Raw genomic sequence first — 72,089 nt, 5'->3', positions numbered from 1 at the left:
ACAACAAAGGGGTCAGTAGATAAGGAACAGAATGAACAAAGGGAAGAGAAGTAGGTGTTGAGCTCAGAGGCACCATAGTGTGTGGGCCTTTCAAGACATTGTACAACTTTAGCTTTTCTTCTGATTAAAATGGAGAGCCATTACAGGGCTTTGAGTGACATAATTTGATTCATCATTTTAAGGGCTCCTTTTGGCTGCCTGGGCAAGAGTGAAGGCAGAGAGACCCATGAGAGGCAAATTTGGTAACTGAAGAGTTAGTTTCATTGTTTCATTTAAGTGGAGAACTATAGGGGTTCCTGGGTGGCTCAGTTGGTGAAGTGTCCTACTCCGGTTCAGGTCATGATCTCACAGTTCATGGGTTCGAGTCCCATATCAGCTCTGTGCTGACAGCTCAGAGCCTGGACCCTGCTTCAGATTCTGTGTCTCCTTCTCTCTCTGCCCCTCCCCTGCTCACACTCTGTTTCTCTCTGTCTCTCAAAAATGAATAAACATTAAAAAAAAACAATTAGATGGAGAACTCTGATTCTCTCCTGTAGAATCTCCCCACTCCAACTAGCCGCTACAGGAAAAAAAATTGTTATTTCTTTGTAAGCATAGATTAGTTGAATCCTGTGCTTAAGGGCATGGAAGGCATCCATCTCAAGGGAAAGGGGGAGCAGGGAAGGGCAAATTAGGGAGTAACCATTTACTGCACTGGGTGACATTTCAGGCTTCTTACTTTAGAAACACCAGGGCATCTGAAGCAATAATAGCACAGTAATAATAATAATATTCCTGGGCCCAAAGCCAAAATAATTAAATTGGAATCCTATGTTTGAAGCTTAGCCACTAGTTCATTTTAGAAGTGTCCTATCTGATTCCCATGTGCAGTCAAGACTCCTAGTTACTGGGCTACACATTGGAAACTCTAGAAATCCGTCTTCTACATATGATTTCCAAGGTTATTCTATTCATTTATATTCATTTTCAGCCAAATGGGAAGGAAACAGGAATAGCATGTCCAGGGCTAGTGTCTTTTAAGCAGAAGTTCTGCTTCCTTATTTTTATATTTCATCAATGAAAAATGAATTTTTTATTCATACCTAATCACAGGGGAGACTAGGAAATATAATTGAGTTGGGTATCCAAATGCGGATAATTGTGCATTGTGGAGGGGGCAACTAAACTGTTTGCCATATTATCTTGGTATGACAAGGGGGAAGATAAGTTTGGGGACTACTTGACATGGGCCACTTTTTTATCCAGCCAGTTAGAGACAAAAACCGAAGTCTATGAAAGCTGAGGAACTGAAACACTTGAATTCTAAAAGGTTTTCCTTTCTTGTCTACTCTGCGTCAAAGTAATGTGAAGGGCGTGGAGTTGACTATGAACATAAGCATAGCAGCATACGAATTTTCTCTGTGGTTTGTTTCCATAGTTTCTATAACTGACACTGACTCAAAAAGCCTGGAGTATGGGAGAGAAAGTGGGGAGGTCACAGGATAGTGTCCCTTTGTGCTGAGAACCTAGGCTTGTTAAATATATGACCTATTTAACTTCCCCTCTACTAGAGATCCACCATTGTGAGTTTTCTTAAATGTAGTGGGTTAGAAACAGAGCATCAGGATCTGACCGTGCTGTTTCAAGTGTCTATTACAACCAGTAATTGTTAGGCAAGAAGACTGGAGATGTCATGCACAGTCATTGGGTGTCCTGACAGTGGGTGGTAGGAAGACAATTGGATATTGGCCGAGGGAATGCCTAGCGTACAATAAGCGCAAAGAAGCATTCCGGAAGCAAGTGAAGAAGGAGAGGAAAGGAGAGGAAGAGAAAAATAATTTTCCATTTTGGAATAGCCAACTTGAGGTCCTGGAATCTGAAAAAAGCTTGCTCGTATCAGTTCAGGGTGATTATACAATTAAGAGCAAACAAGTCTCACAATCCAAAACTCACAGCTGCTTCTTTTGAAGCTATGATTGTAACAATTGCTCTCTTAATCAGAGAGATTAATTAACTTTCCCAAGGTCGCATAGATTCATAGCCAAGCCTGGCAACTTCATCAGACTTTGTCTTTTAATCTTGCTTGATTAGTTTTATTTTATTGTCTCACTTTTCCTGATCCTGTAAGTTCCTTTTGCAACTAGACATTAAGTTGCATTGATTGCAAGGACTCAAACATTGCTGCTCACAATTATTTTTATACAATGTACCCAAATATCGTTTTTCTAATAAATGCAAGAAAATGAAATACTATGTAAAGAAGTTCCTCTCATCTTCATAGAAACCAGAATATATCCTTTTATAACACTCTATCCTTACAGAATAGCATATCAAATTGTGGGAAATTTAAGAAAATGTTTCCCCCAGGAGTAGTCAGGTTATCTCTTTTGGGTTCATTGTTTCAGCAAATATTTTCCCATTGATTCAGAAGCCTTTAAAAGTAACTTCTCTTATCTTCAGCTGGTGAATAATGGCTTGATTTGAACTAAATGGGTGCAATTCTCCCTAATGTCACTGGGTATAACATCTGCTGTCATTTATTTTTCTTACTAAATTGTAACAGGTGAGACAGGCTGGAAGCTTAGGGGTAGCATTACTGCACAGAGACAGGCCAATTCCCAATCTAATGCCCAACTACATCGGGTGCAGTAAAGCCAAGTTAAGCTTTAGGATCTCAAGTGGATGTTATGGTGGTCTATGACACTGGTCATGTCAAGGAATACTTGACATCACACATAGCTGTGATGTTTTGGAATATTTTCCAGCATTTAAGGTATGGACTTTTATGGGGAACTGTTCTAGTCTCAAATGGATTGGGGTAGGGGTGGGGAAAGGATTTTTGTCCCTTGTTTTTTCTTCACTGATATACCCCTAATATGCAGAATAATATCAGGAACATAGTAGGTGCTCAATAAATACCATCTGTGGATTTAACACCCAAATCACATGTGGATTATGTCTACCTCCATGGAGAGGTCATGGAAGATGGAGGTGGAAAGGGGCAGCAAGATTGTTTGCAGTTTAGCCCAGGATCTAAAATTTAAACATGCTCAGGCCATACTCTCTATCTGAAATCAGTGGCCTCCTTTTCACACCCACCCTTCCCTAACGCATTGTCAAGTGTCCATCCTTCTAGGTCCAGATAAAATCCTACATTTCTACTGATACCATCGCAATTTCTTCATGAGAATGTGTGTGTGTGTGTGTGTGTGTGTGTGTGTGTGTGTGTGTGTGTGTTTCTTTTTCTCTTTGCTGAGTTCATCCGGGAACTCTGTGGAATGTAGCATTTAACACCTTTCATTACTGGCTTATCACCCTAGCTTGACACAGTGCCTAGCCCCAACCCTAACATACCAACATACCAAGTAGGAAATTATTAACACTTTATTGATTATTGATCAAACTATATTACTCACTGTGGAAAACATAATTTTAAAGTTTCTTTCTTCATTTTGGGCCAGAAGAATATATGTAATAGAATAATGGAAATATCAGTGCTCCTAAAACTAAAGACTATTGCTCTAAACAAAAAGGCAGAAATATCTAGCATTTAAAACAAATTTCTCGGGGTGCCTGGGTGGCTCAGTCGGTTGAGCGTCCGACTTCAGCTCAGGTCACGATCTCACGGTCCGTGAGTTCGAGCCCCGCGTCGGGCTCTGTGCTGACTGCTCAGAGCCTGGAGCCTGCTTCGGATTCTGTGCCTCCCTGTCTCTCTGACCCTCCCCCGTTCATGCTCTGTCTCTCTCTGTCTCAAAAACAAACAAACGTTAAAAAAAATAAAAAAAAATAAAAAGAAATTTCTCAGAGAAAAGAGACCATAGTTTCAACAGGAAAATGTTGGGAAGTAAAAGGTTGTCTTTTAACCTCTATCCTGTGTGGTGAGATATATATATATATATATATATATATATATATATATATATATAAATAAAATTTTTAAGTATTAGAATAAAGAGGTTTGTGAATATTATTAAGGTAGTTGACACTTTTTTTTTGAAGGAGAAATAAGCAATCCCATTCTTATGTCAGCAAAGCATTTCAGTAACTGTACCTTCTAGTCTCTTGAAGGTACAAAATAAAATCAGCTCTTACTCACAAACCTGGCTGGATGGCATGTTAACCTAAAAATATTCCTTAGCATTCTTGGGGTAACTTGCTGGCTCAGTCAGTAGAGCATGACTCTTGACCTCAGGGTCATGAGTTCAAGCTCATGTTGGGTATGGAGATTACTTAAAAATAAAATGTTAAAAAATAATAAAAATAAAATCAAATGATAAAAATGTAAACATTCCTTAGCATTCTATTTCTACTGAAATTAATTTATGAAGTTGGGGTAATGCTATATGAAGATGAAATGTTAAATGGCACATACCGAATCCCAGTGTTTCTGGATTAGGGGAACCCCTTTTCATCGACACAATTAGTCTCTACTCACCATGATGTGAAGATACATACCAGGAGCAGAGTATTCAATCAGAAAATTATTAGTCGTATTTAGAAATATTTGACTTTGAAATGATTAGCCAACAATTTTGTATGTAAAGCTAATTTCCTATATTGAAATTTTTTTAATTTTTTCCCTATATTTAAATTTTAATCTGATTTCATAGACCAGGCACTTTACATTAGGAAACAAAATACTCTATCAAACACATCTAGGATGCCATGCTGAATCCCTGAGAAAACTAGTATCTGATAACAATAATTTTTCCATTGCCAATCTAAGTACATGCCGTATTAATTTGAAACTAGCCCTAGGCATTTAAAGTATAACAAATATATCTTTAACCTTTGCTGAATGGTAGGTGGACTAGTGATCTAAAACTTTTTTTATGTGTATATCCTTTTCATTATAAATGTGTAAATGCACATTCCCAACATATCTATGTTTTAACTTGAAACACAAGTATATTTATACTCAATATACCATTTACAAAGCATAAACAAAATTAAAACAATGAAGTAAGACTTCTACTTCAAGGTACTTTTATGTAAAGAATTGACTTGCACACAGGCTGAGTTGCAGGTACCCTACTTTGGAAGTCACTGATCTAAATGTACATAAGGAACAAAGGGTACAGTTCAGGACCTATGGCGAAAGGGATCTTGTAGCAATATGTATGAAGGAAACACTAAATACTGCAGTGAGGAATGGTGACCTGCAGTTCTGGAAAAATAGAGGCATAATAGTGGTATTATCGTTAACAGGAGTTTAGAGGTACTATCAAGATTTCTTTTGGCACCTGGGTGGCTCAGTCAGTTAAGCATCTGACTTTGGCTCAGATCATGATCTCAGGTTCCTGAGTTTGAGCCCTGCGTCTGGCTCTGTGCTGACAGCTCAGAACCTGGAGCCTGCTTTGGATTCTGGGTCTCCCTCTCTCTCTTCACACCCTCCCCCACCCCAGCTCACACTCTGTCTCTCTCTTTCTCTCAAAATAATTAAATAAACATTTAAAACATTTTTAAAAAGATTTCTTATCCTGCTTTTATCAAAATGATCACCTGACTGTATGGGATGTTTTTCATAATTGTAGAATGCACAAAAAGGTATTATGTAGTACATCTTTAGAGGTCACCTAATGTAAAAGTTTAGTTTAAAAAGAGCGGCCAAATGTTTTTGGTAAAGACTGCTGGTCTTCTGATGATACCAGGAGAAACACAATGAGTTCCAGCTTCATTTTGCCTTTTGGGTCTCTCTGGTGCTTCATGTGGTATCATAACACCATAATTTAAGTACTGCCTTGGCTTAAATGTTCCTCATTTATTTTTCAAAAGTAATGCTGTAAAAAACACTTCCAGGAACATTATAAATCACATGGTACTATACTGAGATACTTAACTAAATCCAGAGGCATTCCTGTTTTTCAAGTAAATACGAATTCTGTCTTGTTTGAATATGTACCCCAAATTCGTGCTATAAATTATTTTGCCTTTTGTCACCCACATAAGCGCACACACATACACACACATTTCTAGATAAATATTATTTTAGCAATTGACTGTAACTAAATACTTAGGCACTTGAAAAGATTTTTTCTAAACAAATGGATCATATGAATTTCTTTCAAGCCATTAGGTCCACACCATGAATACAGCGCCACGTGGGAAACAGCATTTTGTACACACTTTGCAATGGCAAAATAAATGTGTTTTTAAAAGAAAATTGAATACTTTTCATTTTTGAAGATTAATAACAAGTGAATTCTCCATTACTGACAAATAGCCATACAGATTCCGTTTAGAAATAGAGGCCCGACAGCAGATGTAAGTGACTATTTGGATACCTCACATTTAATTATCTTCAGGGGTAGCACATTATTACTCCTGAGAAGACAGTTCTGAAACAGGTCAATCCCCAGCAGGCACCTGGACGTTATGGGGGTACCAGAGTGTCGCTCCATCACTGAAAAATGTCCTAGGAATATCTGAACACCAGGGGAGAGAGATTTTTTTAATGTGACTTTAAAAAAATCATCTTCTTAAGCTTCCTGATCCTCCTATATCATCATCCCAATGACATGACCAGTTGTCATTTTACTTTCTGTCTACGTAACCTCATGCACAGCTAGGAAATAATGATTTAGGACTTGAAATTCAAAACATAATGGTGTTCCTTTTTTTTTCCATTCCTCATTTTACTCAACACCCCTGCAGAGTTGATGCAAGTACTGAGCTCCCTTTGAAGTCAGCTTGCATCATCTTTGATGGAGTATAAAGCAATAGGAGATACTGACTGTAGTTTTGAGCATCTCAATTCCCATCTCAGATGATGCCGATACATTTGTCATTAAATGCGTGACATGAGTAAATCCTTGGGAGAATTGCCAAGCAGTTAAAATTGGCAGGTATAGACTACATATTTATACTTTTATAAAAGAATAGGAAAGAAAAGTATCAACCTGTGTTTAAAGCATTTTATCTCATATTGCACTTAGGTTGTTCTTACTGTGGGTGATTTTGTAACAAATTCTTGTACTTGGTTCACTCTTTCTAATACTTGGAATACTTTGTGAAAAGTTATGTTAAACGGATATATTTAGATGCCAAAAACACTTGAGGCTTTGAAGGATGATGTTCTTCTTTGTTTAAGTAATGGTAAAATAAACCGGTTCTGTGGATGAATGCTGGTAGTGTTAGCTTTTTAACACAGTTTGCTCTTGGCAATAATTATAAGCCACAGAGTGAAGATGAGAGCAATTTGGAGATAAAAAAGAGCAAGGCATTTGATTGTGAAATTCTGTCTGCCTGTATGCTGGCACAAGTACAGACCACCCATCTCTGGTTCTTGTCTTCGATAAGGCACAAGGGAAAATTGCACTCCTCTGCCCCTTTAATGGTGGGTGTCAGCCACAGGACATGTTTTGGCCAATGAAATATGAGCAGAGGAGCTGGGTGAAGCATTTGATGACTTGAACTCTCTTCTTGCTCTTCGTCTGCAGAGATGCTCACAGAAGTATGTGTGCTACAGGATCAAAGCATGCCGGAATGCCAAGTAAATACGTGGCATACAGGTGCTGTGGAAAGTGACCAAGGAGAGACCATGGTAGATTTGCCTGCTCAAAACTTTAATTTTGTTGCGTGAAACCATCGGTATTAACGTGCTGCTCGTTAACACAGCACAACCTAGGCTATCCTAACCAATATGTGTATGTGTGTTTGTGTATCTATCTATCTGTCTATGTATCAATCTATAATTAGAAAGAAAGATAATTTTCATAATTACAATAATTCAAAGTGGAAGATACCAAAAATCCATTTGTGAAATATCCTACGCCATTTTTGTGATTCCCATGGGCCTCAGTGCAATATTCTGTATATAGTTCTGTAGTAAATGTCCGAAAGTCTTCTCTAAACACTCACATTCTACTTTTGTTAGGACAATCACATCAATGCCTATTGCCGTATCCCCTTCCAAAAGTGAAACCTTCGAAATCACCTTATTTTTATAACAATGTAGAATAAATCTTGATTGCTGGTGAAGAATTTCAAAGGAGAAGGACCAGCAGGTAACAACTTTATAAGAGCTTTAGAGAGCATAGTTTATTTGAGAGAATGTCTAGTTGATTTGGGTGGCTAGATCACAGGTTACAAGAAGGCTGGGAGTAGAGAGGAGGATTATGGCAGAAAATATGTGTGGCTAATTCTTTCCTGTGTTGCCTTAAGTCTATATATCACAAGATATTACATTCCGTTAAGTTCTACAACATTTCCATTAAAAATACAATCTGAATCCTAAGAGGAAAATAGTGACTACCAGAAACATAAGATTCTCGGAAGGCTCAGCAAACTGTATGCTAAATTGCAGACAGACATGTTAGTTTCCTTTGAATCAGTAATTTAAATCTTTCCCCTTATTTTTCCATCTAATTTTCAGTAGGTCACTCTCAAGTCAAAATTTAATTTTATGTGGTTGAAGTGGTAAAGCCAAAATGAAATTGCATGCTGTAGGGGGAAAACTTTAACCTACTTTTAATAGCCCCTTTGAAAGATACTTTGAAGACATGACTTACTCTCATAGTATGTTGACTATCTGAAGAATGAATTATTATATCCTTGTCAAATTTTAAATAGCATGCTGTTAAAAATATTAGTCACACAGGGGGCTGTTTGACAGTAATGTCACAGAAAAGCTCTGGTCTATACGAACAGGCAGAGTCTGCAACTTAATATCATGGTTCCATGGAGCTCTGTCTTCCACGGGCGGGCATCCATGGAGGGGTGGGGGTGGGAACCCGCTTCAGATTTCCTTGGAACATTGGCAGGATTCTGCCAACTGATGCATTTTGCTTGCTGTTCCAGCCAGCTGAGAGGGCCTGTGTCTTTCTCCCTTCCGTCCATTCCTGGCAGAGCTTAGACGAGAGCCTAAAAGAAATGGAAAAAGCTATCATTTCAAGCGAGGAAGAGTTTTTTTTTTTTTCTTAATACATCCAAGAAATGTGAGTTGAGATCTAGACTAGGGGTTATAAAGAAAATGATCCAAAGAATTTCTTTTAAAAGATAGGTTTCTTTTTTTTTTTTTAAGCCTAAAAAAATAAGATTAGAAACTGGCTTGGATAAGCCCAACTGTGATTAAAAAAATAAATTCTTTATAGTTAAGTCAAGAATTTTTCCCCTTTTTGTTCTTTGACTTTTCCTGCAGGGAAAGGGGCAATCTTTACCTAATCAGAGCAAAGCAAGAATTACTGAGGCAGCGGAAGCATCATGCAGGTGAAGGTCAGGCCAATTTTCCCCAAGTAATGCTGTTTTATCACTCATCGAACAAAGATTGGGGCCTTTCTTGCCTTGATCCTTTGTGCCTTTCCCTATTACTTTAACAGATCTGAACAAACCAGAGGCCCTTCATCCAAAAGTTCCATTTAGCTACATTTATTTCAAAACCTCCAAATTTCACGTTTCAATATTAGAGCAACTTAAGGATGATACAAAATCCACGTGTCAGGCAGGAAGGCAAAGTTACCTAGAAACAGAATTGACACGGGACACGGTGATTGTTTTCATTGGTCCTTTGCCTTTACTGCTGGCTGCATGTCAGCTCCATTAATTCAGGCACCTTTTGGTTTCAAAGATTTCTGTCTTCTGTGTGTCTACAAGACACGAACGTTGTTGGTGAAACATTGAATTACAAATTGAATGATGTTACTCTTGGCAACCCGGATAGGGGTCAGGCGGAGAAGCCAAGACTATAAAACAAACACTCACCCTAGGGATGTGTGGTGTCCTAAATAAATGTATTCTGCAGTTGCCTCTGAGTAACTGCCACAGAACTGTTAACACTCCTGGTCACATGCTGGTCACGTGCTGGTCACATGCTATGCCCCTTTACCCTCATTAGTAGATGTGGTGTTTTCACAGGGGGCATCAAGATGAGGACATGGGAAGAATGTCATTATGCAAAGACGAAATTAGGAATTAGTTTAATGTTTTTCTTTTTAATCATCTCATTTTAAAAACATAGCGTTTTGATTTAAACGTAGCCCCGTGGCTCTTCTTCTTCATCCTTCGAGCTTTGACTCTGTTTTCCCAAATCTAAGGGATTTTAAGTAATCCTGGCTTGTTTATCCAGTCCTCTCCCTATTTTTCTCCTTTCATTGATCTTTCTTTTTCTCATATCTTTACATGCCAATTACTTCTCCCTCCCTTTTTTTTTTTCTCCCTTCCTTTGCAGGAGCCCAGCTAAGGGGATGGTTGCTTTCAAGTTGAGGGATCCATCTGGATACTTTTCCCCCTCCCAAAGTGGCTTAAAGTAACTTTTTAAAGCTAAAAATGTCACAGCCTCACAGGAATACTGAAAATGTTACTTTGAGGGTACTCCAATGAATCTCTAAATACTAGTGATCTGAATTCTTTACAGATGAACAGACTAGAGACCCTGAGATTAACATTCATATTTAATCTTAAATACTTTTTAGTCATTAGGAAAGATCCAGAATTACTTGGTGGCATTTTACCAGCAAGTTAGTTCCTACTGCTCTCTCTCTCTCTCTCGCTCTCGCTCTCTCTCTCTCTCTCTCTGGAAAGAAAAAAGAATTTAAAAGACCCCCAGTTTTTCTCTGATTTGGGGATATATACTTTCTACCACCCATTTCAAATCATGAGCTTTCACAATATATTTGCTTCCCGTTCTCCAGAGTTTCATTTATCTTCAAACGGAACAATTTCAAACCACAAGTTTTGTTTTTTTTTTCTAATTATCATTAAAAGAATTCAGTGACTTCTATCACAAACATGGCTAAAATAAAAATGCTTACTTGGTAGGTTTTTAGTTGATTCAAGGGGTTTTCAGAAACCAATAATGTATGATTCTCTGGCACAGTGAGCAACATGACTTTTTTTTTTATCCGCTCACCCGATGTTTGTATGCTCAGTTAACCAGCCCTTGCATGCTCTGTCTGTTCTAAGGGTTGTGGAAATTTAAATACAGTAAATGCTCTATGACAGTGCTGATGTCGTGGAGCCAATTCATTTCCTTGAGTACAAGATCAGTTCACAATTACTGCGGGGCAGTCCATACAGGGCCTCTTAGTTGGCCATTAATTAGGCAATAGGACATGACAGGCAGTATATTTCTGGGCCATTAAACATATCTCTTGAGAGATTTTTTAAAGCAGGAGGCTAAAGGTCAAGTGACTTCAACCACTTGAGAAGTTCACTGCCAGGACTTTTTTATGACTACCAGAAAATTTAAATAGGAATTATTGAAACTAAGACAAACATGAGGATTTTTTTAGCGTATACTTAGGAAATGAGGCCAAAACAAAACTTTAAGAAATGAGTTTATACAATGCCGTGTATTGTACTATGGTTTCCCATATATCATGTCATTTAATTTTCCCAATGACCTTGTGATGTGTCCATTATCTCTATTATACTGCTGAGGCATGTGAGGCTCAGAGCAATTTTATGGCTAAAATGCTTTGTGTTATGTTTTGGAATTCTGAAATTAAATATTATTGGATTATAAACTCTTGAATTATCCAGTCTTAAAGCATTGTTCTCCCCAAACCAAACTCCACCTTCTTTTGATGAGAGCAAAGATCTTTTTAGAAAACATGGCTATCCCATGGGCTAGTAGAAAACCACTTCTTTAGACTTCAAGGCTCCTTTTAGTGAGTCTTGCAAAAATTAATAACAGAGTTTATTAAATAACTATTAATCCAATAAGTCAAAGAATAAATATAATGGTAGACATGTTAGGCAAACCATCTGGAAGAAATTTTTGAGCTTCACTGGGCAATATTTGAAATGTGTCTAGAAACTGACCCACCATGCTGAGATTCTTTCTTGATAACATCATCCTATTCAAGTACCTTATTTCATTTCCCCTGGCCCAGACATTTGTCCACATCTGTCTCCTAGGTGTCACTCTCAACTCCACTCTTGCTGTATGTATAGACACATTCTATTGATTTCTTATTGTGAAATGAACGTAGTCAGCTCTCTTTTGGGGTCAATTGTTTAATTTTCCCTAAGTTATTCCTGACCCCTCACTCAGCAGTCGGTATGCCTTGAACTTAGCCACTCAAGTCTAGCAAACTCTCTTGACTTTTTCCTACTCTACTGATTCTCACCTTTACCTGATTGTTGTTTTCAGTAGAGATACCCAGATAAGCAGGTACCTGATTTCATTTTTTATCCCAAGTGCATATCATGGTATCAGACGTAAATGCTCAATAATTGTTTTCTTTGCTAAATTGATGAATGAATTATTTTACAGATTTAAAATTTTCAAACCATAACTAAATATTAATCAGGACAGAATGTTATTTAATATCTGATTTGATTTTTTTTTTATCCAGGATTTTTTTTTATAGCTTCCCAAACTCACTTTCACTTAAAAAACAAACAAAAGAAACAGCTTATTTTATTCAAATTTCCCCAAATGCATACTCAATATATTGTTTCTAAATGTATATCACCCTTTATATAATGGTTTTATAATTTCATCTTTATTTTTATAGTTTTTTCATCTTGTCTTTATATAGTTCTTCAGCAGAAACCAGAGTCCTATGTTGTGTAGTTAGGAGCCTACTATTCTGATTAAGTTTCTTCTTAATATTTTTGACCAACATCTGCCTTCTAAATGAAAGGCTTTTGGTCATTTCAATCACTCACTGATAGGGTGAGACTACATTGTTACCCATAACCATATGACCTAATTTAGAATCAGTCTCGGCATCCAAACTTGCATTTCTAATCAAATTTACAATCCGCCTTTGAGCTTCTTCTGGAGTCATGGTCAGTTTGCCTGTCAACATGTTAATGCCGATACACACTAGTGGATGTGAAAAAAAGTCTTAAATACGAAGAGATGAGCATTTTCAATGAAATCCTCCAGACAAGCCACCAAGAAGTCATTCACAAGTACTGAATCACATTCCCTCAGCTTTTTCTGAGCCCCATCAAAGTGGTAGTTAACATATAAGCATTCAACAAATTCTGTAATTGGGTCTGTGTCTGTATATGTGTACGACTCCTGCTGAATGACTTTAATCAGATCTTTTAGCACCTGCTGGCATTTTTGAACATTCTTGTTTGTTATGACAACTGTAGTCAAATATGTGGACAAATGGTCTGAATTGCATTAAGATAGTGTGACTGGTAAAGGAAGCGATCGATCATGTTATCACACCTTTTGGGGTGGTCGAAGGCAACAAATAAAGACCAGTGGATGAGCCATGTTCATTACTGAGGAGACCAAAATTAAGATCTCACAAAATTATCAATGATCTCTTTTAAGCATGTAAGACCTTCCATAGCCGCATCCCAATTCTGCATTAAGATTTCAGAGGCCAGTTTTCTGCCATAATGAACTCAAAGCATTTCTGTGTTTGCTGGAACCAATACTCTAAAGAAGTAAAGATGTTCTGCTGCTCCAGAGTAATTCCCACATGCATTTGGAATTCTGCATGTTTAGAATGTATCTGAATATTCTTGCCATGCTTGTCCATCAGTTGGTCAAGCAGCATTTGACCATCTCTGGTTGATGGCATTTGCCTTGTAGTTTCTGGATCTTCCAACATCTTCAAAATCGGTTTAGTTTCTCCCTGAAGCTGTTTCAGCTGTGCAACAACTGTGGTCCTTTTTTTCTGTCAAAGCATGTGGAATATCATCAGAAGAAAGATTTTTGTGTACATCCATAGCAAAGTCTGTCATGTTGGTAACATTAAGAAGATCCTATTTCCTTTGTAATAATTCTTTTTCATTATTTATCTCTCCCATGGACAGAAACTTGAGCAACAGAAAGACTAGATGTGGATCCAAAAAGTGTGCAATGCAAGTAGTCAAGTTGTACTCTGCCCTCTTGCCAAGGAAAAAGCCACTTTCACTTTTAATACACCCAGAGCATTAAATATATTTTCTTTGCCTTCATGAGAAGTTTCTTCTGTCAGCTTCCATGACGCACCACTCACCTCATTTTTCTTCTGTCGAATGACTTCATTCATTCATTTATTCATGTTTATTGGGGATCGGCTATGCGTCTTCTACTTTTTATGTTATCAAGATTCTACTTTTATCAGGATTCAGTAGCTTTATACTTGGTTAAAATTGTTTCCAGATTCTGACCCTACATTATTGCCCAGTCTGTTTTCAAAATTGTACGATTTTGTTGTGTGTATGTGTGAGTGTGTGTGTGTGTGTGTGTGTGTGTGTGTGTGTGTGTATGTGTACCTCTGGATATACTCCAGGTCAGAATTTAGTGAGTCAAAAGTTGTTATGCAAAAGACATTTGAAACCAAAAGAATGTCCTTTGGTCACCCTCTTGGTCAAACTCGTAAGAAATCCACATGGTTTTCTTTTGTCTCCACTGGCTAAAATCAGAGGAAATCCCTGTACATTTTTTTTTTTTCATTTAAATCTAGGCCAGTTCGATTAAACAACAATCAAGGCTTTCTTGAGTTTTCAAGAGGGGTTTGCAACATTGAAGGGAAGGGAATAGCTATTGCCATAGGATATGAGCTTGTGAAGATGTGTGCAACCTTGCAGGTGCTGACAGCCTTCCTGTGGAACCGAGAGGGGTGCTTGCCTGAGAGAGGAGCCAGCCTAAAGAGAAGACCCCATGAGAGGTAGGGAAAAGCAGGCTGACTTCTGATGTCATCCTTCAAACTTCTGGATCCAGCTTTGCTCCCAAACCAGTTCTTTTTATTACTCATGAAAACCAACAACCGTTCTTTCTACATCTTTTCTTTAAATCAGTTGGGCGTTTAAATTTTGTTTCATTTTTTTTTTTTTGTCGTTTGAAGCCAGTATAATAAAGATAAGATTCATAAAATTCTGGGTGTAGGGGCTCCTGGGTGGCTCAGTCAGTTAAGCGTATGACTTCAGCCCAGGTCATGATCTCACAGTTTGTGAGTTCAAGCTCCATGTCAGGCTCTGTGCTGACAGCTCAGAGCCAAGAGCCTGTTTCAGATTCTGTGTCTCCCTCTCTCTCTGCCCCTTCCGCACTCACACTTTGTCTATCTCTCTCTCTCAAAAATAAACATTGAAAATTTTTAAAAAAATAAATTACTTTCTCCAAAGTCTATTACTTGAAATATTGACCCAGTGCTCAGATTTATTCTGTAAGAAAGAAATCCTGTTTTTGCAAGGACTGTTCATATGTTGGGTCACTCATATTTTGGACTCTCTGCCCAAATTTGCAATTATTTCCATTCCAGTAGGTCCCAGAGAAGTACAAATAATGAAACTGGTGAAGAAGGAAGTATTTTCAAAATTCAGTATTATTCTGAATAATGATGTTGTCAGGAGAGTGATATAAATGATCACAAATATGCAGAACCAAATAAGGCTAGCTCTCCATATATAAATTTATGGTAGGAGCAGATTTCTAACCATTTCCTCAGAGTTCTTTCATAAGGTGGATTAGATAGAATGTTTACCACATGACTTTTTCATGGTTTCACTGGTAAGGAAGATTTTCAGCCGTCAAGTTATGGTGTCATGTAAAAAATTTACTCAACGAAGTCTTCTTGTGGAAATCTCAAGCAAAATAGTCTTTACTGAGGAACTGTTTGAGTGCTACTTCCTGTTGAAATGGAGTTCCGTGGAAAGCATGCATTTTGAGGTCCACCATTGAGGCCAAACTTCAAGGTGTATTTTGTTCATCTTTTCTAGGCATCTGACGTCTGCACAAATATTAAGCTTTTATCCTTAGAATGCTTTTTCAGGTCATTTCCAGGAAGACCTGATCTGCTATATTACTGCAGATGGCTGTCTCTAATACACCAATAGTTATTAAAGGCTCAAATCACGGGTTCTTAGATTTCCTCCACATTTTTTCCTTTTTTTATTTGTAAAAGGCTTCTATAGGAATTACTGTACATGCACAAAAAGGCCCCATTTAGAAAATAGTTTGTGAATCCCCATTCTGTACAGTAATGGTCCATATAACTGTATTAAGTCAGCACCTTTAATAGGGAGAGTGCCTTTTTAGTTTGTGAGAAATCTGCCCCTGCTGAGATTTGAACCAGGTACCCTTGGATCTAAAAGCATGTGCTTTACTCTTTAGATAAAGTGAAATCTTCTTAAAAGTGGGGGGAGGGGGAGGGGGAGAGAGATGGGAGTTCTCTTTGACTTTGGAGCCATTTCTTTGACAATTTTATTTTTCTTTCTGAGTTACTTTCTCAGTCTCTTCCCTCCATCCTTTGTTTTATCTGTTCTGGGGTCTTTTTTTTTATTTGATCATTTGGCTGGTGTTGACCTTTAAAAATATGAATATGACCCTCTGAATCTAAGACCCACATTTAATACCTAATGAAAGCAATGTTGTTAAACCAAATAATCTTATACATGCCGGGTCCTAGACTTGGGCTACAGAATCTCTAATATTCTCTCACCTCTAAGAATTCGTGAGTGTAAGTTATTTGTGTCAAGTTAAAAATGGAAACTTTTTTTTCCCCTGTGGAAGAAAAATGATCATGTGGTCCTTTGAATTTACTACTTTCTGTGTATTGCCTGATGGTGGTCATTTTACCAACAAGGCTTCTGGAATCCTCTTCTTACAAATATATTTTAGTAATAAAAGAAAAGTTTGATTTTCTATATTTCCTAAGTTTCATTATATATGCAACTAGCCAAAGTCTAGTGTCATGTAACATTCCTTCATCCCTTGCAAATCTCATCATATTCAATAAGGTTTCATGAGAGCATTATAGATACTTGTGAGCTCTGAGAAGATGAGCTTGTTTTATTCTCAAAACAAAATTGTGTTCCAAGTGCTTTTTAAAGTAAAATAGAGTGCGGGGATTTCTAATAAACAGATCAGATGGGATAATAGGCTGTAATAAAGTAACCGAAGTAATGTTTCCTCTTCCTTTGTCATAGCAGAGTTCCACTTAGATTACCATAGCCACAGGAAACCAAGGTTTAGATTCTTAGTTGCCATTGTTGCATCATTAAACACTTCTTAAATGCTCACAAAATGCCAGGTGCTTTATGGAACATATAAAGACTAGGTCTTGCATAGTTTATTCAAGGATGACATTGGACACATTGTAATTACTCCCACTGGAGCCATATGTATAACAAAAAAGGATTTGGGTACAAGAAGGAAAATTTAGCAAGGCATATTTTCTTTTTGTTGCCATGCCAGCCCTAACCGCTCACTCATAACTCTCTGAGGTCAAACTGGCAACAATCCAGATCTGGATTTGGTAATTTATTCAAGGTCAGAATATGGTAAAATTTGTTATTTAATAGGATCTTCGAAAAAAAAACAGTGAAACTTGCGTGGATTCTTTCTTGGATAGTCAACTGAAGTCCAGCCCTAAATTCTTGGAGTCACCTTGTATTTGTCCTAGAATAAAGTCCCAAGCAATAGCTAGGACCTTGATGTTCAAAGTTGACCCAAAATCAGGCTGAGCCCATTGGAAAGTTTTGTATTAGAGATTAGTACCAGTTCTAGTACACTAGATTGGGAGACAAAATATAAAAAGAAATGTTGTTTAATTACCCAGAGTCTCTTTAGTGTCAGACCCAGTTGACTACACAACACATATAAGAATGACAAATGGTCAGAGAAGTGCTTGCAATATAAAAATCACTCAATGAATATTTGCGAAAGAAAGGAATTTCTAAGAATTGTGGTAAGAAAATATCAGTCATGATCCCTTGCCACAAGAAAACGAAATTAAAGTTTGTAAACCAGTTAGATTGGTAATTGTGAGGTGCGGGATCTGAATTTCTGAATTTCTAGTTTTCCGACCTCACCTTTTACATGCTATTAAATGTCAAAAATAATTTTTCTTTCAGGGTCAACGTGGACATCATTAAGTTTTAGGGGCAATAAGAAGGTTCCACTTAACACCACCCCCCGCCCCCCACCACCAAGTGATTTCTTCCCTCTCAACTGTTTTCTAAAAGCAAAAAAAAAAAAAAAAAAAAAAAAAGGAGCGAGTTCACAATTTCAGTAATAAAAGGTTTCAATGCTTTATTTCACTAATTGGAAAAGTTAAGATGAAAAGGTTTGCCAGAAAGTTTTCTTTCTTGTTTCTCTGGGACCTGGATATTAGAAAGTAGGAGGGCACTGGATACCTAAAGGAAATAAAATAAATATCATGGAAATGTTTTAAGACTATAGAAAGGAAACATTAAATTTTACACTTCTTGCTTCTGCTTGAAAAAGAAGATGTAAAAGTTGTGTATGGCTATTTCAAACAATCATGAGCACTCCAGTTAAGAATTCTGTCATTTTTTATATGAGTGCATTTGCCTCTTTTGTAGCATATCAAGGAGCACAATTTTCTCCAGGCAGTGGTTACTATTTCCCCAAATATGACTAATGTGATCAATACCTTTTTTCCCCCACCTTAAATTCTTTATTAAGGAAGCATAATTATCAGTAAACGTGGTCTATGGAAAGATACAGAGATGTGAAATTGCACTTAAAGGTGTATGAATGATTGCCTTCCACTGTATATTCCTTTGATTAATCGGCCTGTCATCACCTGCAGTGTAACTAGCACCTTGAAAGAGGGAGAATCCACAGGGTGCAGCCAGAATTCAACTCTGCCTTCCTTCTCCCTACTCCTTCCACTCCCTGCCATCGTCACCTTAATCTTTCAAACCTCTTCTCCAGCCTTGTTCTTCTCTGCTCCATGGATGAAATTTCAAGCAGGTAACATTACTTTCCCTGGACGTCCTTAGGTAGTAAGTCCTATAGTCAGTTTGGGTAAAATCAAGGACTCACAGGTATTATGAAAAGGTCCCATTCATGGTAACATTAAATATGACATGAATTTCACATAAAATCAAAGTTCTTTCTCCTTTCCAGCTTGGTATTGCTTTAGGCATAGGGCAAGAAGAGGAAGAACATGGCCGGCTCCATCTTTGTTACTTATCCCTAACACCTCCCTCCTGTATCTGCTCCCCTTGCTAGCTGAGGTTTCTAACCCTTCTTACAGATGGAGTGAGGAAAAGGAGAAGCTAGACATAGTAAAGATCTTATTTGACAATATTAACTTAATCCAATGATGTTGTTCTTAGGAAGGACACCCTAGATTCCTAATTCTGATTCTCCCAGAGCGTAATTTTATGGATTATTTCGAGAATACCTTGTTGAGATGCTCTGGTTGCAATGATCTCATATGATGAGGTTTCCATTTGGCTAGCTGCTAACAACTGCCATCCTCAGAGCGTGGGCGGTGCATGGCACACAGGCCCTCACCGAAGAGGCTCTGCTGTCATGCCAGGCATCTCACTTGGGAAAGTCCTTTTCAGGCTGGCTTGAGTCTGACTCCCTTTCACATGGTCCACATTTGGCCCATGGGAAACTTGTGCCTTCGTTTCTGCCAAATGAAGACGGAAATTGCCATTTCTCTCAATGTCATCATTTGTCTTTGCTCACCAGCTGCACAGATATTTCCAGTCATAGGCTTTAGCTTTTTACTCTCCCATGTGCAGGTCAAATGCCATCTGATACAAGAAGACACATTGTTAGCTCTATGAAAGTGGTCCCTTCTATCCCGATCCCTTCTTTATGGGCAAGGGAAAATTCAATAATTTTCCCCAGAGAAATTCTTTCTCCAGAAACAGTCATTTTTCTTGGCCTCTCCAACCTGTAAATATCCTCAAGGACAGTGTTAAATTCAGAGTTAGAAGATGGGTTCCTCATCACCTTCTTTTGTAGGTCTTGCGTGGTCTAGTCCCCCATTCTGGAATTCTCAGCACACATAATGTTTATTCTCTACGTCTGGGGTCTCAGCTAGAGCTAAGAAAGAAAGATTTTTACTTTAACATCCTTTTCTGATGGTTGGTAATTAACTTGCCCTTCTTTTCTTACTGGAGACATCCATCTACTACAAAACTGTAGCTCCTGCCTCTCTGAGCTTAGAAACATCTAGGGGAAAGGACGAGGCCAATTAGGTGAGGAAATGTTACCAAATATACTCCACCTCCATTTATTCATATTTATAGATGAAGACTCTCCTCCATTGAGATGATATTAAACCACATTATTTGTTCTTCATCCAATTTCACATAAATTCATAGACAAAGACCATGCCCATCTCCAGCCCTGGGTTTCTGTGTCTGATCTTTGCCCAGGCAGAGGTCATGCCTTGTGTCTGGCCTAAGTGTGAGTACAAAATACACAACAGTATATTGCCATATATTCTTAATCTCTAACTAAACCATATACTGTGGGACAGTAGTGGTGCCTCACTTCTCCTTTTGGTTAATTTAACCCAATTGGAACTTTGTTTGTTATCTCTTCTGCTTCCACCAGGGAACATTAGTTGTACAATAATTAATTGCTACAAATTCATACCTTAATCCATTCAACAATCCTTTAATTTCATTTCTGAGGAATGTTAGTGACTCATAGATAAATAAAAAGAAATAACACAACTACAAAAATTTAATGTAGTATATAACCTATAGAGTGTTTTTAATATATTCAAGGGAAAATGCTGTGAATATTAAAAGGAAAGAGATTCACCTTAGTTGAGAGTGGTGAGACCCTAGGGAGGACTTCTGAGAAGGAATTTTATTTCATTGGGGCCTTGAAAACAAAGCAGCAGATTGCAATGGATGTGTTATGCAGGATTGAGAAAACAGCATGGATACAGTTAAAATATTGGGGCCTGTTTTCAGTAAAATCTTCTCATTGTATGTCATATACAAAGGGAAAAATCTAAAAAGGAAGACTTCTGCCAGACTTGGGAGAACCATAAATGTCAACATCAGAGAGACTGGACTTTATTCAATCAGGAGAGTGTATGAAGGATGGTGTTGAAATTTCTGAGGAAGAGAATTAATTGGGGCAGCCATTTAAAAAGGTTAAATTGGTAGCAGAAAAAAGCCTAATAAGCAGAATGCCTGGAAATGGAAAACAGAAAGTGAACATGAATTTATGACAAGGATCTAATCAAGAAGCAATGGATTCATGAATGAGGGAGTATGGTGGGAAGGAACGAGGGAATATGGGAGCTCTGTCCGTGGTAGAATGAACAAGACCTGACTACTGACTGGACGTGAGATTAGAAAAGAAGAGTAGTCAGTATGACTTCAGGGTTTATAGTATGACCTATAGTAATCAGTATGACTTCAGGGCTTAATTTCCAGAGGTGGAATTAAGCAAAATTCAGGAGAAAACCTTCCAGTACAAGAAACAATTGATAACAGAGGCACCTGGCTGGCTCATTCAGAAGAAGAGAATGCGACTCTTGATCTCGGGGTTGTGGGTTTGAGCCCCATGTTTTGTTTTGTTTTGTTTTTTAATTTTAGTTGGTAGCGTACAGTGCAATATAGGTTTCAGGAGTAGAATTCTGTGATTCATCCCTTTACATACAACACTCAGTGCTTATCACAACAAGTGCCCTCTTTAATGCCAATCACCCATTTAGCCCATCCCTTGCCCACCTCTCTCCATCAATGCTCAGTTTGTTCTCTATCATTAAGAATCTTTTGTGGTTTGGGGAGCCTGGGTGGCTCAGTCGGTTGGGCGTCCGACTTCGGCTCAAGTCATGATCTCACGGTCCGTGAGTTCGAGCCCCGCGTCAGCTCTGTGCTGACCACTCAAAGCCTAGAGCCTGTTTCAGATTCTGTGTCTCCCTCTCTCTCTGACCCTCTCCCATTCATGCTCTGTCTCTCTCTGTCTCAAAAATAAATAAACATTAAAAATTTTTTTTTTAAAAAATAATCTTTTGTGGTTTGTTTCCCTCTCTTTTCTTTCCCCCCTCCTTCCCATATGTTCCTCTGTTTTGTTTCATAGGTTCCACATATGAGTGAAATCATATGGTGTCTTTCTCTGACTGACTTATTTCACTTAGCATACTATCTTCTAGCTCCATCCACATTGTTGCAAATAGCAAGATTTCATTCTTTTTGATGGCTGAATAAAACTCCATCTTTTTTTATCCATTCATTAGTTGATGGCTATTTGTTGAGCCCCATGTTGGGTGTAGAGGTTACTTAAAAAAAGAACTGATGACATAAAGTCAAGTGTTATATGACTTTCAGAGAGGAGAGCAATCAGATGTTGGAATAGTTGAAGAAAGACTTCATTGGAAGCTTTGAAAATTGAACAAGAATTCCTAGTGAAAATGTGAGATAAAATGAAGAAGTGCATGAAGGACTCTGGCTCCTTCCAATTTGTCATTAGTTTTTCTAATAAAAATGTGTTATAACAGATTATTCTGTCCTTTAGATAATACCCAAGTTGATCAAGGATAGAAATAATAGATTTAGATTCACTTAAGATGATATTTAAGGTAGCTCAGTCTTGGAAGGAACAGACTCTTTTAATCTCATTTTTTTCTTCTTCAATTTATTTTTTAAGTTAACAAACAGTAAGTTTCACTATTTTTGGTGAACAGTTCTAAGAGAATTGAAAAATTCAGAAAGTCAGGTAGCCACCACTAAAATCAATATATGGAACGTTTTCATTTATTCCAAAATATGTTCTCTTGCTGTCCCTTTGTAGCCAGCCCCTTCCCCTACATTTAACCCTTTTGCCACCAGATTTGTTCTCTTTCCCTACAGTTTTTCCTTTTCCAGAAAGTTGTTGTAGGGAACACAATTTTAAGACTGCATTTAACCCTGACCATAACAACTCCCATAATTATGCTACATGATATGGGTGGGTCTAACATAATCACATAGGTTCTTTAAAAGCAGAGAATTTTTGCCAGCTGATAACAGAAAAGGAATCAGAGATTTGAAGCAGAGATTTGAAGCCTCCTCTGATAAAGATGGCCATATGGACAGAACCTGAACATGGCCCCTAGAAGTTGAAAGCAATCCCTGACGGACAGGCAGCAGGGAAATAAGCACCCGAGTACTACAATCATTAGGACTTGAATTCTGCCAACAATTTGAATGAGCTTGGAAGTTGCTTCTTCCCTTGAACCTCTAGGTAAGAGCCCAGCCCAACTGATACCTTGAGTATCAGCCTGATCTGACTGCTGATATACAGAAGCGTGACCTAATAAAGGGAGGTTGTTTTAAGCTGCTGAGTTTGTGGTAATTTGTTATGCAGAGATAGAAACTTAATTGTCATGTAAATGAAATAATAGAAGGTGTAGCCTTTTACAACTGGCTTCTTTCATTCAACATGTTGCATTTGAGACTCATTCATTTTGTTATAGGGATCACTGAGTTCCACTGAATGGATTATCTCAATTTGTTTATCCATTTGCAACCTGGAGGACATTCGGGTTGCTTCTAGTTTTTGAGGATCTGAGAAAGTTTGCTCCAATCATTAACACACAGGTTTTGTGTGAAAATACGTTTTCGTTTCTCTTGTGTAGCTATCTACGAATGGGATCTCTGCATTGCATCAGAAATATATGTTAAAATTTTTAGCAACAAACTTTTCTGAAATGGTTGTTCCATTTGCCTTTCAACCAGCAATATGTAGGAGTCCCAGTAGGTATTGAGGTATTTAGCCATGCTAATAGGTGTATAGGAATATATCATTTTGAATGTGATTTTAAATACTTTTACCACAAACATTAGAGGTTCTGCACAAATTATCATTTTAATAAAATTGTGATGCAAATATAATAAGGTCTTAGCATCTTCAGTGCTAAGTCGCATTCTGAAAATATGTCATCGGTAAAGACCAAAGTTTTTCAGAGAGTAGTTTTCCACTAAGAGACAGGGAAGTGACTTGACCTGAGATTATCAACATTTAGCGATATCAGCTACTGACTATGTTCCAGGCATGATGCTAGCTGCTAGAGATAAAAGATGAGTAATACATGCCCCGCCCTCAAGAAGCCCATGCTATCTGAGGAAACAGACACATAATGTGTAATTATAATATAGTCTAGTAGTTGTCATGATTCATGTATTATTAGGTCAGTCCTACTAGGTCACAGGTGAGGGAGCAGTGAATTTCGCTTGAGGGAGCAGGCTAGTGAGGTGATAAATTTGGACTGTAGGTGTACAATGCCCGAGACTGAAGACTTATTAGCAGTCAATATTAGCAGTGAAGATTTACATGATTTACATGAAGATTTACAGTTGTGTGCAATTGGAGTCACTTTGAACAAAGTTTAAGAATTGAGAGATGTTTTCTCTCAAATTCTTTCAGATTTTTGGAATCTTCCCAAATAACTGTGTTGGATGTATAACTAAGGATACTATATAACATGATTTTGTGGATTCCCACAGGAGAGATTCTCATTCTCACAGATGCATGTTCATCTGGGCAAGTATGAAAAAATTCGGTGCTTTGGATTTTTGTTTGAGGGTCACCAGTAAACATATTAAACAGGATTTCTTGGCGGAATCTTTCTCACTTGGACGTTGTCTTTGTTTTGAAGTTAGTCAATCATTTATGCAGTGTGTGTGTGTGTGTGTGTGTGTGTGTGTGTGTGTATCAGTAAAACAGTTAGATGGGCATCATTAGACATAAGGCTTCACAAAGGCCAACCAGGCCAACCATGTGCTTCTAAGTGGCTACCTCTGCTAGTGATACGATCTTTGAATTTCATATTCAAGATTAATTTATCTAGCGGTGCTTGGGTGACTCAGTCGGTTGAGCGACTGACTCTTGATTTCAGCTCAGGTCATGATCCCAGGGTCATGAGATTGAGCTCTGCATCTGCTAGGCGTGGAGCTTGCTTAAGATTCTCTCTCTCTCTCTCTCTCTCTCTCTCTCTGTCTCTCTCTCTGCTCTTCTCCCCACTTGCACATATGCTCTCTCTCTAAAATAAAAACTAAAAAAAGAATTAAAACAGAATAATTTACCTGTATTCTAACATGGATAGTACAGAGTATGTTAAAGGCAATAAAAGGGGCATTTGTAGTTCTGTTTTTCTAGTACAGCCAGTATCTCCCATATCCACGGCCGAAGCCCATGTGGCAGGACTATACGTGTGAAGATAAACTGAGAGGAAACAAACTGGTGTCAAACAAATTAGGGATTGCACATAATTGAGTAAATGTAGGGTTAATGATCCAATCATTGTAAAATCGTTGTAAAAAACATTTCTCACACACGACGCCTGAGTTCTAAGGAAACCATTTGGACACTGTGAGTTTTATTTGATTTTACATTTCAGAAGAGTTTTCACTGAGGTAACATTTACTTTTGAGGTATGTAATCTAGGCTCAGCAGGTTGTAATGCTAGAGCCTTTGATGTTCGCCAAGTTTGTTTATGAAGTGTGTCAGAGAAGGCAATCCAATATCTTCCACAAAAATTCGGAAACAAACACAGGACCTGTTTTTCTATTCTATTCATAATAGTGTCCTTACTGCCCGAATGCGACCACAGATCTGTTAGAAATGGAAACAAGATTGTCTCTGTGCGCCAGAGAGAATGTGATTGGTGATATCAAAACCCGGTGCATTTTAGATGATTGTAAAATGTGCTGTTACGGGTGCCATAGCCTCAAGCATCGCTAAAGCTGCCCGAAGCAACACATAGACACTGAGTCTACAGAATATGAGTGATTTGTGCACATCGTCATATTTTGAAAACATTAAATATGTTTTCCTTTGTTTGTGTTTGACTTTTTGCAACCTGTCAGCTTGAGCTAGGGTTTGTGAGGGCTACTGAGACACCATATTGCAGATTTTGAGAGCTCTGCCTTTGATGGCTTGTAATAAACCACATAGGATATTCCCATTGGGGGGAAAGAAGTTGTAAACTGTCAGGGATATTACAATTTACATGATTTGGAGCTTGGGGATCTCTTGTTTAGATTTTTAACTCCAGCTAATCACAGATTTTTCTGTTTTGAAAACAGCGATTTGAATGTAAACCAACTCAAAAAAGCACAATAAGGCAATTTCAACAAGCTAATTAATTTCCTTAAAAAAGAAAGAAATTTCACATGTTCTGAATTTTTTTTTTTTTTTGGAGGATGGCTCCAGAACATAAACTTCATTTATGGAATCATTCAACACCAGTTCTGCTGGTAAACAAACATAAGGTAGAACTCAAGTGCCTGTGTCTAAGGAAAACATCTAACCAGGTAGCACTGTGAAAATATATTAACACTCATTCAGAAGAAGCAATTAGGAAGTGTCAGATAAAAACGCTAAAAATAAAAATAAATTAAAAGAAACACCTTTACTACAGACGGGAAAAGGATTTTCATTTTCATAAAACTATTAATTTAGAATTTTAAATGAAATATTTATCATCTCTCTTATGTTCAAAGCAGACAGAATAATAGCAGATCTCAAGCTTTGTTTAATTTGTTTTTCCTTCCAAACAAAAATATTCTTCTTGACTTTTCTACAAATGCCACCATCTTGTCGGAATTACTTTCAGAGGGAGACGTATGGTGAATAAACCAGATGCATAATCCATTTGGTATCTTGTAAAAGTAAATGCTACCTGTCTATAAATAAATACTCCTTGAATTTATATTAACAGAAGTAGAAATGTTTACTTGTGGACATTTAAAAAGAATATCTATTGATCTAATTTCAAAAAATCTTTGGGGGCACTTAGGTGGCTCAGTAGGTGAAGCGTCCAACTTCGGCTCAGGTCGCCATCTCAGGGTTCCTGAGTTCAAGCCCTGCATTGGGTTCCGTGATGACAATGCGGAGCCTGCTTGGGATTCCTTCTCTTTCCCCCTCTCTCTCTGCCACATCCCCGAGTACACTAGTGTGTGCATTCTCTCTCTCAAAATAAATAAATAAACTTAAAAAATGCCTATAAAAAATCTTTGTACATGTCTTTTGTTCAATTTATGAACAGGCTATATTGTGTTTAAACAAAGTGTTAGCCATCACTGTTGAGATGGGAAACCTTTTACTACTCATTAGTTTAACAAGTATTTTCAAGGACCAGAGTCAACCATTTTCCCCATCCCACTGTTACTCTTCCATTGAGCGCCGCCATCATTTCTCACCTGAGTCATTACAGTAGGCTCTCAGTAGATCTCCCGGATTCTGCCCTTGTATTAGTGATCTCATGGCTCTTTTCTGTGTCAAATCTCCCGGTCATTTCCCATTGCACTAAGAGTAAAAGCCAAAGCCCTTGATTGGCCTCCAAGACTAAATTATCTGTTCCCATCTTCTACCCCCACTTTTCCTCTCTGATTGCATCTCCCACCTCTTTCCCCCCTGGCTCATGCTGTTTCAGATGCTTAACAAATTAAACCATTCCCAGAGAACTCCAGGTGAACTTCTGCTTCAGGATATTTGCCATTGCTGTTTCCTCTGCTTAGAAACCTCTTCCCAGCTATCTACAAGACTCACTCTCTTGCTTCCTTCACATTTTGACTCAAATGTCACTTTCTCAGTGAGGACTTCCTTGCCCATCCTGATAGTGGCACCTTCGCACTCCCCACAAATGTACACATCCTATCTGTCTTGCTCTGCTTAATTATTTATCTTCTTTAACGCTTAACCACTATCTAATAGACTATTTTACTTATTAATCTTATGTATTGTGGGTGTCTCTCACTAGAATATAAAATTCATGAATATAAAATTCATTCATTGTTTTATTTATTTATTTATTTATTTATTTATTTATTTATCCCTAGCATCTGGAACAGTTCCTGACACAAAATATGATACTTTGGGCAGGACGTATTGCAAGTGTTAGGGTCCAAGACGTGATAAGTTCCGCTCTTATGACAAGAACTTTCTAATAAGAAAAACAGATAATAAACAGGTAAATTAGATAGCATCAGATTAGGTATAGGTGCTACAAAGAATAAATATTGCCATTAAACAGCAAGGCTTTATTTCTCAAATGTGGTTAGTCGGCGTGTGGCTTTTAAAGAACATAAGATAGTTACTTACTATATACCTGGGGACACAACACTCACTAATATGAAGCAACACATAATAAAAGATGGCACTTCAGTAAGGAGATACAAACTACAATGTGAATCATAATAATCAGCACTGGTGAATGTGGAGGAGTGATGACTGGAAACCATCTGGGCAAAGTGAGAATGAGCACTGTATGCAAAAAGAATAAGGAAGATTGATGACTGGGGTTTTGTAGTATGGAGAGGGGAGCTCGGGATGTAGAACGCTTGCTTTGAAGGCTGGACAAATGAGGTTAGGACCCATCTGCTGGAAACCACGGGAGCCATGCTTGATTCTTCCATCTTCTTTCGTTTTTCTTTCATTACCTTCAGTTTATCAACAAGGCATGTGAACTCTGCCTCCAAAATATATCCTGAAACATCCACCATTCCAGCTACTACCTTACCCAGTTCACATTCCTTTCTTGCCTGGACTATGAGAATTCAAACCATTCTCTCTGTTTCCACTCTTTGACCCCCTGCATTCCATTTTCCATGCAAGGTGTGTTCAAAACATTTCAGTAACTTCATTTTGAACTTAGAATGAAATTCAAACTCCTTACCGTGTTCTAGAAGACCTGTGTAATCTAACATGACCACCTATCTTGTGCAAGAACTCCTCAGTCTCTCCATGCTCCAGTCATGTCTTCTTTATGTTCCTCATTTTCTAGATAGTATGTGGGGTTGATAGGCTTTAGGACCTTAGCTTTTGATATGCTTAAATATTTTTCGCTATCTTCACATAGCTTTCTCCTTCTCATTATGTGAGATTTACCTTAAATATCAAGTCCACATGGAAGAACTCCCTGACCATCTTATCTAAGGGGTGCCTGTGCAGCTAGGTCGGTTGAGCATCCGACTTGGACTCAAGTCATGATCTCACAGGTCATGGGTTCAGGCCTGTGTCGGGCTCTGTGCTGACAGCTCGAGCCTGGAGCCCGCTTCAGATTCTGTGTTTCCCCCTCTCTCTCTCTCTCTCTCTCTGTCCTTTCCCTGCTCGAGCTCTCTCTCTCTCTCAAAAATAAATTTAAAAAAATTTTTTTTTAATTTTTTTTTAACGTTTATTTATTTTTGAGACAGAGAGAGACAGAGCCTGAATGGGGGAGGGGCAGAGAGAGAGGGAGACACAGAATCGGAGGCAGGCTCCAGGCTCTGAGCCATCAGCCCAGAGCCCGACGCGGGGCTCGAACTCACGGACTGCGAGATCGTGACCTGAGCTGAAGTCGGACGTTTAACCGACTGAGCCACCCAGGCGCCCCAAAATAAATAAAAATTTTAAAAAATTAAAAAAATATATCACCCCTTGGGTGTCAGGGGGGGCTCAGTTGGTTAACTGACTGACTTGGCTCAGGTCATAATCTCACAATTCATGAGTTCAAACCCACATCTGACTTGCTGTCAGTGCAGAGCCTGCTTCAGATCCTCTTTCTCCCTCTGTCTTTGCTCCTCCCCCACTTGCACTCACTCTCTTGCTCTCTCAAAATAAATAAACATTTAAAAAATAAAATAAAAAATATCACCCCTATCATTCTCTATAACATTACTCATTTGCATTTTCTCCTTCCTTTTTAATCATTATGTGAAATACTTTATGTATTTGTTTACCTATTTATTATTTGTCTACCTCTACCAGGATGTAAGCTCGATGAGAACACAGATTCTGTTTGTCTTGTTCCTCGCCGTGTTTCTCGAGCCTAAAAACCATTTTTCTAGGCATTCCTGAGATGTAGAAGGTAGAAAATAAGTTCAATTGAATGAATGAAAATAATTAACCATTGAAACCTTTTAATCTATTTATATGAAATGGAAAAAAAGTGTATCAGAGTAGCCTAGCAGGAAGATCCTGAGTATCAGGACTGAAAATAAAGAGGGATTGACAGCTATGAGCTATTTCATAAAAGAAATCAATGGGGGCCCCTCACTGACAGCAGTCAGAGAATTGCAGTGAAATCAAAGGAGGATATATCAAAGATGATTCGTTCTGTAATCATCAGCAAATGAGTCAAAAATAATTTTTAGAAAGAGTCCAATGGCTAGATTATATAGTTAACACAGGATATTAATAATTAGCAAAGGGTGCTCTATGGTTGGGGAGAATTCTGTGTACAAATTTGTTCTTTTGTCGTTATCCTGGCATAGTTTTGCAATATTATTGTAGCTCTCATTATTGTGCATTTATTTGCAATTGTGGGCCCATAATGAGGTGTGAACTACTCCCCTGGAGTAAATTAGGCACTTTTGGAAAGTTCGCATCACATCTTTGAAGCCATCAGGGTGCTATTGGGTAAGCTGCTACACCCCCTGGCCCCACCCCATTTCCCCACACATGCTTTTCTCAGGATACTCTAGCCTCAAGGAAAACTCTTAATGAGGCTTGCCACTGTATTTCCCTTTCTTAGCTCCTTTGTATGAGAATACATTTTAGCCATAACATTTCCCTACCTCTGTTTTATCTGGACTAGTTTGGAGAATTGACTGATCAATATACCTCACAACAACGTTTCATTCTTAAAAATTGCTAAGACCCCCAGAGAACTTTTGTTTATATAGGTTTTATCTATCACTACTCACCAGATTAGAAATGGGAACTGTGTGCCTGCAAGAAAATGAGGATGGAAAATTAAATAATATTGCCATTAAAACAGTATTTCTCAAAAATAATTTTGACCTCTTAGGCTCCTTGAAGGGAGGTTGAAACCCTGAGGTCCCCAGACTACACTGGAGAGCCACTAGTATATAATAAGTAGCCTTTATATAGATCTACCTGGCCTGTCATCTTTCTTACATGACATAAAATCTTATACTCACAAAAGGACAGATTTTAGAGCTATTATTAATAACTCTTAATAAAAACTTTTTAGGTTTTGAAAAAAACTGACGTCTTTCATTGACTTCTGAAGTTTTCCACAATTCTAGGTTTGTGATCCATGGATGACAGTTTTATTTTTAAGAATCACATCTAAGGCCCATTTTGTTTAGTTCAAAACATGAAATAATTTGGCATATTTACCAGCAAAATTTATAATTTTTTTTTTTTTTTTTTTTTTTTTTGCTGAGACCACCATACTTTATGCTCTATTTTCAGAATCAAGTTGTATATTATGGTATACCAAAAATGCCAACTTACGACTTCTTCATAAATACAAAATAGCATTGTTAACGCCAAATGCAAAATTGGGAATTCAGGGGCTCCTTGGTGGCACATTCATTTGAGCATTTGACTTCAGCTCAGGACATGATCTCACGGTTCGTGGATTTGAGCCCCGAGTCGGGTCTGTACTGACAGATCAGACCCTGGAGCCTGCTTGGGATTTTGTGTCTCCCACTCACTCTCCCCCTCCCCCGTTTGCACTTTGTCTCTGTCTCTGTTTCTCTCTCTCTCTCTCAAAAATAAGTAAACATAACTTTTTTTTAAATTGAGAATTCAATCAATTCAATTGAATATTCTTTAGAGAAAGTTTGAGGGCAAGAAGGACTAATTCTTTTAAGTTATAATATCTAAAAATTTTGTGGTGTTTTTTAGTTTACAATGCTCTCTTCACAATCATCATGTCTTTTAGTGTCTGCAACAATTCTGTGAGACTATGCGTTATTTTCTGTATCTTTGTTTTGCACAAGAAAAAAAAAGAAAAAGGTTTTGGGAGTGATTAATTTTCTATGGCTGCTGTAAGAAAATACCACAGACGTAGCCACTTAAAACAACACAGATGTATTATTTTACAGTTCTGCATTTTAGAAATCTATTGTCATTGGATTAAAATCAAGGTATCAGCACATCTGCATTCTTTCCTGGAGGCTCTAGAAGAGAATCCATTTTCTTGCTTTTTCCAGCTTCTTGAGATTTTACACATTTTTTAATTTCATGGCTTCTTTCCTCCATCTTTAAAACCAGCAACATGGGGCCAGTCCTTCACATACTGCCATCTCTCTCGGTTTGTCTTCTGATTCCCTTTTCAACTTTTAAAGACCCTTATGATGACACTGCACCCATCTGAATAATCCAGGATAGTCTTCCCACTTTAAGGTCATTTGATTAGCAAACTTAATTCCACTTAGTTCTCCTTTGCCATGTGTCCTCATATTTTCATAAGTTCCAAGGGTTAGGACATAGACATCTTTGGGGTAAGGGATCTTGTTCTGCCTATCACTTGGCCATTTACCAAGCTCACCAAGCTAGGAAGGGTGAGATTTGGACTCATATCTGGCCCGCTGACTTTATTGTTCTTACGAAGCAAACTGTTCTTGCTCTTGAAAGTCTTACCATGAAGGACAGCAGAACTGCAGAAGAAGGATTGATGGTAGAGAGAATTGGAGTATGAAATCTGAAGCCATCGTGAGGAATTTGGGGCCTTTAAGAAGAGTTGTATGTTGAAGGAAGAGTTGTTTTCTGAAGGAGACAAGAAATTAAACTTTCCTCATTTTTTCTCTATGCTTAAGAGTTTTGTCTTTACTGGTCTATACTCTTCATCTTCCTTTTATTTCCTTCAGTCATCATTACACGGAGATGACATATAACCACAATGTTGTCATGGTTTTATTTTTGAAAATATTTTTATATTCTTATTTTTAAATACATTGTTATAATACTTCTTGTTAACTTATATTTTCTTATTTTTTAAATTAAAAAAAAAGTCTAAAACCAATTCTGCTCTAATTCTGTAACCCAATGTCTGCATTAGATGAGTAAACTTCTGTTTTTGGGTGTGAAAATGATTTTTATTTCTGTGAGTTGGCGAATTTTGATAGTAAAAAAGACCCAGCTATTACCTCCTTCTTTTATTTGATACAAATATATTACCTTGGAAATAAGGCACATTAAGCTAAATGATTAGGTCTGAATCTACTTCATCAATGAGTTATATGAGACACAGGGCAAATACATTTTGATAAAGGCAAGAAGACAAATGAAAAGACACAGGCCCTCAGACCATGAAAATAGTGAGGATCCTGGGAGACAACATAAGTACTGTGACAGTGGACAATTTCAGAAAATTACATAATCTTTCTGTGGCATGGTTTCCTCATCCATAAAACTGGGATTATGATACTGTCCTATTTTAAATGTTGTGAAAATTAAATGAGTTAATTTAGATAAAGTGCTCAGAACCTTACTTAGAGTTTTACATATATTAAATTTTCTTTTTCTTTTTTCTTTTTTTTTTTTTTTTTTTTTTTTTTTAGGGAGAGAGCAAGAGAGCAGGGGAGAGGGGCAGATGGAAAGAGGGAGAGAATCTCAAGACTCCCCGTGCTCAACACATAGCCTGAGACAGGGCTTGATCCCACGACCCTGGGACTATGACCTGAGCCAAAATGAAGAGTTGGAGGCTCAAGCAACTGAGTGAGTCAATTTACTTAAATTTGCCCTTAAACTTACTTATTTTAACGTGTGCAACTATTATCATTATTTTTGCTATTTTTATTAGAGATACAGCCCTAGAAGAGAGTAAAAGGGTGAAAAGTAAAATGTTAAAAGAAAAACCACTCTTTGCCTAATTCACAATTTTCTCTATCATTGAGCCGGTTCAGACATTGAGACTCAAGATTTCTGTACTTTGTTAACATGAGACAAACCCCTTCTAAATTGTTTCTACTTTCTGTAGAGAAACATGCCTATAAATATATAGATCTCTAACCTAAATTTAAAAAGCTTTCTTTGGAACCTTGGGCCTCCTATAATCACTGTTTTCCTCCTTCTAACTTTTGATGCCAAAAAGCTCCATCCAGGGGATGGCTCTTACTTGCTTTGTGTCCTTGCCATGTATTCTCTTCTCAGTCTCCTAAAATCTAGCTTTGAAGGCCACCACATCAATATCAGTTATTTCATCACCATCAAACCCTTCTCGAAACGGTGCTGCATTCAGAAATATTGGCAGAATAAAAGCAATCCACAAAGAGGTAGGTTAGACCCTCTCAAGTTACTCAACCCAACTGGATCCTCAATATCCTTTTCTCTAAAATGGAAATAATCAAAAATAAACATCACTCACTTTAGTACCTATCACATAGTCTCTGTCAGTGAGTGGCTTTTATTGTATAGGTCACTTTATTGAAATAAGGGAATTGCAAAAGGCATGAAAATTAGTACGCTCATTTTGTACACCAGATTTGGAAAATGGTCAAGAATTGTGTAGTTTGATTTTTTTAAATGTTTATTTATTTATTTTTGAGGGTGGGGAGGGGCAGAGAGAGAAAGAGAGAGAATCCCAAGCAGGCTCCTCATGGTCAGCAAAAAGCCCGATGTGGGGCTCGAACTCACACACTGTGAAATCATGACCTGAGATGAAATCAGGAGTCAGAAGCTTAACCAACTGAGCCACCCGGGTGCCCCAAGAATTTTGTGGGTTTAAAGGGGCAGGTGGAGTTAAATGGAAATTGTATCTGCTATTGTCACTTGCTGACAGACAGAAATACAAAATAAACGACATCATTGATCACGACGTACATGTCGCAGAAATTTTGTGAGTAATTTTGGTAATGATTATAGTATTAATTTTTGAAGTATCAATACTAAAACTGAAGTCCTACCTCTAATAATGTCACTCGAGTTCTCCTTAAGTTGCTGTGTTAACACTTGCTGAAAAGATGAAAAACTTTGGAAAGCTGTTTAGCTGTAATAAAAAATACACTTTGAAAAGGATCTAGAATTCCCATAATTCTCTGTGCTCTTAATTTAAGAGAGGGTACTTGGGGTAGTTTTACAGAAAGTGTCAAGAAAAAGAAGGCACTTTTTGATTCGTATATGTCCTATAACTGGGAAAAAAAAAAATCTTTAAAAACAGGAGGGAAAAGAATATGTGACATGACATGGCTGCAAGATTTTACAAAAAGCCAGGTCAGGTGTCTCTAAGCCCCATTGGCTAGAAATTTATGCAAATCAAAAGCACAACCTTTATGTTTATTCCCATGGGAAAGTCCATCTTAAATCATGTGTACATTGAATGACGTGAGGTCTTCAGAAACACATCCCTTTCACAATATTAGACCACCCTGCATCTTTAAGTTCAAGTCTGGATTCAGTCCACTGCGCTGGTGGAGTGTTTAAACAATTTGTTTAAATAAATACTCCTTGTAAAGCTTGCATTTATAAACGGACGACTTATTTTTAAAACTACCTCTGATACGTCTTTCTAAATGAACAGAGAAATGTATCCTGCAGTGAAGAATCACATGTCCCCCTCTGCGAGCTCAGGGATGGTCTTCGGCTCTGTTCTCCTTGTCGAGCTGCAGGAAATTCCCTTACCTGTCGTTCACACGTCTGGCCTGTGTTAGAGAAGCGGTTTTGGCAGAATCCAACGGCTTGTCTGATACTTCTCAGGTATATATACGTGACAGGTCAGGGCCTTGATGTCCAGCTCAGCTGTGACACTTGTGAGACCAGGAACACTTCTTGTTTTTTAACAGAGCCTGCTAAGGGACTCCTCCTGCCCCCATCAATTCTCATGGTCTTGACCCCTAGAGACCTCCACCGGAGGTAGCAAACTCTATTTAGTGCTTCCTAGAGACACTGGGGATTTGAAAACATGCCCATGACACTACTGTCCACTTGTCTGTGGTCCTTAGCATTGTGTGGCTGCTCTGGGAATCCTCTGTTCATGGTGCCCAGAGTTAGCAGGGGTGGGGGCTCTGGGGACAGCCGAATAGGCATCCTCTGAAGTCACAGAGCCCATCAGAACCTGTACACGGCTAATTCACTCTGTCAGTGTATTTACTGATGAGGTCACTGCTCTGCCTAACATACATCTCGTCACTACGTTTGCAACAGTGACACAAAAACAACAAACAAAATAAAACAAGAAAAACCCGCCTGGACCATAATCTGCTCCTACTTTAAAAAAGAGCTACTACAATTCTTGAAAATTTGAAATGATGACTATTCCAAATGGAAGATACTTCTGCCAAATGCTACAGATAGAGTGTGTGAGAGAAAGGTTTTCTCAAATTGCACAGTCTGTATGCACAGTCTATATGTCCTTTTCTCAAGGCTGCCTATCTAACTGTTTAAATAAATGCTGGCTGGAGAGCTTATATGAATAAGAGCTTTATTATCTAAGCTGCTTATTTTACAAAGTCCATCTCTTCCATCAATCATATATCTTCTCCCCTGTTCTCCAACTCCTGCCACCAGGATTGTGAATCACATTTACAGACAGAAAACTGTAACAGTTGTGGTATGCTTATTTCTACATTTCGGTTTATCAGATTCATTTGAATCTACAAGTGAATGAAAACTATAGAAATGTGAAAAAACTTTTCTCTATATGAATTTATACACACTCTTAGAATTATACGTGTCTTCCTTATAACAACAAAGAAGCTATTTTCCCCCATATAATGCACAGAATATTTTAAGTTTACCGATTTATCTATTTTGAGAAAGAGAGACTGCCCGCACGAGTCAGCGTGAGGTGGGGTAGGGCAGAGAGAGAGAGGGAGAGAGAATTCCAAGCAGGCCCTGTTTAACCGATTGAGCCACACAGGCGGCCCCACAGAATAGTTTTTAAAACTGAAAGATTGGGGCGCCTGGGTGGCTCAGTCGGTTGAGCGTCTGACTTCGGCTCAGGTCATGATCTCGCAGTCCGTGAGTTTGAGCCCCGCATTGGGCTCTGTGCTGACAGCGTGGAGCCTGGAGCCTGCTTCGGATTCTGTGTCTCCCTCTCTCTCTGACCCTCTCCCATTCATGCTCTGTCTCTCTCTGTCTCAAAAATAAATAAACGTTACAAAAAAAAATTTAAAAAAATTAAAAAAACTGAAAGAGAACTTACTTTGTCCTACGAAACTTCTAAATAAGAACTGATTTATGACAACAACAGCTTGATGTCCTTCATATTATGAGTGATATTTAAATATGTAATAAACCCTAAGGGCATGGGTGTCAGTTGAACAGAGGGGGTAGTGACCAGTTGGAATTGTCCCTTATAAATAACTGTGATACCAGCTCTGATACAGGATGCTGGCTGCTCCTTATTGTGATTTACATGGCTCCTCTTTTCCTAGATGACAAACACAGAAAAGAAAGAGAATGACAGATAGTTTTTGCTTTCCCATCTACTCCCTGTTGGACAAAATGGGTTAGCTGTAAATTGGGACCTGCAATGCAACTGGAAAGATTCTTAAAGAATATCAATTTTAAATTAAATCAGCCGAGAAATGTTTCTTCAACTTCTTCCAGTGTATGAGACATCATTTATAAGTTATTGTGCTGGTGAGAACACAGTGACATACAAGACCAAGCTTGAAAAGTGCCAAATTGCACCAAGGAAATACTTTGTCCATAGAAATTCAGATTGTGACAGCCAGATATATTGGCTCAGTGTCCACCACCTGGATGAGTACCCCATTATTTCCCCCTGAAGGAGCAAATAACCGTGTTGATCATCTACAGTCTGTCCGGCACCGGCCAGGGGCATTTGACATACCTCACATTAACACTGCATCTTCTGTGAGTTTAGTTTCTAACGTCACCTTGTAGAGCCAAATATCAAAATTATGCCTGGAAATCTCTTACAATAACATCACCATGGAGATGGAAACTCCATCTCTTAATAAATCCAGAACGAACGCTCTTTTTTTTTTTCCCCATCAGCTTTGGGACAGGATGTTCTTTCTTGCTTTAATTCATAGATTGAATAGTTAGCTTGCACCGAAACAGAAATGCTTATCTTAAAGCACTATAAAAATAACTCAAGATGGTAAGATGCTTACACCACAGGAGATGGATAGGACCTGAGACCAACTGAAGGAAGTGTGGATTGACACCTCTCAGCTAACGCTCACTCACACTGTCACATGAGTTCTTTGAATACATAAGTAGTTGGAATCTCCTACATTTTTTTGCAAGTGCCTTTTCTCTTTCTTTTCCGTCCCACTTTTGAGACCCAAGAGTGCAAATTTGAATTTGTATTACCGCTAAGTGAATGTGTATATCCTGTTACTCTACTGTATCCATAAGATGTGCAACTATCCTGCAAGGTAGGGTAATTATTCTCATTTAAAAGATAAAACATTGAGGGGAGCCGAGGTGGTTCAGTCAGTTAAGCATGTTGATTTTGACTCAGGTCATGATCTCACGGTTCCTATGGTCAAGTCCCATGTTGGGCTCTTGGGAGGGGAGGCTGCTTGGGATTCTCTCTCTCTCTGTCTCTCTGCCCCTCCTTACTTGCTCATACAAGCACATGCACTCTCTCTCTCTCTCTCTCTCTCAAACTTAATAAAAAAAAAAAGATAAAACACTGAGGCTAGGAGAGGTTAAATGACACACTACGGATCTTGCAGCTGGAAGAGCTGAGTTTGAAGGAACATTGCTCCGAAGGCACTACGTTCTCACCAATGCGGTGCGCAGAAACTTTGGAGCTAGAGCTGTGCTACTGTGTTATTTACAGAAGCTCCAACAGGCCCCTTCTTTTTCAGACATGCTGACATCCTGTCCTTAAAGTCTATTTATGGACTAGACATACTGCTCAGGAATCTATCTGACCTATGGAGTGATAAATTTTTCAACTAGATGCAGGATCTTAAAAAAAAAAGAAAGAATGAAAAGCTGGATCTCAGATAATTCAGGCCCACAATAATTATGAATTTGAAATAAAGCATTAATATAAAAAACATAGGTCTAACGATTCTGTCTGTTATTGGTTCTCAGGGTTATCAGCTATTATGTTGAACCAAATGATATGCCATTTTTGCCATTTTTGTGAATGAAAGTGTTGATTAGAAGCAATTTCATGTGGTTCAGTGTAAATTTATCAGCATGACTTTCATAGCAGAAAAAGGCCTTGAAATGACGTAAAGTATTTTCTGGTCACCTTAGGAAACACAGTCTTCTGGTGACTATTCTATCAACCTGACTTGCTTGTGTTTTGTGTTGTTTTGTTTTGTTTTGTTTTTGTTTTGTTTTCTCTCTCTCTTCAAAGCAATGATCAGAATCTGGACTTGTTTTGTCTTTTTGTTTTTTCTTCTTTATTTGCGTATCCTCTGTTTCCTTTTCCACAGTAGAGTTTACTCTCATCACCTAGAAAAGTGCCTGGAACACAGGAAGCACTCAATAAACATTTGTTGAATGAAATAAACTTGATGGGTTGAAACATCTGCCTAAAATGTTGAATTATTAGGTATATTTTCTATTTGGAGTGTTGCTATAAAACATACATTTTCAATTCCCCAATGTGCCTTTGAAAAAGATAAATTAATTCATTTTGTTAGTGATATTGCATTGCCTGTGGCCTGACTTCTCAGTGTGGCTACAATAGACTAATGATTGGGTAACAAGAGTTTATTTATCATAGAACCAATTTTTGCTACTGAACTGAAGTATAAATAATGGTATATCAGGATTTACATTATAAATACTGTTCTAGGGTTTGTTAGTTGGTCATAAAAATTCTCCCTAGGCTGAAACAGCTAGTGCATATACCACATATAATATATCAAAATAAGAGTGAAATGCTCCCTTTGTTAGGCAAAGAACAAACATTGCATACAAATTATTTTGGTACAGGGAGAGTGAAGCTATTGAAGAACCCCAGTTTCTTGATGACACACACGATCTTGGAAAAATGATTAAAATAGGAGGAGATGAAGTGTATACCACACAGAAGAAATGGAGTGCTACTAGAATGTTCATTCAGAAGAGAAAATTAGATTTTTTTTTGATAACATCAAGAGGCAAGAAGGTTTCATAACGGTGGCCAAAAACTGGGGGTACCAAAAAGAGTTGCCAAGAACTACACGTCAGGCTGCTGGTGGTAGTCCATCGTGCCAGCACTCTTGACGTTGAAGTGCAATCTGATCTCCTACAAGCATAAGAGATTGTATGAGTTTTACAAACCTCCTGTATAAGTCATTACTTTTGGGGAAAATACAATTTGGCTACAAAATTCTCTCTCACGTCCAAAAAACTTATTCTGTAAAGCATAGTATTTTGGTCAATTGAGAATATTCAAAAATCCTTCCTCTCCTACATCCTCAGACCATGGAGGTGCCAAAATCAAGTGACTTCTCCAATGGGACTTCCCTGGCTAAATATGTCACCACTATAGGGCGCCTGCTTGGCTCAGTTGGCTAGGCATCCAACTTCGGCTCAGGTCATGATCTCGTGGTTCACAAGCTGGAGACCTGCCTCCAGCTCTGTGCTGACAGCTCAAAGTCTGGAGCCTGCTTCAGATTCTATGTGTCCCTCTCTCTCTGCCCCTTCTCTGCTCACACTCGTTCTCTCTCTCTCTTTCTCAAAAATAAATAAACATAAAAAAAGAAAGTTGTCACCATTACAGAACAACTTAGGGAGCAGCCTAAGGATGGAAGTCTACCCCGCAGCTTCTGGTTTTCTGGTAGCTAGGATAGGCAGATTTTGCAACAGCCAGCCACAGGAAATAATGGTGACTGCCTTGGAACCAATAAGCATTAAAAATCATTGTTCTGATGACTTACCTAAAATTCTTTAAACATTAAGAATTGTTGTTCTGGGGCGCCTGGGTGGCTCAGTCAGTTAAGCGGCCGACTTCGGCTCAGGTCATGATCTCGCGGTCCGTGAGTTCAAGCCCCGCGTCGGGCTCTGTGCTGACGGCTCAGAGCCTGGAGCCTGTTTCGGATTCTGTGTCTCCCTCTCTCTGACCCTCCCCAGTTCATGCTCTGTCTCTCTCTGTCTCAAAAATAAATAAACGTTAAAAAAAATTAAAAAAAAAAAAAGAATTGTTGTTCTAATGACTTACCTAAAATATTTAAAATTTCCTCTGATGAGAGAAGCTCTTCAGAGATGTTATACATATAATTTTATCTGCCTAGATTGTTTGTCTCTCGATAACGGCCTACCTATCCTTTCGGAGTTCTGGTTGTATCTTATTTTCTCAGACAAATCTTCCCCACCAGCCCCTCAGCCCTTATCTTAACAGCCATAGCTATACACAGAGGCACACACACTCGGGCCTTCCTAGTACACATCCTCATAGCCCCTTCTACATTTCCCCCATAGCACCTTGATATGTGTGTGACCATTAGCTCTATAAGGGCAGGCACATCTTTTCTGCTTTCTGCTGCATCCCCAGAATCTGGCAGACTACCTGGCACATAGTGGTTACTTAATAAATATTGCCGAATGCTTGACGCTTTGAAGTTGTTTTTCTTCGGTTCCTCTGTGTTTTCCTTTGAACTAGAGTTTATAATAGATACAGACGGTGCATTCCTTTGTGGGACTGCCCTGTTTTGTTTCCAGCCTCAACTGCACACTCCTGCCAAACCAACCATTTGTCATGTCTCGTCGATCGCTCCACAGCTGCCAACTGCAGCGGCTTCTCTGGGGTTGGCTCTCTGCTAACGTTCACGGCTGAGGCAAGTTTCTTTGGCGCCCAAGTTTTAGTTCTAGTCAATGAACATTTATTGAGCATCTGAAATTTGCCAGACACTGTATGAGGACCTTAGATTTAAAAATGAAGAAGATCGTGGGGCGCCCGGGTGGCTCCATCGGTTAAGCGGGGGACTCTTGATCTCGGTTGGGGTCATGATCTCGAAGTTTCTGAGTTTGAGCCCCGCATGGGGCTTGGCACTGATGGTGTGGAGCCTGTATGGGATTCTCTCTTTTTCTCTGACCCTCCCCTGCTTGTGCTCGTCTCTCTCAAAATAAATAAAATTTAAAAAAATTGTAGAAAATCATTTTTACCTTTGAGGATCTTTGAGTCAAGGGTGAGGAGAGAAACACATTGATAGATCAATGCAGTGAAAGGTGCTAAATGTCACAGTTGGGGTCCTATAGGATTTAGCCTAAACGGAGGGAAAGGAGGTTTCCTCATTGCTGGGACTTGCTAACACTTATGGGTCCCTGGTACGTGTATATTCAGCGACTCTCTCACGAGAAGCAAGTGGTCTGTAGGTTGAATCATGAGAATATCAGATGCTGATAAAAATCCTTTTTTTTTAATTAAAAAAATTTTTAAATTTATTTTCAGAGAGTCAGAGACAACATGAGTGAGGGAGGGGCAGAGAGAGAGAGAGAGAGAGAGAGAGAGAGAAAGAGAGAGGGAGGGTGAAAGTCCCAAGCAGGCTCCCCACTGCTAGCACAGAGACCGATGTGGGACTTGAACTCACAAACTGTGAGAACATGATCTGAGCCGAAAAGAAGAGTCAGATGCTTAACTGACCGAGCCACCCAGGTGCCCCGCTGATACAAATTCTTAAATAACCACATAAAAATTTTGTCTGGGACAGGAACTTCATACATCTCACTCTTGGTGTGGGTTTCTTTTTAAATGCAGAGTTCCAAGCTCTAAACTCTAATCAGAGTTATTGCTTCAGGAGGTTTGTGTCTAAAAAAATTTTTTTAATGTTTACTTATTTTGGGGAGGGAGAGAGAGAGAGAGAGCTGACAGCAGAGAGCCTGATGTAGGGCTCGAACTCACAAACTGAGAGATCATGACCTGAGCCGAAACCAAGAGTCAGACGCTTAACCAACTGAACCATCTTCTCCCACCACTCCTCCCACACCCCCAGGAAATTTGTTTCTAATGAGTATTCAAGATATTTCTGATGCTGCAGGGCTACAGACCTAGCCCTTCCTTCACAAACGTCAACATCAGCCTTCTGGGTTGTAACAACTGCGTTTCACCTGGCAACCGTCTTCTCTTTTACCCTTTCCTCACTACCTTACAGAAAACTTATTTTCCCAGAAATCTTTCTCATTTTGAAGATATTCTCCCTTTAAACAACGGGAAGACATCATTATGTTTGGTGGGGAGGACAGCCTCCAAGCACAGATGTCCTTCCTCTATTGTTCCGGATAAAAGATGGAACTGCAAAGCCAACTGTAGGTGCCAGTGCATTGCATCCTGCTTCCTCACTTGTTAATGACCAATCTCTTTGAAACGCTCACACACAGTAGATTGGAGTTGTGAATGGCAATCCTAGGAAACAGTGATCACTGGTTTGGGGGCATTTATACCAGCATAAAGCAGCCCATTGTGGGAATCTGCCATTTCCATCAGGTTATGTGTTAGCTCTAATTGAGAAGCCTTCTGCTATTACCCCAGTTGGATATGGTCCTTTATTCCTCAGGGCTTTATTTATTTATTTTTGGCACTTCCTCTTATCTATTATACTTAATTCTTTCTTGAAATATATTCTGCTGGAAGATAGAATCTGAGCTCTGAAAGGGACCTTACCTTGTCTCTGAAAATACAGAGCAAGATCAAGTCAGGAATGTGAGCTAGAAACCACGGGTCCTGCCTGCCTGCCTCCGGCCAAATTATAACTAACTTTTTGTAGAGCACTTCATGCATTCAAAATGCATTTTTTTTTTACATATTATATTATTTAATTCTCATACTTCTCCTGTGAGTTAGTTATTCATAAATATTTCACAGGTAGAAAAATAGGGCGCAGAAGTCAAATGACTGGCCAAAGATCACAGAGCAAGCAGAGGGGAAATAAAAAAAAATCAAAAGCAGGCCTTCAACCGTTAAATTCTGTGATGTTCCTGTATCTTGTAAATGTACAGTGTCACCCCCTACAGCCTGTGTCAGTCCCCTGGAAACCAAAGGTTTTCTTCATCTTTACACCCGCACCCCCAATGACTCTTTCATCTGGCATAAGGGGAGTTTAATGTGTTTATTATTCGGTTGAACAGAATTTGTTTTTTGGGTGTCTGTTGAGTATTCATTTGTTTTCCTTAACAAAACATGTGTATTTTACTTTCCAAGCTGGCCTTCAAAGTTCAGAAGTAAGCAAATAACAGAAAAGCAAAGCAAACAAAACAACAAAAACGAACCAGCATTTCCTCCAAAAAAGAACGCAATGCCATTTAAGCTTCAGTTACACTTCTCGCTGCCCTGGGAGCAGCCACGCCAGGGCCCGAGGCCTCTGGCTGATCCAGGGCCCATTTTGAGTTCCCCCCATTGTTCTTGGCACCACGGCTCCTGTGTAGCAAGCAGGATATTCGACTTGACAAGGCTCTTTCTTTCTGGATCAGGGAGGGAGCAAGGTTCTTGTCAGTTTGAATCACGAGTCCACACTTGGCGGAGCCGACTGGACAGGCCCAGTGGGGGAAGGGGCCATGTGCGCGCCATCCGTGCGCGCGTCACGTGGGCCTGTCTCCCCATCTCGCAAATAACTCCACTGGCTTCAAGCTACCCTGCTCCGAGAGGGCCTGTTTACCATTTGGCCAGCTGATCCGCTTCTGAAGCTGAATCTCCTCGTTATCCAGCAGCTAAAATTGTACTTTCAGGCTTCATCCCTCTACCGCGATTTTTCTCACAGCGGCAGCTGAGAATATCCAGTTCTGCAATTCTCAGGGTTTTACTGTTTTAAAACACATTTCTAAGGATATATATATATATATATATATATATATATATGCCTTTTTTGGAGTCCACGTCAAAAGGCTTTCAGAAGTCATCAAAAAAAAAAAAAAAATCCCCCAACTGAAAACTTAGTATATGTTGTTCTAAAAAATGTTTTGTCTTTATTATTATTTTTTGAAAAAACTGAGGTTTAGAAGAATAACATAGAATTAATGAAAGGTACAGTCTGGGAATTTTGATTGGGTAACGAAGAAAACAAAAGTGTTCACGTTACTTTATCTCTTTATCCCTAAAAGTTCGCACTTCAGTTGTGTTTGTTGGAAGAGGAAAGAAGAAAGTTTGATTGGTTGCGAATTCTCACACGTGTCTGAAAAATAAGTAATCTGGTTCCATGTTTCTTTACATGGACCTTGAGAACACTATTTTTGATTATCATATGAATGTGAAATTCTATCCTTTGCCGTTTTTTTTGTTCCCTACTAGCGAAATGGCAAGAAAGCCTTTTTTCTGAGCCCATGCAAACCACTCTTTACAATGTTTTTATGGCAACAGAACCGGTCACTAGCTATTTGTGATTTAATTACAGAATTTTGTGATGCTGATTATCCACCCAACTTGCTAAATATGTCAACAAACCAGGTAATTAAGGGAAGGAAAAAGGAAAATGGCTGATAATGTTAAATTCAGTCAAAACAATTGTTCTGTGCTTTTTTGCATCCTTTTCAATAATGTTTTCTGCTGAAACTAAAACTCAAATAATAAAATCACACTTTGCGTAACAAACATGATTTTTTTTTGTCTAGTTTCCTGATCCTCAACGAAAATTTACCACACTTTTGCAGGCATATCTGAAGCTGAACTTGCAGTCAATTTTTTTCAACAGGTGATAATTATAAAAACATGGCTCTTTGGGACTTTTGGCCATGCTCTTTTTCACTTTTTCATTCCCTTGTTTTAGTTACGTTCGGCTTGTCCCCTTTGCCAGAAACTTATAGGGGCAATATACTATTATTATTCTATTACCAACTTAGCTACACTTTGGGTGTAGCTTTTTCTCATTGGGGTACCTTATGGGATTTCTCTGATGCACTAAATCATTACTGCCATAATTCACTGATAATTAGTTTTTGAGTATTTACTAACCTGGATGGTACCCAACAGGGCGCTCTGATACTGCTTCATTGTTTAGTTATCATTATAGTTCCAGCCCTAAAAGATTTTGTAGTCTAAAACCACTAATAGAACAGTCTAAACCCGTTAATATAGAGGTTAGTGATTGCTCATAAAATTGAGAAAAGAACTAAACAGATACGAATATGTAACTCATCACATAAATTTGGAGCTACATAGTATTTAGGATCAAGGTCAGATGAGAGCTGAGCCAACAGATAAAATCCAGACCAGTCAAGCAGAGATTAAAGTGCAAAGCAAAACAATGTAGAGAGCAGAATTTTTCCCCCATGGGGGTCTTCAGGATAGTGAGAATGTCTCCTGTTGTAAACAGATGTTCCGAGAAGTTGTTATGAAATTATTCAGAGTTGAGAAAGTGTCTGTGCCCAGTAGATGGAGGAGGCTTTCATATTAATCCTGAAAAACAAGCATTGCTTAAAACCTGTGTTGCTCACTAACCTTGGAGTATGTAACTTGAGGATTAGAGTCTCACTCTCTCAGTTTTTGAGAGGAGATCGAGAAAGGGTACTTACTTTGCTACCGCTTGATACTACTGGAAATACGTTGGGTGACAGGAACCACCAACTTCCTAGGATGTTAGAGAAGCCCCTGAATGAGAGCAGTAGAGCCCAGCATTGGGTAGGGGAGTCAGTGATAGAGGAATGAGAGGAAGTCACAATTAGGAAAATCTCATTCTCCGATCCAGTTCATAGATTTCCCAAGTGCAAGTTGATGCAACACAAAAGTGAACGAAAATTTGTTTTGACTTGTCGTTTTGCTGTGTTTGTTTAGTTATGATATATAGCTGTGTATTCCATTAAAAATGTAAAAACAAATGTTGAAATAGTTCAGAGATGATCAGATGAACTATCTGCAGGAGAGACAATAAAGAGCATTCTAAAATGGAATATAAAATCATCTGTAAAAAGCTAGACTTTGAAACAACTGAGCACACTCACATGTGTTACGAGTTAGTGGTCTTGTGATTTTCAAATTATGCCACTGTACATAATAGAGCGTTGTTTGATAGACCTCACTAAGTGGCCTGGCACTAAACCAGATCTGTCATCTACAGGAGAAGAAGGCAATTCCAATTTCATCTAAATAAGCTCATATTAAAATAAGGAAAAACAAATGTGACACAGCTGCAGTAGTTTGGCCAAGTCAAAAATGCTTACAAATATTTTATGTCTGTAATATAAGACTGCTTACTAATGGGAGGATCTTATGTGTAAAGAGTGCCAGATTGCCTCTGATATAAGTTGGTAATAAAAACGCTATAGGGTTAGTATTTATGATCCCTGTAGGTTATAATAACATGCTTCCTGTGTTATTGCTTTAACAGACACTAAGAAAAAAAATCTATACAGTGTGGTCACTTTCCTTAAATAGCATGTATGACATGTGCACAATCAGCTAGGACATTGAATCAACATTTTATCAGAACTTGTTACACATCTTGTAAGCCACAGTTTATATAAACATGTGCCTTTTCTTTCCTGAAGAGAACGTCATGCGTGCTCTGGATCATGCTATGTTCCACTGACATACAAACAGGGAAGCATGCAAAATGAATAAATGTCATGTTTTAGTCAATACCTACAGTGTTCTTTAGTAGAAGGGGAAAAAGAATGTAGCTAAGTTAAAGCAATATAATAAATGATGAAGTTCTGAGGTTTGTTAATAAAGACACCTTATTTATTATGCAAAGTCAAGGAATTTCCCCTGGGGAAAAGAAAATGTAACATAACTCTACTGATGTATTTGAAACAACAAAAAAAATAGTCTCCTAAAGGGAATGGTGCAATTCCTATCACTTCAATCTGCTTGGCAACTATGAAATATGGGAATAACCTCAAGGAAAATAACCCAACCGTTCTGTAGATCATTAAGCAAAGGGGGGGATTGTTGTGACATTTTGGTTTTGAAGTCAACAAAGGATTTAAGTGTGATTATTTAATGGATATTATGTTAGGAGACACATATATGGATGCTTGTAATGTCAATCCTGAAGTATGGAGATTACTTCTATCTCAGTTGAACACTGAGGTGTTCCTATAAGAGTGTCATCAACATTAAATTTGAATCCCCCCACCCTCAGACCAATCCCCGCCAACTCATTTACCTCTTGACTTTTAACTGGGGATATTTCTGGAGGATGAATCCCACAGAGTGGCTCTACTGAAGGTGATGTCAGGTTTTATTGCAAGCCTGGAAAGACACTTTTAGGCAGGCACGGACATATGGCACCCCTTCAACCACATATAGGCTGACTATTCTACCTCTATGCTGGGCTGGCCCATCCACAAGTTTTCCTCTTGGGAAAATGTTCTGCAAGCATTTTTGATAGGAACAAATGGGACTTCTATCTACTCCATAGTTAGGGTGAGATTCAGCAATTAAATAGAAAGTGATATAGTTTGGAGTCAGATATGCAAAAATTGAGATTGTGTGGTAGGCAGGATTCCAAGATGACCTCAAAGAGTCCTGGCCTTTCACATGCATAATATAGTCCTTTCCCTATTAGTGTGGGTGGGACTTGCGAATATCATGGGGTATTAATCCCATGATTCTATTATATTAAATGACAAAAGTGAAGTAATTTTACAGATGTGATTAGTTCTTAATTAGTTGATTTTGAATTAATCAAAAAAGGAATTATCCTGTGTGGGCTGAATTAATCAGGTGAGCCATTTCAAAAAGAGTCTAGAGGCAAGACACAAGGAGACTCAAACAGACACAAACAGACTCTCTCCTGTTTGCCTTGAAGAAGCAAGTGCCAATGGCGTGGAAAGGGACATGTGCCAGAGAAGGGAGCTTCAGTCCACACAGCTGCAAGAAACTGAATTCTTTTGTTTTTTAATTTTTTTGTTTTACATTTATTTATTTTTGAGAGACAGAGACAGAACGTGAGTAAGGGAGAGGCAGAGACAGAGAGAGACAGAATCCCAAGCAGGCTCCAGGCTCTGAGCTGTCAGCACAGAGCCCGACGCGGGGCTCGAACCCACGAGCTGTGAGATCATGACCTGAGCCGAAGTCGGACGCTTAACCAACTGAGCCACCCAGGGGCCCCAAGAAACTGAATTCTGCCTACAACCAGTGAAGAGGACTCTGGGATAACACGAGATTATACCTCCCGTCAATACTCTGATGTAAATTTTGTGAGACCCTGAGCAAATTACCCAGCTAAACCGTGCTCAGACCCCACAGAAATGGTAAAATAATGAATAGTGGGTGTGTGTTGTTTTAAGCGCCTAAGTTCGGGTACAGACTTCTTTGTTACACGGCCAATACCAATAGCCTACCATTCTCTTTGTCAGTGTTTAGCTGGTCTTGCTCCCAGGAAAATTTTTACTGAACTGAAGTCCATATCCTTCAGTTCAGTGTGCTAAGGAGAAAGAACTGTTGGAAAACCTCCTCCTTATAATAATAACTTAGTAACTTTTTTCTTCCACTCTAGTTTATACATCAAGAAATCTGGATTCCCTTAACTTTTATATGTAAAACACCTAACCTCCACATTCAAATAACATTCCTATAATACATATTTTCAGTTCTTAAGATGTTCCTTTCTGAATAGCTTCAGTTTTCCCACATATCCTGTGTTGACTTAAATGGATTTAAGATCCCATAAGGAACTTGCCACCGAGAGTGGAATAGAGGCGTGTGTCCTTGCCCTTGTACCTCATGCATTCTTGCATGCTATATATAGGAAAATATCTCATTTGTTTGGCCTTTTGTCTACTTGTTGATTTGTTACAATTTGTAATGCCAGCTGGAAATTGTTGATTCAATTTCAGTTTGGGTGTGCATTCCAACTCATGTGTCTTCTCTTTGTCATTGAAACCATTGCAGATGTTTCCCAATTTTAACTCTGTAGTTTATTTCAGATCCAGTAGAACCAGGCAGGTATTGATAGCTTGTCATTGTTTTCTGTTTTGCTTCATTTTGTTTTAATTGTGGTAAAAAACAAAACAAAACAAAACAAAACAAAACAAAACAAAACAATCTTAACCCTTCTAAGAGTACAGTTCACTGGTGCCACGTGTATTCACATTGTTGTGCAACCAATCTCTGGAACTTTGTCATTTTGCATAAATGAAATGCTACACCCATTAGACAACTGCCCATTTCCCAGTCCTCCCAGGCCCTAGCAACCACCATTCATTTTTATGTTTATATGAATTTGAATATTCTGAATACTTCATATAAATGGAGTCATATGGTATTTATCTTTGTCTTTTTGTGACTAGCTTATTTTGCTTAGCATAATGTCCTCAAATTTTATCCATTTATTGCTCAGAGTTCTATATTAGAGTTCTCCAGAGAAACAGAATCAATAGGAGATTATACATATATATGTGTATATACATATGTATATATACACATACACACACACATAGAGAGAGAGAGATAGAGAGAGAGATAGAGAGAGAGAGATGATATAGAGATAGAGATAGAGATAGAGATAGAGATAGAGATAGAGATAGAGATAGAGATGAGATAGTGATAGAGATAGAGATTTTAAGGGATTATCTCATACAGTTATAGAGTCTGGAAGTCCAAAATCCACAGGAATGGCAAGCTAAAAGCCCCAGGGAAAAGTCAATGCTGTGGTTTACATCCATAGGTTGTCAGGCTAAAGACCCTTCAAAAGAGCTGTTGTTGTAGTTCATGTCCAAATGTCCTCTGCTAGTATTATTTTCTTTTTTAAAGCTGAATAACACTTCATTTTGTGCATATAACACATTTTGTTTATGCACTCATCTGTGGATGGATACTTGGAGTGTTTTCATCTCTTGGCTATTGTAAATAGTGCTGCTAGGAACCTAGGTGTGCAAATATCTCTTCAAGATTCTGCTCTCAATTCTTATGGGTATATGCACATAAGTGGAAGTGTTAAATCATACAATAGTTCTAATTTTAACTTTTTGAGGGACCATCATACTGTTTTTTATAGTGACTACACCATTTTCCATTCCCACCAATAGTGTGCCAAGATTTCCGATTTCTCCCCATCCTCATCAACACTTGTTATTCATTTGTTATTTTGTTTTGTTTTTGTTTTACCAGTAGCCATTCTCACAGGTGTGAGGTAATATTTTGTTCTAGCTCTGATTTGCATTTTTCTAATGATCAGTGATGTTGTGTATCTTTTCCTTTGCTTGTTGGCCACTTGTGTCACCTCTTTGGAGAAACGTCTATTCAAGTTCTTTGTACATTTTCTCATTGGGTTATTTGTTGCTGTTGTTGAGTTTTCGAAGTTCTTTGTATGGTATGGATATTGGCCCTTAGTAGATACATGACTTGCAAACATTTTGTCCTATTATGTAGGTTGCCTTTACACTGATTGGGTTCTTTTATATGCAGAAGTTTTTATGTTTGATGTGGTTCCATTAGTCTATTTTTTTTGTTGTTGTTCTTGCCTGTGCTTTGATGTCATATTAAAAAAAAAATACTTGCCAATCCAATGTAATGAAGGCTTTTTTCTGTGTTATTCTAGGAGTTTTATAGTTTTAGGTCTTCCATTTAAGTCTTTGATCTGGTTTGAGCTAATTTTTGTATATGATGTGAGCTCACAATCCGGCTTCATTCTTTTGCATGAGGATATCCAGTCTTCCTGATGCCATTTGTTGAAGAGACTGTTCTTTCTCTCAGTGGCACCCTTGTGGAAAATCATTTAACCATAAACGTGAGGGTTTATTTTTGGGATCTCTGTTCTATTTTATTGGCCTTTACGTCTGTCATTATGCCAGTATCATACTGTTTTGATTATTGTAGCTTTGTAATATGTCTTGAAATCAGGAAGTATAAGATCTATAACTTTGTTCCTCTTTTTCAAGATTTTCTTGGCTATTCGGTGTCTCTTGAGAATTCACATGAATTTTAAGATGGATTTTTCTGTTTCTTCAAAAATGTTATTGAGATTTTGATAGGGATTGCATTAAAACCGTAGATCACTTTGAGTGGTATTGACATCATAACATTACTAAATCTTTCAATCCATAAACAGGGGCTGTCTTTCCCTTTCATTGTTTTCTGTAATTTCCTTCAGCAGCATTTCTTAATTTCCTTCAGTCTTCAGTGTACAAGTCTCTTACCTCCATGATTAAGTTTTTTCCTAAATATTTCTTCTTTCTTACGCTATTGTAAGTAAACTTGTTTTTTAAATTTCCTCTTTGAATCATTCATTGTTAACATATAGAAACACAACTGAATATTGTGTATTGATTTTGTATCCTGAAACTTTGCCAAATTCATTTATTATTAGTTCTAATGTGTATTTCTGTGGGATCTTTATAGGGTTTTCTACCCATGACATCATTTTGTCTTGAATAGAGATATTATTTTCTCGTTTTGATTTGGATGCTTTTTTTTTCTTGCCTAATTGCTCTCGATAGGACTTCCAGCATTATGTTGAATAGAAGTGACAAAACCATACACCTTCCTCTTATTCCTGATCTTTTTTTGGGTTTAGTTCTTTTTTTTCTAGTTCTTTAAGTTATAAAATTAGGCTCTTGATTTGAAATCTTTCTTTTTTATTGTAAGCAATAACAACTATATATTTCTATTTTAGCACTGTTTTCACTGCATCCCATAGTTTGGAATGTCATATTTTTATTTTCATTTGTGTCAAAATATTTTCTAAGTTCTCTTGTGATTTCTTTTTTGACTCATTGGTTGTTTCAAAATGTCTTATTTCATTTCCACATATTTATAGATTTTCCAGTTTTCCTTCTATTGATTTTTAGTCGTGTTCCATTTTGATCAGAAAAGATGCGTAGTGTGATTTCAATTTTATTAAATTTACTAAGACTTGTTTTGTAGCATAAAATGCACTCTGCCCTGGAGAATGTTCCCTGTATACTTGAGAAGAGTGTATATTTTGCTGTTGGTGGGTAGAGTTTTCTCTCTATGTCTGTTAGATCCCATTGGTGTAAGATGTTGCTCACGTGTTGATTTTCTGTCTGGTTATTTTGCTGTTGTTTTTTAATTGTGAAGTTTACTTCTGCACAATTTGTTTGATTACTTCTACTGTACAGTTTGTTTGATCTTTCTCTAATTCTCTAATTGGTTTCTAAGTAAGTTTTTTTTCTTTTATTTTTGGTGTTTGTGGGGGTGGATATGGGGGAAGGAATGGAGAGAGAAGAATAGCGTCACATAGACTGTTATAGAAACAAGAAAATGATTGGGCTATAGAATGGCAAACTCAGCAACTTCCTCCAGAGCTTTCTGAGTGGTTGACTCAAACATTCATCATCTGCCTAAAGCTATACATATTACTGTCTAAAGTAGGAGGGCAGATACCTGAGATTCCCAAATGAGTCCTGGGGCCAGAGAAATGGGGCAAGGATTCCATACAGCTTAAACCTTCTGTGAGGGATAAGTACTTTAGCACTTGCTGGATAATCTGCATACCTTAAAGCAGACCCTGCTCTGCTGCAGGTGCTCATTTCTCCCTCTGTGGACCCTCAACTTCTGCAATCATCGTTCCTTCATCAGACATTGTATTTATTGCCGTGCGTAGATACCCTCATTTGGGTTAATGAAATGTAAAGAAGGAAGAAGAAGAAGAAGAAGAAGAAGAAGAAGAAGAAGAAGAAGCATCAAGATATAAAAAGGGAAAACTAATTCAAGTGGAAGAGAATTAATATAAGAAAAAGAAAATATTAAAATAGTTATAATGGAGATTTTATTTATTTTTAGGTACTCTGTATACCCTACATGGGGCTGGAACTCACCACCCCAAGATGAAGCATCGCATGCTCTTCCTCCTGAGCCAGTCAGGTGGTCCTTCTCATGGAAATTTTAAATAATAGAATTCAAAAATCAGTAAAATAGGCAGCACTGGAGAAATTCCTGGAAGTTAGACTTAATTTTCCATGTGTCACTTTCCATCTTTCATTTATTAAGTTGATTTTCTTTTTTTTTAATGTTTATTTATTTTTGAGAGAGAGAGAGAGAGAGACAAAGTGTGAGCAGGGGAGGGGCCGAGAGGGAGGGAGACACAGAATCTGAAGCAGGCTCCAGGTGCTGAACTGATAGCACAGAGCCCCACATGGGGCTCGAACTCACATTGGTAGGATCATGACCTGAGCCGAGGTCGGACGTTTAACCAACTGAGCCACCCAGGTGCCCGTATTAACCTGATTTTCCAAACCAGTGATTTAGATTTCAAAGTGTGGTCCCTGGACCAGCAACAATAGTAGCAACTGAGAACTTGCTAGAAATGCAAAGTCTTGAGCCTCAATGTAGACCTACTGAATTAGAAGGTTTGGGTATGGAACCCAGAAATCTGTTTTACTGAACCCTGCAGGTGATTCTGAGGCATGCTAGAGTCTGAGACCCATGGCTTGACTACTTACTGGAATCATCTAAGGAATGTTAAGAGCTGCTGGTGACTGGCCGCTCCCCCAGGCAATTCTGACTTAATAGACTTGGGGTGCAGTTTGGGTTTCAGGAGTTTTAAAAGCTCCCCAGGTGATTCTCAGCTACAGATGAGAACCAATGATCTATATCTACTGGGTTCAAACAATTAGATCCCTTTCCAGATCTGGTTAAAGCAGTGGTTTCCAAACACATCTGCTCACTGGGCTCACTTGGTAAACTTCACCAATAACTGATGCACTGAAGCACCCCCAGAGACTGAGAATTAATTGGGATGTGGCCTGAGCCTGAAAAATACAAAAATCAGCTGATTCTGATGTGCAGACAAGTTTGGGAAAGAGTGGGTTAAAGACTCAATTCCCAGTTCTAAAAACTAAATTCCTAGCTTTAAAGTAGACACTAAATTTATGACCTTTATAAAAACTAATGATATATAATTATATATATGTATAACTGAAGTAAGAGTTAACTGCCTCTCAATATCCCTAAACAAAATGGAGATTAAAAAGAAAAAAAAAAGGGTGATTCGTAGCCCAAGGTAAGGTAAAGGGAGCAGTGCTTCTCAACCTTGGCAACACATTAAAATCTCATGGGAACTTTTAAAACTTCCAATACCTAGGCCTCACCTCACGCCAATTAAATCCAATTAAACCAAACCTCTGGGTGTAACTGGGATATCAGTATTGTTTAAATTAAATCAGAACGTTGCGGAGTAATCAAAGTTTCACTATTCCTTAAATCTCCTCCAAAAGGGGAACCCTGTTAGGGCACCTGGGTGGCTCAGTGGGTTAAGCGTCAGACATCGGCTCAGGTCATAATTTCAGTTTGAGCTCAAACCTTGCATCAGACTTGCTGCTGTCAGTGCAAAGCCTTCTTCGGATCCTCTGTTCCCCTCTCTATGCTCTTCCCCTACTCTCTCAAAAAAACTAAAAACAAATACTAAACAAACAAACAATACGGGAATGCTTGAGGACTGTTGGTGGGAATGCAAACTGGTGCAGCCACTCTGAAAAACAGTATCGAGTTTCCTCAAAAAAGTTAAAAATAGAAATATCCCATGACCCAGCAATTGCACTACCAGGCATTTACCCAAAGGATGAAAAAATACTGATTTGAAAGGATACATGCATCCCAATGTTATAGCAATATTATCAACAATAGCCAAACTATGGAAAGAGGCAAAATATCCATCAACCGATGAATGGATGAAGAAGCGACACACACACACACACACACACACACACACACACACGCATGCACACAATGGAATATTACTCATCCATCAAAAAGAATAAAATCTTCCCATTTTCTACGACATGAATGGAACTAGAGTGTTTTATGCTAAGTGAAATAAGTCAGAGAAAGGTGAATATCATATGATATCACTTACATATGGAATTTAAGAAGCAAAAAGGAGGAACATAGGGATGGGGAAAAAAAGAGAAGGAAGCAAACCATAGGAGATTCCTAACTATAGACAACAAACTGAGGGTTGCTGGAGGGGAGGTGGATGGGAAATGGGCTAAAGGCGTGATGGGCATTAAGGAGGGCACTTGTGTTGAGCACTGGGTGTTATATGTAAGTGATGAATCACTAAATTCCACTCCTGAAACCAATATTACACTACATGGTAACTAACTAGAATTTAAATAAAAATTTTTAAAAAATTGAAAAATGAAAAATAAATCTCAGAAGTTTCCACAGGGCACCTGAAGTTGAGAACCATGGGTTAGAGTGTAGCATCACTTCAGGAAAGAAGATTTAGTCATTCCAGTTTTCTTACAGGTCACAGATGAGCTGGACCTGCGTTGTGTGCTCAGGGAAGGAATGACAATGTCACTAGCAGGGGTTATGATGCTGGCACCAGCATAGGACTTTTCCTAATATATGTCTGTCCAGTATACTTTTGGCTTTTATTGTGAGTGATTTGGCATTTGGTGGCTGAATACTACCTACATAAGTCACCTAAAAATCTTTCAATGTTATATTACTACTAAAAGTCAAACATTTGAGCCCCATTCAGCTTATGTTAGTGCTTATGTTAGTGCTTATGTTAGTGCAGTGGTTTTCAACCAGTGGTGATTTGTCCCCGAAAGAATGTATTACAATATCTGGAGATATTTTGATTGTCACAACTGTTGGAAGGGTGGGAATCTTCCATGAACACCTCATAAGTAAAGGCCAGGGAAGCTTCTAAACATCCTATAATGTACAGGACAGCTCCAGACCAAAGAAGAATTATCTAGTCTAAAATGTCAGTAGTGCTGAGGCTGGAAAACCCTGCTTTTGTGGTAAGCCTATAGGCTTCATCTATTTCAGAAGAAAATGTAGATCACAGGTAGAAAGTACATTAAAAAGAAGAATTTGCCTGGAGAAGAGTCCAGAAAAGTCTCTAGAACTTCTTGATAGAAGCAAATACTGTGAATTCAATACCTTGTTCCTAAGGAAAAATAAATTCATCCACAGAGTGGTTTTGAATCGACAAATAATTATTATCACAATATCTATTTGAAGTTTGCTCCTATGTTTCTCAAAGTGAATTCAAACTTACAATATCAAATATATATTTAATGATAGAATCCCACATCTGTGGAAATATATTTAGACCAACCAACAAATCCCCTAGAGTATGTCTTCCATCCATGCTTTTGTTCCCAGGACCCTGAGTGTCCTTTGCTATCTTCTATCCAGCCTAGTCCAAGTACCTTTTTGAAGTCACAGTTAAGGAGTCAAATCCTCCTTTGGCCTAGGACCCTCATGCTAAAAGAGGTATTTCTTCTTCGTGTTCTCAGAATACTCTGTGCACATTTGCATTATAGTATTCATATAAACATTTTAAAATATGCATCTGTCTCCTCAAATAAATAGTTTCTTGAAGGTAGAATATTTGTTCTGTAGTTCCAGGATCTAGCAAAACACCTGGCACATTATATCTACTCAAATTTTTGTTAAATAAACAAATAAAAGATGATACATTTACATCCTTAGTTGTTCCTTATGCAATACTAGGAAAACAACTATTTTGGATGAACTCTTACGTAGGTAAGAGATCTATCATATCAAAAACAGTTTTGAAGTTCACTCAGACACAAAAGTCCACATTTATATTTAGATTCAATTATGGGTTTTGCTTCCTGCCTCTCCTAGTCACTTTCAACCCTCATTTTTAGAGTTCAAGGTCACTGAGCACAAATAATAAGTTATTTCTTTTCCCCATACAAAATGCTGTAAAAACCTAACCTAAATGGATTAGCAAAAAAGCCTTGGAGTTTAATGTGTTTTTTCTAGGCTCATTATTAAAACGATCTTCATATGAATACATTTTGATTGTCTAAAAATATTTGTATACATAAAAAAGAAAAGCTTGAAACTTTGACACTCTGAGAATATATTTTCCAGCTCTTTCTAGCTGTATCCTCCCAAGTCCTAGTTCTAGGTACTCATAAGGTATTTTTAATCATTTCTGTCTGTTCATTTTGATTAAAGGAATTGGGTTGGGGGAGGGGTGAAGAAAGTAAGTTTGCCCTTCCAGAAAGGGCTACAGAAAGTATGTCATTAACATTTTTCTACCGCCAAATTTAGTCATCAGCTTAATTGCTGGGATTTAATTGTTCTCATGAGGTTTTAACAGTGACTGCTTCATTGACCATCTTGTTCTACAAAGACAATATATGTACAGACTCTGAGATTCTATATTGTTTCTGGTAAAAGATCACCATTTAGCTGATAGAGAAAGCAAAATATGTGTTTGTGAGAATTGTGGAGAATAGTCACTGCAAATCTAAGAATACTTCCTTTTCCATCTGTACCTGACAGCTAAAAGTCTCAATGCACCATGTACGGCATATCAAAGTGAGCAGCTAGTCAACAAACCTCTAATAAGACTCTTTCCCTTCACGTACATTTAACAAAAATAGAAAGACCGTTGAAATGCAGACTAAAGAAAAAAACAAGACTGTAAACTTTACATCTGACTCACTAAGGACTTTTTATGTCTTCCTTGCTGCTGAATTTCGATTGTTTATGTACTTTTTGCTGCATTTCTGTGAGTTTTCTTCCTGTTGTCCCAAGATAATTTTGTATCGAGGAGGAGGCGGGAATCGAGGCTTTTGTTCTGGAGGTAAGAGACCAGATTCCTATATATGTACTTTAACATTGCTATTCATACAATGAACATCTGCATAGCATTCTAGTCTTTGTATTTCCCATAAATCATCACTGGATATAGGTTAATTCTAAGTAAAAGACCCTTAAGTCTTATTTCATGCCATTCCATCCACCACAATTATATTTGTATATGTGTATAAATATACAGATTTATGTGTATTGTTCCGGAAGCAAAGTTTTTTTTTTTTTTTTTTTTTTTATGTTTATTTTTTATTTTATTTTTTTTTTTTAATATATGAAATTTACTGTCAAATTGGTTTCCATACAACACCCAGTGCTCATCCCAAAAGGTGCCCTCCTCAATACCCATCACCCACCCTGCCCTCCCTCCCACCCCCCATCAACCCTCAGTTTGTTCTCAGTTTTTAACAGTCTCTTATGCTTTGGCTCTCTCCCACTCTAACCTCTTTTTTTTTTTTTTTTTTTCCTTCCCCTCCCCCATGGGTTTCTGTTATGTTTCTCAGGATCCACATAAGAGTGAAACCATATGGTATCTGTCTTTCTCTGTATGGCTTATTTCACTTAGCATCACACTCTCCAGTTCCATCCATGTTGCTACAAAAGGCCATATTTCATTTTTTCTCATTGCCACGTAGTATTCCATTGTGTATATAAACCACAATTTCTTTATCCATTCATCAGTTGATGGACATTTAGGCTCTTTCCATAATTTGGCTATTGTTGAGAGTGCCGCTATAAACATTGGGGTACAGGTGCCCCTATGCATCAGTACTCCTGTATCCCTTGGATAAATTCCTAGCAGTGCTATTGCTGGGTCATAGGGTAGGTCTATTTTTAATTTTCTGAGGAACCTCCACACTGCTTTCCAGAGCGGCTGCACCAATTCCGGAAGCAAAGTTTAATGGCTCTAGAAACCACTAATTGTGTATTGTGATGTCATAGAAAGAAAAATATAAGATGCATTTCCCAAAGTTATATATACACACATACACATACACATGTGGGGGTGTGCTACTGGATATAGAAAAGTGGGAAGCATGAAGGCTTACTTGAGAGTGGCATTTGCCCACATGTTTTGGATGAGTGGCAAAGACACATACGCATGAGGAAATGCATAAATATATTTTTTAAGCCCCTCCTCCACAAAGTAGGTGAATCAATTGCCTATCAATTAAGTTGTTGAACTAGATCACGTAGGTTTCGTATTTCTATAAATTTTAGGATTCTATGAATGAGATTGCTTTTTTTTTTTTAACGTTTATTTATTTTTGAGACAGGGAGAGACAGAGCATGAACAGGGGAGGGTCAGAGAGAGGGAGACACAGAATATGAAGCAGGCTCCAGGCTCTGAGCTGTCAGCACACAGCCCGACGCGGGGCTAGAACTCACGGACCGCAAGATCATGACCTGAGCCGAAGTCGGCTGCCTAACCGACTGAGCCACCCAGGCGCCCCATGAGATTTTTTTTTAAGCAATGCATACGCCCACCAAATTTTTCATCTGATGGTGAAAGCTGGAATCTCTATCTTTGTGGTCCTCCCAAGTGTGTTCAGATTTTTCTAAACAGAAATTTGTACCCAGTCCATCTTTTTCATTTTCCTCATCACTCGATGGTTAGCTCTTTCTTCGAGTTCTCTATGAATCATTTTTTGAACATTAGAAGTGTTTAGAGATTCAGTAAGGGAAGAAAATTACAGGGAATGTTTCACAAAGTAAGAATATGAAAATCTAGGTGATAACTGGTCTCTTTCAAGGGACATTACTAACATTTTCTTCCAATTTTCTAATTTGCAACAAAGTAGCTTACTTTAAAACATTTCATTATTTAAAATTATTTCAGAGCTGCATAGGCTGCATGGGGAGAGTGACTAGTCCAATTATCTTAGCAGTTATTTCTAACATGTAATGCTGTTCTGGAGGCCCAGTAGCAATCAGACAGTATTGTTTGTCCCTGGAGAAACGTTACTTCATGAAAGGAGGAGTCTCCAATATTTTTTTTTCCTGGAAAATGAAATGGTAGGTCCTAATAATGTACTATTTTATTATTTTAATGTTTACTTATTTACTTTGAAAGAGAGAGCATGAGTGGAGAGGAACAGAGAGAGAGGGGGAAAGAGAGAGAATCCTAAGCAGACTCCACACTGTCGGCACAGAGCCCCAGTGTGGAGCTCAATCTCACAAACTGTGAGATCATGACCTGAGCAGAAATCAAGAGTTGGATGCTTAACTGACTGAACCACCCAGGAGTCCCTAGAGGTATTATTTTAAATTGTAATTCTCTATTCTAACATATACACTTGGTTGCAGATAATAGAATCTATTCTAGTTATTTTAAGTTGTAGAGGATTATTAAGAAATATTAGAAATATAACAGAACTTTTGGAAGCACTGAGGGAATAGATTCTAGGTTCAGCTAACAGTAATTATTCCAATCATCACACTGTAGAACTGACCTTGCCCACATCAGAACCACAGTACTTTTGCTGAAGTCAGCCATTTCCATTGCCAAGCCCAGAACCATGCTTGGTTCCATGACAAGAAAACTGCCAAGGCCACTGGAAATCTCAGATATCTCCATCTCTGCCACTCCACACCTGATGCCCTCTCCTCACATCTGTTCCAAATTAAACCTCATACAAGTGCATCTGATTAGTAGAAAATGCACTTAGCACAGAGGAGGAAAATGTAGATTTAAAAAATTCTATTTTGGAAAAGTTTCCCATGTAGGGGACTACCAAATGTGAGAATGAGATTCAGAAACTTGGAGATAACAACAGGTGACAGTTACCTACTCTACGAACTCTTTAGTAAGCACAACCTCTCAATATTGTGGTGTTACCTTTATAATGGTTTACCATTTTTTGAGGTTCCAGTTTGGGATCTAAAAGTCAGGGTAAGAAAAACCAGCAAGGTAACTGGCTGGCCAACCTTGAAATATACAGAAAACAACAACAACAACAAAAAAACAAGTCAGGACTTGGCCACCCTGTGCTTGATGATCTAACTTAGCAGATATTTAGGCTTCCCTGATACAGCATTGAATCCCATTTCAATATGGAAAACTTGAGTTATCAGGTCAGGACGATTTTAACAAAACTTATTTCTGTAGTTGCTAATGAGGTCCAGATCAAGCCAATAGAAATACAAAGGTTTCAGCTCCCCTGGCTTTTGGACTGTGGAAATTTCCAATTCACTTTTAAACAGTTCTCTACAGAGAGCACATGTTGGCATGATTAAATCATAATAACCTCCCCATAAACACAGTCTTAACTTTCTCTAGGTAATGGTTAGGTGGATATTCTCTCCAACTTCTTCTATATGAATGTGGAAGAATATGGAGTAAGATGAATATAAGAAAGATATAAATAAAATATATAAAAATATATAATGTACATAATATCTAAATATACAAGTAAACAAATGTAAATAATAATATAAAAATACACACTACAGTATTGAGTTTAAAGTAAAATTTATTTTTACACTTCACAAATAAAAAATACCATCTACATTTGTGCTTTCCAGAGAATGAAAGCATTATAATGGAATATTTGAGGACTTAACTCAATTTTACCAGCTTTCTTTCCTTTGGACCATGTATGTGTGGTAAACATTTCATATAAATAACAGCATGTGCTCAAAGTTCAGGCAAGCACATAATTGCTTAATGAAAACAATTAGTAGCATTAGAAAACACTTATCTCGACGTTTTCTTTTTCCATGCCCATGAATGGATCTATGTGAGGAGCATTCACATGCATTTACAGTTTTCTAATATTCCTTTCATAATTTATGTCTCTTGAAGTATTTTCTAGGGCTTATGCCATCTTTATCCCAAGCAAAATCTTCTCTATACTGAATCTGTTTCCCCTACTTTCATGCCAATCTCTCCCCTTTTCATGTTCCCTGGGGCTATAACCACTTCTTATGTTTTGTTCTTTGTTGTTGCTTCTGCCCAATCTCTCCCTGTGTTGCTCTCTCTTTCTTGGTTTTGCTCTATGTATTTATAAGTTTTATAAGGGTTTTCATGTACATATCAGCTCTCCCATATAAACACAATGGACTGTCACCCAGTGGGCTAACAGTAAGGCCAGTCCGTTAAGTGGCAGTGATGGTACAAAGGATAGTATCCAGGAAATGCTGGGATGATGGTCCCTACGTGCTAAAAGGAGCATGTCTTTATTTCTTCATGGGTTGGGACATTTGGTTTCAAGCATTGTTAAGAAAGTTAAGTTTTTAATCCTAAAAGTCAGACTATCATCTAATAACACTGAAGGGAAAAAAAAGAAGGAGACTATTGAGATTTAAGAAAGTTTTCAGGGGTGCCTGGGTGGCTTAGTTGGTTAAGCATCCCACTCTTGATTTTGGTTCAGGTCATGGTTTCATGGTTGTGAGATTGAGCCCCAAATCGGGGTCTGTGCTGAACATGGATCCTGCTTAAGAGTCTCTCTTCCCCTCCATCTGCCCCTCCTCTGCTCACGCACACACACACCACCTCTCTTTCTCTCAAAAAAAAAGTTTTCAGACAAGGGAAATAAATAAATGTTTTTAATTTATTTACCAAATAAATACATGCAATATCACACTCAGACACTTCAAAGGAAAGGAAAATAGAGCTGAAGCCTGAAAGTACAGCTAAAGTAGTATTTAGGAGGTGATAGAGTACAATACATAGTGTGAAGATTGTTTTTCAGCTAGGAAAACAATGTTTGTACTCTCTAAGGACAATTTCATTTTTAATCATTTATATTCCTTTTTTACAAGACCGGGTGCTTAGTGAACAAAATGGTTTTTATTGATTGGTTGATTTTGTTGGGATGGTTTCTGATGACTACATAGCTCATCTGACACAGAATATGATATCACCTTTAGCTCCAGAGGGTTTTCTCCAATTTTCATGAGCAAGAGAGAACAAAAGAAAAAAAAAGAGGGGGGGGGGGCAGAGAGAGAGAGAGAGAAAAGGGGGAGGAGTGAGAGGCAGAGATACTGTGAGTATGTGTCTGTGTGTGTGAAAGAGAGAGAAAGAGAGGGCACTTACATAGGAATTTGGCTAGGTGTTTGAGTTTGCAAAGGCAAATATAGAATGGCTGTTTTCATGGCTTTTATTCTAGCAGGGAATCAATTCTTTGGGAATGATGTATTCTGTCTCAAGGATCAAGGAATTCTTCACAGAAGAGTTGTTTTCTGAACATGGTTTTTAAAGCAGTGTTTTCAAAGTCTAGTTCAGTGGTTCTGAGTGGTTTCTTGCTGAACATTAGAAGTCACCTAGGAAGTATTTAAGTCACACCATTGTCCAAACATCTTGTGAGTGCCACCCCACCTTTCTTCAAGACCCTGGGTTATTCTAATGTGCAGCCTGGGTGGAAAATCACCAGTGCAGGGCTCATTACCTATGTCGGAAATACCCAGGTCCTTGGGATCTCAAGGTATGGGGCCCTTGGAACAGTACTATAAATGATACTTGTAGACCTGGAAGTTTGAAGACCTTAAATGACCAACAAAATTTTCTATAAGGATTGCATCCTACGCAGCGGTAGCAACTTATCCAAACTCAAACAGGCGTGAAGCTGGATGGAGGATGATGAGGCTGAAGATTAAAAGAAGGAGCCCCATTATGAAGAACATATGATGCCAGCCAAGGAGCTTCACTCTTGCCAGGCAGATGAGAGCCACTGAGGGTTTTAAAGGTCCAGGTGACATCTTGAGGGTAAATTTAGAAGGACCATTCTGGTGGGGGTATGTAGGAAGTCCTGAAGCAAGGAAGGCCAATGTAGAGGCTATTGAAAAAGTCCAGGCAATGGACAGAAGAGATGAGAAAATGAAAGATCCTACATACATTTAAAAGAACAATTCACAGAACTTGGAGATGTATTGGGAAGAAGACGAGTAGAGGAAACCTTCCCATGTTTGTTTGCTTGTTTTTTCTTGAGTGGCCATGGCACCACGTGGGTTTTCTACTTGACATGTAATTAAAGGGAATGACACAAACCCAATCCGTGTTCTCTATGAACGTTAAATAAAAATACATGAAAATGCAAAGAAACACACCGTATTGGCAGGTAGAAAAATGGAAACACTATCAATCAGTAATGAACTTCCTTGAAGGGCTAACAAGAAATCTAGTTCACATGGTGAGTTTTAGGATTAATAGTCACATGCAATATCAGCTAAACATAGTTTTGAAAATCCAGAAATTGTGTAGTAAGACTGAAGGGTTATTTTCTGACCATTTTAGGTTTTCTTAAACTGACTTAGACCTAGTAGAAACATCTCTGATCCAGAAAAGGACTTCCTTGGCTTTACTTGTTGTACCAGATTCTCTCTGGAGCCAGAACTAGAGACAACTTTATTTTTGAGTGCTTTTGTTCGGTTGGATTATATTTCATAATTTAATAACAATATGTGAGAAATAACTAATAAAATTGCTTTGAGGAATGCTGTGAATGTAAAATATGACCACATACTAAATAATGTGCTTAATGAACTATAACGATTAGACGGGTAGATTAATGTCCTGTGAAACTTTAGCAAGTTAATTACAATACAGTGAGAGGCAAAAGCATATGTATTGTACTTAGTGCCATGTGGGAAGGGAATTTTACATATCCCTGGTTCACAGGTGATCTCTGATACTCTGCATCACAGAAAAAAAATGATATTTATTAAGGACAAAGTAGGGAAATAAAAATGAAGCAATTATGGCAAATGCATGTCTTGTTTTGAAGTTTCAGTCATTTATTTAATATTTTAATGGCTTCCAAGTTATACGTATTGTTTGAAATAAAGTTATCTAGAAATGAGTGAAGTCATATTTTTGGAGAGTTACAAGCAAAATGATAAAGTCACTGGATGTTGGAAAACTATGGCCCCAACAAAATAGTGTATGAAACTAAGTCAAAACATCAAAGAATTAGTTCATTCATTACTTATTCAGTTAAATAAGACTGTTTTAATGAAAATAGCCATGTCAACTTTTTCATCTTTTCTAATGGTAAGAAAAATTCATCCTCACCGACCGCAAACTTTTCAGAAAATTATGAAGAAAATAAAGATCTTCTACCCAGAGCTAATTGTTACTAATAGTTGTCGTTATGCACCCTTATAAAATAGTCTTGGAGGTTATCTGCCTTCAGCTGTTTGCATAACTTTCTCTTTTTCTCTTAATAATGTGGTATATATACTTTTTAATGTCAACCATTTTAAACGGTCGTAAACCCCCACCATTGGACATTAAGTTTTTACCATTTTAAGAAATATAAACAAAACTGCAAAAAGTACCCTTATACACAAACCCTCACACACTTATCTAATTACTTTCTTAGGATAACTGTCTAAGTTAGTAACCTCAAATTATATTACTTACTTGATATCTAAAAAGATATCAGTGTTTAATTTACACTCATATTGATACTAAAAATGTTAATGTTTAAGTCCTATCCAATTTCATACCTGAAAAATATCTTCCTAAACAACTTTTCATGTGTTTTTTTTTTTTTTTTTGGCCATTTATATATTCTTTTCTTCATGATCCTGCTCATTACTACATTTTCTATTGTTTTATTGTTCATTATAAGTGTTTATGTAATTCAAACTATCAGTCTTCTGCTTAGAAAGTTGTTCCCACCCTAAAATTATAAAAATAACTTCCTAAATATTCTTTTAATTTTGTGATTATTTTCTTCCCGTTAAATTGTTAATTCATTTCAGATTTTTGGCATTAATTCATTTGAGACTTTGGTATGAAGAAAGGATACAATATTTTTTTCATCAGAATCAAATTGTTGCAATGCCATGTTTTCTTTAATCCATCCTACCCCCACCACAGTAAGAAAAACCTTTATTATTACATACTAAATCCTCATATACACATAAATCTATTTCTGGAATTGTTAGTGAATTCCATTGATTTTTTTCCAGGGACAATTTCATTATATTTTTACAACAGACTTCTAATACTTGGTAGAGCAAATCTTTCTTATTTTTATTTTAAATTATTTTTCTAGTTATATTCATGCAAGTATTATTTTAATGAACTTTGAAATAATTGTAAGTTTTTTTTCCCTCCAGTTCAATTGGGCTATTAATTAGTATTCATTATAGGTTAATTTTTATTTATTTTTTTAATGTTTTTAATTCTTTCTGTTTATTGTTATTTTAAAAAAAATTTTAATGTTTATTTATTTTTGAGAGAGAGATAGAGTGAGCAAGGGAGGGCCAGAAAGAGAGGGAGACACAGAATTCCAAGCAGGCTCCAGGCTCTGAGCTCTCAGCACAGAGCCCAACACAGGGCTCGAACTCATGAACAGGGAGATTATTACCCAAGCTGAAGTGGGACACTTAACCACTGAGCCACCCAGGCACCTCATGGGTTAATTTTTAGAAAACTTATATCTCTAAGACACAGAGCAGTACCATCCAAGAATATTGCATGTGATTCTGTACTTTAAGGCAGTTTCAACTCTTTAGTGAATTTTTAAAGTTTTCCTTACACAATTTTGCCTATCTGTTGTTTTTTTTTTTTTATGTTTATTTATTTTTGAGAGAGAGAGAGACAGAGCATGAGTGGGGGAGGGGCAGAGAGAGAGGGAGACACAGAATCCAAAGCAGGCCCCGGGCTCTGAGCTGTCAGCACAGAGCCCGACACGGGGCTCGAACTCACAAGCTGCGAGATCATGACCTGAGCTGAAGTCGGAGGCTTAAGAAGCTGAGCCCCCCAGGCGCCCCGATTGCCTATTTCTTGTTAAGTTCATTCCTGATGGATTTATTTCGAAGTGTTTTATGGTTTCTGTGTTCTTTTTTATTATCGTATTTGCTATTGTTGATAACTCTCTTTTCATAATATATTTACATAATAATTTTGTATATTTATTTTGGGATTAATTCTTTTACTGAATTCTTATTGTTTCTGAAGAATTTCCTGGATTTTCCTTGTATTATGTAACTTATAAATTACACCGTTTTCACCATATCCTTTCCATATTTATGCCTATTATAGAGTAGGTCTTTTGAAGCAACAGTGAAAAATAGTAGTGAGTGTATGGGCGTGTGGCTGGCTCAGCAGAGCATGCTACTCTTGATCTCATGGTCGAGAGTTCAAGCCCCACATTGAATGTAATGCTTACTTAAAAAAAAAAATAGCAGTGACTGCATATAAATGTATTTGGGCTTAACTTATACAGGATTGTTTATTGTATTTAGCTATTAGGCATAAAACTTGCTCTAGGTATATACACGCACGCAGATGAATTTTAATAAATGTCTTTTTTATAATCAGTTGAGATAATTATGGGTTTGTTTTTTTTTTGCTTTTTTACGCCTTTACTATGGTGAAAGTCGTACATATTTTATTCATACGACACCAACAGATAATTATGAATTGCTGTTCATTCTGCAAAACAGTTTTGTTTGTTGGCTGGTTGGTTGGTTACGGAAGAATGGTTGACACACAATGTTACATAAGTTTCAGGTATGCATCACAGTGACTCCACAACTCTGTCTGTTATGCTTTGCTCACCCCAAGTGTAGCCACCATTACTGCAGAATTCCCAGTGGTCTCCAAATTGTGGTGATACATTCAGGTAACTGAGAGAAAAATGTTAAAACTTCCATCTCAATAATCCATGTCCTTTGAAACAACTGCGTAGCGTATTAGTAGAACATTACAACTCTACAAATTTTAAATAAACACGTGCTGGGTTTGCAGACTCAAAATTTTATCCTGTACTGATTTCCTAGATCAGTGATAAGATATACTGAACTTTTATTGTTTTCCTGAACAAAGGACAACTTATCTTCCTTGGTGGAGTTATGCTTCTGTCTGAGGTCAGTCATCTCAAACCATAGTTGATTTTTCGTTAGAACTTTTTTCTTTCGATCACCTTGATGGCATTGATGCTATGGTATTTGGTACATGAACAACTGTTCATAAAATTAAATTTCATATGGCCCCTTATGAATAAAAAATGCTCACTGTTTTAATTCAGTGTTCTACCATTGAAAATTTTACAATATTAATACTGTACACATTACTTTGAGTTTTCATATTTTCCTGTTGTATTTCTAACCATCTATTTTTGATATATTTTTATTTGTGTTCTGCATTATGTTTCACAGAAAAATACTAAAGATAAATGTATATACTATCACTAATATTTTAAATATTGTTTCAGAAGAGTAATTCAATAATAGAACCTATAGATCTAGAAAGGATAAGGCATAAGTAGTATTATTTACAGATTTTATTATTCACAGAGTCCGTCTTTTCAAATTTGCTTAAAGGTTCAGAGGCACATTTTATAAATGTGTATTCTATTTTTTGGAATAAGTGCTCCAAAATGTTTTCTTGACTTTTCTGTCATCTGTTATGTTGTTTTTCTCCCCTTGAGTGAAATTTTTCATTGGCCCCATCAGTGTTTTGTTTCCAGCTTCTTAAGGCTGTGGAGGAGCTCAACATTGGGCGAAGATTCCTGTGAGCGGACCCTCCTTGAACTCTCTCCCAGTTAACCCCATTGACCATTAGACTCTTAGCTAGAGGCCTGGGCAGGTCCCTGTATTGCTTATGTTCCGTTTTTCGGCTATTCCGTGTTCGTAAGGACGTTGAGGCGGTGGGTGAGGCAGCTTGAGCAGACAGCGTCAATACTTTATGCATTCTCTGACCACTTTAGCCCGGTCCTCGGCCATGGGTATATCTGCCAGCGTCTTCCTGATCTCAGTAGTTTCACGGTCATGAGAACACGTCAGCCTGACTAGAAGTGGTGAGTGAAAGACTTGGGACTCAAGTGCTTTTGTTGGCTGCTTAGTCTGCCTATACATAAATGAGGTTTTTGTGTTCCCAAAAATATCCTTCAAGAAAGTAGATATTGCCTTAAACACGAATTCTGCTAAAACTTTCCCTTTTAGTGGACTATATCTCAATTATTTTATTTTTAATCTTGAAAATTGTTTTGAGGAAAGAGCTTAGCCTGAAATGACTGTAGTCACTGGTAGAAAGATCCCACATGCAGCCTCAATACCTATTTTCTGGTGGTTTGACAAATGTGGACCGTATCTGAGCTTTATAATGGGATAACATATAACTTGCATTGATACAATTAAAATATTTTGTAATGTTTTCTCCAAACTGCTCTACTCATATCAGGCTTTCACTGTCTCTTAAAATCTAAAACTATACAGTTCTTTCAATACTCCAATGCTGAAACATTCTAAAGAAAACCAAAAACAGCAGTATGTTGCTCAATTCTTTCAAATAAAATGAGATAAAAAGAGATAAAATCTTGATCTAGTGTGACCAGCAGCAACCACTCTCTATAGCGATTAAATCTTAGTAAATATTTTATGAAAATCCAATCTTAGTGTTCAGTTTCCATGTAGCTACCAATGCCAGGGATCTGTACGTAGCCTGTTACATCTAGACCTACATTTATATAAATATAAGAAGAATGTAAGTTGTTTAACGTTGTGAAATATCCCTCAGTCCCTGTGTGTGACTGTTACAAAGTGCAGTCGGGAACTCTAAGTACCCCGGGAACTAAGCGATAGAACATGAAGAAGAGGGAGAAAATAGAAGGTCGGCACTATTGGGAAATACATATTGTACAAGAAATATTACGCTCATACTATCTGAACTGAAGAATTTGCAAGTTACTTAATTTGTCTCTTTCCCTTCCCTAGTTGCTTTGGCTACAAAAATCCTCCTTGAGCTTGAAACTGCCCCCATCCTTAGGGCACAACCTGCAGGTCACCAAGGCTTACAGATGCATTCAGCAAGAATGCTGTGAACAAGGGGCTCCTGGGTGGCTCGGGTCGGTTAAGTGTCATACTCTTGATTTCGGCTCAAGTCATCATCTCACCCTTCGTGAGTTCGAGCCCCACGGCAGGCTCCATGCTGTCCGCGTGGAGCTCGCTTGGGATTCTCTCTGCTTTCACTCTGTCCCTCTCCCATCCCCCTCTCCTTCAAAATAAATAAATAAACTTAAAAAAGGAGAGAATTGTGTGAATAAGAGTTGTCCCAGAGAGTGAATGGTGTCAGCCGCGAGAGCCCATGTTTAATTGTGTGGTGCCAGGGCTGAGCATCGAACTCGCTATGACAGAAGGGCCTATACATGTATTCATGAATCTGCTTTTGCATGTTTCTGATAGACAAGACACAGGAGACTCTCTGAAGTGCCTGACCCAGGGCAGGGATTTCTTTTTCGGGGTGTCCTGCTCATTGCTGAAGGGCAGTCCTGGGGATAAGGCCCCAGGGAGCCTTCCTGCTTTCCTCCTGGCTCACTTCTCTCCCTCCCCTTTCAGGTCCTCCTTCCTCATCCTAAGTTTGCTGTAGCACCACTCAGGAATTGCCTCACTTATTATCCTCTAGAGATTAAAAACAAAAAAGGCTACATATTGAAACTCTATGTCCTCTGTTGATTTGCTTCAAATTTTGTTGTATCTGGCCCATATTCTTCAGAGGCCATGTGTGTGTGTGATTATTGCCATTTTCCGCTTATATTAAGGATAGAATACACTCTATTTTTAGTTCTTATTTCTCACTCTGGCATGTTTTTGAGAGAAAAGAGGGAAAGCGTGCAGTCTCCGCTGCCGGTTTTAAACATTCCCGATTACTTTTTAAATCTAGAAATACTTATGGCTGACTTCATAACATTCATTGTATTCAGCATGAAAAGGCAGATTCAAGCATTTCAACAGGATTATAAAAGTCACGTAATACAATTTCATGAGATGTATTTAGACCTTGCAGATAACATAAACTATTTAGGACTTCTATGCCTGTCTGTATTTTAGATTATGGCCTAAAACATTTAAATAATTATAATAAAATAATAGTAGAATAGAAAAAGTAACTGGAAATGAAAGGACATACCTTTTGTCTGACAGCTGCAAAATCTTGCTTAGTCTCCGTTCAGATGTATTAATAGCACTATTATGACAGAACACAATGGTGTCATCATATACTGGATATTTCTTCAGGCTGGGGAGCAATAGCGTGCAAGTGACACATTAACAAGAGCACATTTGTTTCATTTTGATAGTGTTAATTAGCGCCTCTTCTATAATTACTGTCATCTGGTCTGGTTTTCATCTCCCTGCCTTTTGCTGATAAATCCCCTCTTCAGGGTGCCTGGGTGGCTCAGTCAGTTAAGCATCCAGCTTCAGCTCAGGTCATGATCTCGAGGCTTCATGAGTTTGAGTCCCGAGTGGGGCTCTGTGCTGACAGCTCAGAGCCTGGAGCCTGTTTTGGATTCTGTGTCTCCCTCTCTCTCTGCCCCTCCCCTACTCGTTCTCTCTCTCTCTCTCTCTCTGTCTCTCAAAAATAAATAAACATTAAAAAAAAAAATCCCCTCTTCATTTAGGTGAGTTAGCAAAGTGGGTTGCAACCTAAAGAACTATTTAGCTAAAAAATTATATGGACTTTGATTTTAATATCAAAACGTGTTGATGGTTACTTTAAAGAAACCAAGAAACGGGGTGCCTGGGTGGCTCAGTCCGTTAAGCGGGGGACCCTTGATTTTGGCTCAGGTGATGATCTTACAGTTTGTGAGTTTGAGACCTGTTGGGCTCTGTGCTGACAGCACAGAGCTTGCTTGGGATTCTCTCTCTCTCCCTTTCTCTCCACCCCTCCCCTGATCATGCTTTCTCTCTCTCTCTCTCTTTCTCTCTCTCTCTCAAAATAAATAAATTAAATTAAGTACAAATAAAAATAATAAAGAAACTGAGAAGTGAAGAAAAGTAACCTAAGGAAAAAACAATACACCTATATTTATATCCAGTAGAATCACTGTAGACCATGAAACTGGGAGTTCAAAGAAGGTTCTGAAGAGTATATCTGTATATTCATCCTAATTCAATACAGAAAATATTATAATTTTCTTAATTGAAAACAGTGCTGAGAAAGAAGATATTTGAGTTAATGAAATTTTTGCTCTGAAACTGATCTTTGTTTCAATACATATTGGTTGGAAAGCCTTCTAAACTACTTATTGGTAGTGCCTTTTTCTAGCTTAGTAAATGGCAAGCAAATATTTTGTGGAGAATGAAGATTATGCAATACCTTTGGGTCATTCTCTTCACTAAACAATTTGGTCTTGAACTAGCATATTGATAGATTAAAATTTCACCTAGGGGATTATAGCACAAACTTCAGCGGTTAATATTTTGAAAAACTCCTGCCTGTTTTACTGTCATTTTCTTTTTCATATCATATCGTATTATTTCATTTCATTTGCTTTCATCTCATTTTTTGGTAAAAGTCTGCTGAGGCAGTTTAAATCTACATTTGTCTAGTAACTTGTTTTTGTTGTGGAATCTATCCTTTCATGTACTTAAGAAAATCCCTTACATTTCTTCTCCTTCTTCTTCTGATTGTATTGAGAGAAAATACAATCAGTTTTTCTCTACTAGGTCATTACCAGTAATATGCAA

At 38.0% G+C, this 72,089-nt stretch overlaps 1 pseudogene; it reads right to left on the bottom strand.

Moving 5' to 3' along the window:
• Positions 1-12,465: 12,465 nt before the first annotated feature.
• Positions 12,466-60,246, bottom strand: LOC122229335 (annotated as a pseudogene).
• Between the last annotated feature and the right edge of the window lie 11,843 nt (positions 60,247-72,089).

The sequence above is a fragment of the Panthera leo genome, chromosome C2 (assembly GCF_018350215.1).
Source record: "Panthera leo isolate Ple1 chromosome C2, P.leo_Ple1_pat1.1, whole genome shotgun sequence".
NCBI classification, from domain to species: Eukaryota; Metazoa; Chordata; class Mammalia; order Carnivora; family Felidae; genus Panthera; species Panthera leo.
The sequence above is the reverse complement of the archived record's forward strand: the minus strand, read 5'-3'. Positions and strand labels throughout refer to the sequence as shown.